The following is a 60,948-nucleotide window of genomic DNA, read 5'->3' as shown; positions in this document are numbered from 1 at the left end:
GACATGGGAGCTATTCTTTGCACTTCCTGTGCGAGGATTCTGAATGTTTACTGGCCTATTGAAACTAGAGCACCACAGTAGGGGGCATCAGTGGACCTTAATCACGATGTCCATATTGTCCTAAAATGAGATTGTGTCTGCATTTATCTCAGAGAGGGGCCATTAACAATTCACCAAGCTTGCTTTGCCAAGGCTAAGAACCAGTGTATTAAATTCTATATTGGTTTTTTAACAGATTGCCTGGAGGGAAAACATTCTGGCTGAGAGCCGCCTTCAAAGTCATGTTCACATAAATATTCAATTTAGGTGAAAAATTTTAATATGTTAATTTTACACAGGTTTCTAAAACAGTATTTAAAGTACACACGAGGAGTTCCCATTGTGGCACAGCAGAAACAAATGTAACTAGCCACCATGAAGTTAGGGGTTCGATCCCTGGCCTCGCTCAGTGGGTTAAATGATCTGGTGTTGCCATGAGCTGTGGTGGAGGTCACAGATGAGGCTCAGATTCTGTGTTGCTGTGGCTGTGGCATAGGCCAGCTGCTGTAGCTCTGATTGGACCCCTATCCTGGGAACCTCCATACGTCGCAGGTGTAGCCCTAAAAAGCAAATAAAATAAAAATAAAAAAATAAAGTACACACTAAACATATCTTTTGGAGAAGTAAAACTAAAAAGTAAGTATTTAAAGCAAGTTGTATGTAGTTTTAAGACTAATCATCAAAGATAAAATAAGAGACTCTGGCAAATGTGACGTTAAAGGACATTTTATTTACTGACAGATTAAAAACCACAACTCCAGGTAGTGCAAAATACACCGCTGAACCCAATTACAAAGAACTGGTGTTAATACACAATGTTTAAGCAATGCTACACTTATTTTTTGGCAAAGTGCTGTATTGTTTAGTCTGTGTATAAAACTGATCATCTATGAACCAATCAGTATAAAAATTTTCTATAAAAACAGAAAAAAAAATTTAGACAGTGGCTCAAGAAAACAAGCTGCCATGGATGTACAGTATATAACCTAATCAAATGTCCCTTTTGAGTTTTCAAGTTGTTGAAAAAAAAAATAACAAAAAACTGTGTCCAGAAACACATCAAGAAAGTGTATCATACAACCTACAATACTTTTCAGTCTCTAGAACTGATGCCCTGCCCTTAAAAAGCAAACGTGTTCACAATTTAACTTGAGAAAAAAAACCAAAGCCACTTAAAAACAACAACAACACACAAAATTATTGATTAAGGTTCCAAACCTCTGGCGGAAAACACAGCCAAAAAGCAAGCAGAACCACTCATACACACCAACCTGGAAACACACACATCTAACCTCCCCAAGCACTGGTTTGGTTTTTAGAAACCTCAGGCAAATGCAGAGCAAAACTGGGCATTTAACAATTACACCATTGAAAAAATGTTTTAAAGAAAATTCTCAATGATACACAAAACATACACTCCAGCTGCCTTCCTGGAATAGTAACTTCTCTTCCCACAGAAAGGATACTGTTACAAACTGAAAAAGATATTCTTATCTGTTTGTTTTCCAGAACCTCTTTCTCCACCCCCAACCACTGTGATTGGTGTCAAATTTCAAGTGAAATCGGTACATGGCAAGGCTGACACCACTGTATTCTGTACATTTTCTAAATAAAGCATTTTATATAAAACCTTAAGCATTAAAATAAGTAGATAAGGATGCCATTTATAATACATCAACATGGCTGATGGCAGTGAAACCATCCATGATAGTAGCTCAATTTTTTTAAAGAATTTAACTAGTATGTACGAGACTTGCAGAATAAAAGATAACGTTAAGGTAACATTACAAACGTATACTAGTATCTCCAGTACAAGGAGCAGTCTCTTAACTTTTTCTAAAAACAAAAGCTAATAACTTGGAAACTCTTAAACTTTTTCCAACAGTCTATTTAAAATTTAAATGTCTGTCTCCTAGGTGGATCCTTCATGTTTTCGTTTGTTCGTTTCCAACTCAAAGAAAATGAGACTTAGAAAGATAATCGTTTTTGCTCTTTTTTCTTAAGAGTACATGAAGACAGTATATTTCCTTGAGGAGAAAGAGAAATAGCAAAGACACTCAGAGTCAATGAAGACATAAAGATTACAAGCCAGTGTACTACACAGATTTGAGAAGTAAAAACATTAGGCAATGCTGAACGGCCCTCTCAAGTTTTAAGTAAACTGTCATCCCACTAGAATCGAAGTATTGATACAACAGAGAAAGTATGTAAACAAGGACAGTTTCATGGGAACTGAAAAAATGCACAGGAAATCAATGTAAAAAAAGTCCCTGGAACGGTTAAGTAAAAAGTCCAATCACTTTACACCTTCTGCAAAAAAACTCTCCACCCTCCCAACCATATCAACTGCCACGGGAGATAAATAATGGATGGTTGATCTTCGCCTTACCTGGTGCAATACATTATCAAATTAGTTGAGGAAGAAAAAGTAATAAACGTGGGATATCTATTATCAAATGTTTTATTAACCAAAAAACACAAACTTTGAGAACCATGGTACATTATAAAAACTAAGAGACTCACTCATGAAGCACAGCTATGTGTACCACATATTCCAGACTTTTCCCAAGTAACATTCTCTATTATTAGTTTAGAAACAGAGCGCTAAATTCAGAGAGGGCTTATTTCTCACTGCTTAAACTTTTAAGGAATATGCACCGAAGCACATTGTAAACCATCAATATTTACAACAGCAAAAATAATAATTAACTTATAATACGCTACGTTTCAGCCATGTTTCAAAAGAATACTTTACAGGTCAACATCTACTGTGGTGTTGCTGGGCGTGGGTCTTGCACACAGTAGGTCGCTAACAAACACTGAACAACCAAGAACTTCAACTGCATTATGTAACCACTTGCTTCAATTCTTACGTGTGTGAATTTTAGACAGAAATCTTAGATACTGATTACAGAAACCACAGTATGATATCACAGATGGCGTGTGCTAACACTTACCCTGGGGAAAAAAAAAAAAACAAAAAAAACCACCCCAAAGACTGAAGTCATCTGTGTTCCAGGCACAAAGCATAAAAAAGCTTGACCCAAATAAGGCAAACAAAAAGTCAGAAACTGATCAAGATGTAAGTATATTTAAGGTAGCAGGAAAGCTGAAAAAAAAATCATAGGACAAAACACCACTGCAGTTTTACATACAAACCTGTTCGTGCTGCCAAACAAAGGGTCACGGCTGAACTTCTATGGCTCATGAGGTACTAACAACTTGCATTTCATACGTGAAAAAAGAGACCCCTCTGTGTTCAGAGGCTTACATGCAGAAGACATCTAGCTGGTCTGTGCTCACGTCAGCAACATGGGGCCCTTTAACAGTCTTGGTGCCAAACACACACACCTTCACGAAAACGACCTTATCTCCCAACGCAGGTAAACACAAATAGTATAACAAAAGACCTTTTAGCTCAGTTTGACAAAAAACTTGACAGACTTGGCCCCTAATTAGAAAACAAATAAATAAAGGGGGAGTGGAAATGGAAGGGGAATAAGGAGAGAAGGGGGAATCTAGACGCTGGTTCTAAAAAGACCTTCCTGGCCCTTCAGCACAGCCAGTGGAAGAACCACCTGACATCAGCGTCTCACTAAGCTAACTGACCTGCGGATGCCACACACTCCAGTCTGGTCAGAAAAGAGACAGCTCTCCACTTAAAAAGAGTCTCCCAGGGTTCCCTGCCTCCAACTGCTTACAGGGATACTGAAGAATATAATAATACTTCACGCAACTTCCTGCTGCTTTTTCCCTTGACAACACCGTACAGAGGTGTCTGCTTATTTACCTAGGGTTGCAGAGGAGGTGAGAAAATCAGCTATGTGATTATGAAGGCGATAACGACTGCTCTACCTGTAGAACGTGCTTTGGACTGTACATGAGTTTAACTTCATTTCAGAGGAAGCTGTGAGCGTGCAGAGGGCTCAGCCAAACCCATCACCGCTGCTTAAAAAAAAATAAAATAAAAAATAAAGTGACTGGCTAGAGGTAAGGAAATAGATTTTTCTGCATCGAGTTAACTGGCCTCTGTGTGAACCGAACCCTGTACCCTGGCCTCATTAGCACCAACACTTTGAAGAACAGCACTCTGTGGCAGCAAAGCCACCACAGGCCCCACTCCCACCGCTAGATTCAGTAGAGAGGCCCTTGGAATTTCACACCGGGTTCAGTTCTGGACAGCCCTCCGGCAAATGAGCACACAGCCCTCACAACAAGGTAGGGTGAGGGAAGTACGCATTACTACGCCCCCGCTGGTGGAGGAAACAGAGGCCAAAGTGGTTCAAGATTTCTGCCTCAAGCCCACGTTAACAGACAAAAATGAAAACAAGGAAGCCGACCTGTCACTCGTCATTTAGATGCTATGGAAAGATGTCACCAGGAATCCCCCTTACCCCTGGCCTGCCACCTGGCAGGACGGGCTCCGTGGCAGAGGATCTGTCACTGTAGCAGACACACAAAGCCACCTCCTTCCCCCTTGGGCAGATACATGAGAAGTCACTCGAGTTGCCCGGACAAGGACTTCTGAATTTACAGCTGATGTGAGGTGGCGAGCGGGCAGAGCTGGCGGGAAAGAATCCGGACAACTTAAATAGTGGACCAAGGGGTTAGCTGTAGACATATGCTTTTCCAAATACAAGGTCACAGGTCTAATTGAAGCCCTCTGCATGTGGGATGAGGGCTTTTGTCCCACGTTGCCCGTAACGTCTGTACCACGTCACACAGTCACGTCGGAATTACTGAATGCACTGTTCACCCACACACTTAATGTACCTGAATTCCCAAGTGAACTGCATGGCAAATCTGGCAAAGAGAACACCCATGCACAGAGAAATATATCAAGTTTTCTTCCAAAAGAAAGTTCGGCCATAATTCCATTATATCCATGGCAACCATCATGTGTTAATGCTCCTGTTAGTGTGTAAAAATGTTTTCATTATATACAGAGAAGATTATCAAGTACTGGTCAATAAAGTGTATGGCTGACCCTGAGAATAAAGTTCTGTTTCCTCAGAAGATTGATTAATACCGAATAAAATGAAATTGAAAAGATGCCTAGTCTCGTACTTGGGAAGAAATGTCTTTAAATTGCTAATTCATGTACATCTTAATAGATTTAAAGACATCCCCAAACACTGTAAATTGTACTGATATGTTTCCAAAAATATTCTGAAGAAATGTACAAAAAAAGTAAAGGTTAAGAGCAAGGCATTAGGTGATACACAGCATGTAAATCTGGCTTTCAAGATAGTGTCTAAACACACTGATCAAACTCTATGATTGGTCATCAGTTGGCTGTAAAGAGACAGCGTCGCCATCGCCCATCCACACACATCCACACACATCGGCACAAACCAAGAGAAAGGAACCAACCACACTTGAAATTCTTAGTAATTGTACTGACGTGGGCAGGGCTGATGGACAGCCCAGCCGTTGTGCTTTACTTGCCGGGAATGGCAATCCCTGGTAAGGTTTTGGCGACGAAGGCTATTTCTGTTCAGAGACTGTCTTTCACTGTGTTCTTTTATCCACTGGGAAGGGCGCAAGCTCTTGGGTTGTTCCAGAAAAGCTGTATGAGCAGCAAGAGCTGCAACGTAGCAGTGAATGTGCTGTTGCACTTCATTTTGAGCTTCCACTCTGGAACAGAAAGAAACGGGGATACATTAGGTCACAGGGTATATAGTATCAGTGAAACTGAAAAAGCTACTTAGCAATTCAGTTTGCCCCGCTAATCTGTCTATGACTCAAGGAGAGCTGAGTGTCTCACGGCTGACAGGCAAGTCTGTATTTTGTGACCACATTTTGTGGTTAAGGGTAGAAAGGAGAAGCCAACTTTCAATCGAAATATGCCACAGCATCCACAGGTGGTTAATTAAGTGGACTGTATTAAAAAAAAATGCTTTGCACTTTGAGTGGATTTCAATTACACACCCAATACATTTATATAAGCTTTCCTGGGAGGGGAACTAACATTTATTGAATATCTGCATTTGCCAACCATTTTTGCCAACATTATGTATTTTCATTCTCACCAAAGCCCTAAAAGGAAACTACTTTAATTCCCAGATTTTACTGATCAGAAAATTCAGGCTCAGAGATGTTAAGGTCACAACCATTAACTGCCTGAACCAAGGTTCTGATACAGGTCACAATCTGCAGACCATGGTTACAAGGCAGGAGTGATACTGATGCACTGGGCCAATGGCACCTGCACAGAAGTTCCCTGTCTATAAATAAAATGTTTGAGGAACAAGCTTTATATCTGTATTGAACGGAAACATGCATAAGGAAATTCTACTCATATAAAATTTTTCTTGCTAAGAAGCTATCTGCTTATTATAGAAGACAACTCTAAGTTTTAAATTATATCACAACAGGACATGTATTGGAATAGCATTTGCCCAGCCATGTAATAAAAACCCTTGAAGAACACATAATCTTAAAATATGGCAACAAACCATATAATTATGTTTTCTATGTTAAAAACTAATCAAATAGATCTAAACTGTTAACATATAACAAAGAACTTTTGATGTTTTGTATTTTGGTTGTTTTTGTTTTGGGGCTGCACCTGCTGCATATGGAAGTTCCCAGACTAGGGGTGGAATCAGAGCTGCAGCTGCTGGCTTAAGCCACGGCCACAACAATGCTGTGGATCTGATCTATGTCTGCAACCTATGCTGCAGCTTGTGGTAACGCTGGATCTTTAACCCACTGAGTGAGGCCAGGGATCAAACCCACATCCTCATAGACACTATGTTGGGTTCTTAACCTGCTGAGCTACAACGGGAACTCCAGAAGAACTCTGAGATTTTTAAGGGTTATTTTACACAGGAAAAGCAGTTTATACATGCTGCCCATGATCACTAGAGGAAAACGCAAACAATTATCTTTTAACATATTGTTTTTATGAAATAGAATTAAAGCAAATTACATTAAGAAACTAAGAGAGGGAGTTCCCATAGTGGCTCAGCAGAAATAAACCTGATTAGTATCCATGAGGATGTGAGTTTGATCCTTTGCCTTGCTCAGTGGGCTAAGGATCTGGCACTGCCATGAGCTACAGTGTAGGTCACAGATGCAGCTTGGATCTGGAGTGGCTGTGGCTGTGGTGTGGGCTGGCAGCTGTTGCTCTGATTTGACCCCTTAGCCTGGGAACCTCCATATGCCACACATGTGCCCCCCCCCCAAAAAAAGAAAGAAACTAATAGCAGTTAAAATACAGTAGCTTTTATTGTTTTATTATTTTTTAAATTAAGGTATAGTTGATTTACAATTTTGTGCCAATTTCTGCTGTACAGCAAAGTGACTCAAGATACACATTTTTTAAAAATATTACTTTCCATCATGGTCTATCCCAGGAGATTGGATATATTTCTTTGTGCTATGCGGTAGGACCTCATTGCTTATGCATGCTAAATGTAACAGTTTGCATCTGCTAACCCCAAACTTTCCATCCATCCCACTCCCTCCCCCCACCCCCTTGGCAACCACAAGCCTGCTCTCCGTGTTGAGACAGTGGCTTTTAAAAGGTGGTGCTTGAGTCCTTCACCTCCCTGCTCAGACTGATAACACATACCACACAGTCTCAAAGGGAACATACTTACTCTGTGCCAGTGAGTCTTATAAGCAGCTTTTCCTGGCCCTACAATGTTAAATGGTGAACTATTAAATCACTAGTAAGGTTTAAAATGCTATTTAATTTTACTGTTAGGATGCGACTGACTCTTCTTTATTATAACTGGCTTACTCGAGGTCATTAAAGGCACAGGTATTACTTAATTTAAGATGATGATTGCACATAAACTTCACAAACAGTATTTATAAAGGCTAAAATGCAATAAAGTACATATTCTGAAGCCTATCTTTAATTATAAAGCACCTTACTTTTAGGTGCTTTATGGTAATCTCTCCAAGGATAGACAGGATGGAAACAATCTAACTTTTGAAAGATACATGATTTATTTCTTGCTCAGAAAATACAGACATTTTTACCACAGAGCCATTCTCCTAATTTTGGTAAAATCTGAATTCTATCTTGATTTCGTGGGTCTTTCTCCTAAGAATTTCAAATCCAAAAATAAGGATGTTAAAAAAAAAAAAATTTTAGTTCCTATAGAACTATAATAAATTTGTAGTACTTTCTTATGTTCAGAAATCATTCAAATAAAATTGGGTTCATCTGATCCTTTATATATGTTTAACTACTCTATGTGTTATATTAAAACATAAAACAAGACACAAAAACAAACGTGATATAAAAAAATGAACATTCTCATTGCATCAAAACTGCAAACACATAACCAGATACAGGCCAAGGTTCTGAACTGGAGGTTGGTTTGGACAAACTAGAGGAAATATTCTGGGCTCTCATAGGCAAATCTGGGTAGGGTTTATGTGGTTGATGAAGAGAAATTTTACTGGGAAAAAAAAAAAAAAAAGGTAGAGATCATTGCCTAAGGAAGCAGATTATAAAACAGTACATATAGGAGTTCCCGTCGTGGCTCAGTGGTTAACGAATCCGAAGCGGAACCATGAGGTTTGAGGTTCGATCCCTGGCCTTGCTCAGTGGGTTCAGGATCCAGTGTTGCCGTGAGCTGTGGTGTAGGTAGCAGATGCGGCTCGGATCCTGAGTTGCTGTGGCTCTGGTGTAGGCTCTGATTCGACCCCTAACCTGGGAATCTCCATATGCCGCGGGAGTGGCCCTAGAAAAGGCAAAAAGATCAAAAATAAAATAAAATAGTACAAACAGATTGAGCCCATTTGGGTTAAAAATGGTGTATATGCTTGTGCAGGGATACATCCAGAAAAGACAATCTAGAAGGATAAGCCTTAGGGTCTTCACAGACGCCATCTCTTGGTGGGGAGAATGTCATTTAAGATTTAAAAATTTTTGCATTTTCTAGTTTTCTACGGTGTGTGTATACTGTTTCTGTAATAATAATACGTTGTTCACAAAGCTGCTGAACATATATATGTACACACACACACGTTACTGAAACGTACACATACAAATGCCAGTAAGTGCAAAGTGGCTATGAATCGCCCCAAATTTTTGAGTGGAATTCCTCAGAGGTGAGACCAAAATCAGGTGGGAAGAATGTCTAAGAACTGAAGAGACTGATCTGAATCCACTAAAAAGCAATTAAATCAGTACCACTTCCAACAAATTGTATTTTAAACTTTTGTGGGAAGACCTGAAACATTAACCTCTGGATAAACTTATAGTACAGAATAAAGTGCCAGTGAAAGTAACATTCCCCATCAAAGATCCGGTAGAAAGCCTGGGGAACTATATAAGCAAATTGTTTTTCAACTGGGTACAAGCGCACATTTAACCTCACTTGAGATCATCTACAGTATTGAGACTCAAGAGAGCAACAAACTCTGGTAAAGCTAAAAAATTAATGACCTTGCTGGGCTTTGTTTATATTGGGCAAACAGGAAATAGTAGGAGGTACGTACAATGGTCTAGTGAGTAGAGTCTGAGCCTGAACAATCCAAAAACAGGCCTTTTGGGAGTTCCCGTCATGACTCAGTGGTGCCAAGCGTGACTAGTATCCACGAGGATGCAGGTTTGATCCTTGGCTTCGCTCAGTGGGTTAAGGATCTGGTGTTGCTGTGAGCTGTGACATAGGTCCCAGATGTGGCTCGGATCTGGCGTTGCTGTGCCTGTGGTGTAGGCTGGTGGCTACAGCTCTGATTCAACCCCTGGCCTGGGAACTTCCATATGCCCCAGGTGTGGCCCTAAAAAGACAAAACAAAACAAAAAACAGGCCCTTTGGAGGATGGCACTAACCACAGGAATATTGTGACTACTGCCAAGAACCCAATTCACCTGTACCCCTGACAGGTATTAAGGGAACTAAGTCAGTGCGGGCATCCTTGAAATACTTTAATACCATATGGACTCTTCCATAAACATGCAAACATTCCACAAACTAGCTGGACTTTGAGTCAATTAACACGGCCATGGGCTTTATTTTAGCGGGTTGGAGCAATCTTGAATATAGTCCCTGGATAAAGGCCACAGACTCTCTGTAAGTTCATTCGGAAACACAGCACTGACCAGGCACTGTCCTCGAACATTTCCAGGCCCTCAACCCTACCAGCCCTTCAAGCAGAGCCTTTCAGACCGCTCAGGATACCCACAAAACACTGTTTGAATGAAATCTTTGCTCTGTAAGGCAGAAAACAACGTTTTGGTCAAACTGCCATTTTATCTCATCCTTAAGATTCCTTAGGTTTTCAAGGTTAAGTGCTATTTGATGTGACCTAGTTAGGACTACTTGGAAGAAAATAAGAGATTTAATTGAAAATATACTATTTTGTCAAATTTGAAACCTCCAAAAATCCAGGCTATAAAATGCCAGAGTTGCATTCTAAGATTGTAGCAGAAATGCCTGTCTTTTCTTTCCATTCAGTAGCAGATATTACAAATGAGACAGCGTGCCATCAGATAACTGGGGTCATGCTGTAACTTGCTTTTTCTGAAAATCTAAAGTGAACACGTTTTTCGTGTCTTCAACCACCTTGTGCACTATGTACGCACTTTCTTAAATCTCTAACAAGACCACTTTGCATCTTCGAAAAACCCCACTCTGACTTTTTGTAGCAGACATGAATACAATGTATGCTTTTAAAGAGACGTTCTGTGGAGAGACGAACGTACCTGGGACTACCTGGGTTATGAAATTCCTCAGTCCCACAGTGGGCCTCGCTGAGGTTGGGGCAGGAGTTGTGCACGGCGTAGACAGACATGCTGGGATGTTCGATGAGAAGGTTTTCCATAGGACTGGTTTCCACCTTGATAGTGGTTAAGCCACCTGCAGTAAAACACGGGGGAGGGGTGATAAACCAGCTCTCTTCCATGGGACAGGACTCAAACTGGAGGAAGCAGGAATCACTTGGGTCAGCTAGGCACTCAAGAGATGCAGGTAAACAGGAAAAGACGGAAGGGTGCTCTGCAGGTGACTCTTCGCTGATGTCTTCCTCCTCGTCTTCTGCTGCTGAGAAGCCAGTGCAAGTGTCTGGATCGTGGTCCACACGCATTGTTGGAGTCCCATGGGATATGAGTGTCACAATGGTATCACATCAGAGCACAGAAAAAGAAGAGATGATACTGTTAGCTGATGCTCACATTCTTCCCTTTATTTTCTTAAATTTTTTTTTAAAATTTTTTGACCACATCCACGGCATGTGGAAGCTCCCCATCCATGGATGGAACCTGCGCCACAGCAGCAACCTGAGCCGTTGCAGGGACAACGCTGGATCCTCAACCCACTGCGCACTAGAGAATTCCTTTCCTCCCTTTACTTGGGTCAGAAACAAAACCACTTCTACTCATGCATAATGACTATAATATAATTTCTGAGCATCAAGTATGTGTGTGCATGCGTGGTGGGGGTGGGCTGTATCACTGTATGAGATGGATGATGTTGGCTTTCCAGGAACAGATTTTAAGACTGTTTCTATTCTACTGAGTAAACATATAGTGAGCCAGATGGGTTACTGCTTGTCTAGAGTGAGGGTTTCCTACTAAAGCGGCTCTGATTTGATCAAGAGTTGCAAAACTGGAAATTCTGAAGTCCGTCAATCAATTCCGCTGACTGATCATCTGGCACAGAATGTTTCCTGCAGGCTTTTTCGGACAAATTCTTTTTTCTTTACTTTTAAGGCTTAAAAATTTTCAGGGTCACTGATTGACTTATGCAAAAACCAGATGCAAGAGTTTCCACTTTTGCTGTGCTGAGTAACGGCTAAGTATACCCTTACCTATGAAGTCAACGAGAATCCATTCATCATCTTCTTTCTCACTAAATTCTGGTTCTGGGTTGGAAGAAGTATTGACTTCACCCACAAACATTTTATTCAGTCTCTGGAACATTGTTAAGGCAAGATTGAGACTTTGGCTGGATGGCTTTATAGCTGAGATTTCAAAAACCTGTCTTCAGTCAGCCTGACGGCACTGACAGGGGATAAAGTGCACAAGGTGCTTGTTCAACTTAGGCGAGAGGCAAGAGTCATTATCCCTAAAATAAAACAGAAAAGGAAGGTTACTTCAAATCAGCATCTGTCTATGTAGCATGTGTATGTGGTTTTACGACACACACATATCCCCACCCTGAGAAGAAAAGCATGTGCCTTAGCCCATACCTATGGCTTTTCCCTTCCTGTAGGACTCAAACACAAGAAATGCAGTATTTCTTACAAGCATCATGAATAGAGCACTCAAATGCAACCTGTAAGCATCTCAAAATGTGCAATGAGAGGGAAGGACTTGGTTCTTTTTCACATCTGTGCTTTTATAGGAAGGGATAAATCTGAATAATGTATTTCAAGCTGAAATACTATTCTGTAAGTAGAGCAAAAACTAGATTTTTTTTTTTTATGCTTTTTAGGGCTGTTCCCAAACTCTCAGCAAGTTCTGTTGATTCCAGCTGCTGATGTGGCTTGAATCTGCCTACTTCTCTCCACCTCTCTCACCGTAGCTGAAGTCACCTGGTGTCTCTCTGGACTTTGCCAATCACCACTTCACAGACGGTCTCCCTGATCCTACCCTGGTAAAATGAGATAGTGCAGTAACCCACCTAACAAGGCACTTGATACAAAGTTTTCAGTCAATGTCAACTATCATGGAAGTTCCCAGGCTAGAGGTCCAATCGGAGCCACCCCAATGCTGAATCTGAGCCGCGTCTGCGACCTACACCACAGCTCACTGCAACACTGGATCCTTTACCCACAGTAAGGCCAGGGATCAAACTCGCATCCTCATAGATACTAGTCGGATTCGTTTCTGCTGCACCACAACAGAAACTCCCAGCAAAAACTAGATATTAACAATCAGAAGCTGCCAAATGAACTCAGCAATAGTGCTCAGTGACCACTATTACACGAGGCCCTCAGCATTCCCTGGCATTTTCTCTTCTGCTCTGTTCTTGTACAGGACTGTAAGCACTAATTACATTTAAAAAAACTAATTACATTTAAAATATGTGAGTATAGCATACTTTGACTTCGAAACAATTCCTACAGCCATCGAGGAGAAATGCACACTGTAGAAAATTGAGGGGGACAGCAACTAGAACCGGAAACAACCATGGTGCCTGGGCTCAAATTCTGGCCCCGCTGCTTGTGCCCTACAAGAGTAAGGAAGTCACACTACCTCAGTGGTTGACAATAGTTCCACCTCACGGAGTTCTGGTGAGTTCTAAATGAGGAACACGAGCTTCATCTGATAATTTTTTATTTTTTATTTTTTTTTAGGGCTGCACCTGCGGCTTATGGAAGTTCCTGGGCTGAATCAGAGCTGCAGCTGCCAGCCTACACCGCAGCCACACCAGATTTGAGCCACATCTGCCACCTACACCGCAGCTTGTGCAACGCCAGACCCTTAACCCACTGAGGGAGGCCAGGGATGGAACCCGCATCCTCATGGGTATTAGTCATGTTCTTAACCCGCTGAGCCACAACAGGAACTCCCCAGCCTCATCTGATCTTATTCCAGAGTTCCAGATTTATATATCCACTTCTCCCTGGTTACCTGATGGGCATGTGCTAAAACACAGCCAAGAGATTGTTTGGTTTCTCACCCACATTCTCAGGCATACCTTCCTTCTTAGGAAGGAGTCAAAGCAGCATCCAGCAGTTATTTAAGCCAAAAACCTCGCTATTATGCTTGACTCCTTTTGATCCTTTGATCCTCCCTCTTACTCTGCCCCTAACCCCACATCCAAACTCTCAGCAAGTTCTGTTGATTCCAGCTGCTGATGTGGCTTGAATCTGCCTACTTCTCTCCACCTCTCTCACCGTAGCTGAAGTCACCCGGTGTCTCTCTGGACTTTGCCAATCACCACTTCACAGATGGTCTCCCTGATCCTACCCTTGCAAGATGAGCTAGTGCAGTAACCCACCTAGCAAGGCACTTGGTACAAAGTTTTCAGTCAATGTCAACTATTATGCTACAAATATTTACTGAGCATCTATTATGCATCAGGCCCAGTGCAGGGGACAGAGCAGTGCAGGAGGCTCTCCTATGGCGAGTGCAACACCCCGCTGTGATGAGTGCCAAGTGGGGAGAAGTACTGAGTGTTCCTCGGATCCACAGAGTCAGAGCTCAGGGGAGGATTCCTGCAGTCAATGTCTTTAACTTTGAATGGCTGACAAGGTCAGGAATGGAGCAAGGAGGAGAAAGAACGCTGTAGAAACGTGAAGAGGGAGAATGTGGCACCTTCCGTATGGTGTAAGATCTAGGCAGATGGTTGTGAGAGTAGGCTCGGGGGCTAAGCGAGAACCAGATCCTGGAGGACCTCATAAGCCAGAAGGGAAGGAGAGGGCAAAAGTCAAGGATGCCCCAGATTTCAGCTTGGCTAACTGAGGGGATGGTGGGACGGTTCAGTGGAACAAGAACACTGCCGTGGTGCAGGTGGAGCATTCTGGGCACGTGGAATTGGGGAAATCTGCAAGTCCTGTGCCGGGGACGTCTAGAAGGCAGCTGAATACAAGGCTTTGCAGTTCAGGAGCATGGTGTCAGCTAGGGGCAGAGATGTGGGAGTTGTTAACACAAAGGGGATGACAGGAATCACAACAGTGGGGGAGACCATCCAAGGAGCATGAGTCTCGAATCTCTAACTTCAGACTCTTGACATTCCACTTTCAAAACAATCATCTTTAGCTATACATGTGGTTAGAATCTGCAGCTGATGAGACTCCTGGTCCAATTCTGTATGTGCAAAGTGGACCGCTGCAACTGTCTGGCAAGCTTCTACCAGTGTGTAGTGCTATAACTGTGCATCCAAAAAAATGACATTGGAACACTTTTGTGGTCACGATCTGTCATCCTCGACCATTAATTATGAAAATCGGGTAAACAGGAAGTGTCACTTGCATAACCAGTCTTCCTGAAACCCTTCTGGAAAGCAACATGGCCAAGTCATGAAATCTGGAGCTCGAGTATGACAACTCAGGGAGCTTTATTTATGGTCTATGGAAGAGCTCGAGTATGACAACTCAGGGAGCTTTATTTACGGTCTATGGGCTGTGTCACTGGCTTGACTTATATCCCAAAAGATGAACTATCAGTAAGGGCTAACGGGGTAAAGGTTTTGAGCATATAAACTGGGAGGGGAAAAAGACATTTTCAAAAGCTCTCCTCTGTTTCTCTTAAATTATGGAGGCCCTAAGTACAATTCTGTTGGGAGAATCCCAGTTCTCCAGAGAACAGGGCTGGACTTGGGCCCTGAACCAGCGAGGAAGCTGGAGCTGCTGGATGGGGAGGGAGCACCCCATGGGGAATCCTTGCTTGTCCTGAATGAGTGCCTTGTCCCCTGTGATGCCACATGAGGTAAGTCACTGGGGCCCGGGCCAGATAAGTGGCAGCTATTAGGCAGAAAACATGCTATGGGGCGGGGGTGCACTGTGGTTTGGCAAGCTGCAAGCTCCTAAATGCAAAATGCCCCCCTCTGGCTACCGCTCCAAAACCATGGGCCGCTTATGCCTGGAACATACACAGCTCTGCCACAGGAAAGGTGTCTCTGGAGGAGCTTTCAACAGGGCAACACAAGTCAACCTTCTTTTGGTTTCTCCAAGTGAGGTTAGTCTAACTTTGCAAAGCTTCTTTGGCCCTGCTCTCTGTAGCTGTCACAAAGACAAGGAGCTGTTGGAGAGATCCAAAACACTAAAGCTGTTTAGGGAGGCACATTAGAGGAACGAACATTTGAAATGCAACTAGTGTGACCAAGAAACGAATTCTGTAGCCTTATTTAATTTGCAATATGTTAGGTTAGATAAAGCATATTAATAAAAGGAGGGAGTTTCCATTGTGGCTCAGTGGGTTAAGAACCTGACACTGTCTCTCTGAGGATGTGGGTTTGATCCCTGGCCTCGCTCAGTGGGTTAAGGATCCAGGATTTCCGCAAACTACAGTGTAGGTTGCAGATGTGGCTTGGATCTGGTGCTCCCAAGGCTGTGCCCTAGGCCTCAGCTGCAGCTCCGATTTGACCCCGAGCCCAGACAGTTCCATATGCCACAGGTGTGGCCCTAAAAAGAAAAAAATAAATTAATTTCACCTGTTTCTTTTTCCTTTCATGTTACTAGAAAATTTAATATACATATATAGCTCACATTACACATTTTCTATTGGACAAATGCTGTTCCAGATAAATCTAATGTCTTGATGTCCCTACCAAGTCACTGCTACTCTTGACCTTGGCTCCAGCCCAGGAATGGAGGCTGGAGCTGGTTCTATGTGGAGCTAAAAGGCAAAGCAGAACTTCAGACTTCACTCCTCACCACACAGCGCTGACTTTCTGATATTCGCAACTCAGAGACAATGATAAAACTAAAGCGAAAATTCCAGAGAGGCCTACCAGGACAAATTTACAAATACAGTTCTGGAATTCAGCAAAGAGGTAGGGGAATCAAGCCTGGTGGGGTGGCACTGCTATTCTTCCTGGCATCTGCAAGCTCCACGATCTCACTCTAGAGGAGAAAAGAAACAGTGTCTGGGCCCCAGCATTTAAAGAAGGCAGCTTGGAGTTCCCATGGTGGCTCAGATGTTAACGAATCCAACTAGGAACCATGAGGTTGTGGGTTCGATCCCTGGCCTCACTCAGTGGGTTGAGGACCCGGTGTTGCCATGAGCTGTGGTGTCGACCTGGCATTGCTGTGGCTCTGGCATAGGCTAGCGGCTACAGCTCCTGTTCGACCCCTAGACTAGGAACCTCCATATGCCGTGGGTGTGGCCCTGGAAAAGACAAAAAAATAAAAATAAATAAATAGATAAAGAAGGCAGCTCTGTCCCTTCTCTGCTTGGCTCAAAAAAACCTCCATCCCTCCCTTAGAAATGTCTTACTATAAAACAAATCAAATCACATTACAGAAATTTTAGAAGATGAATAAGGAAAATAGTTCTTACTCTACGTTTTGTTGCCATTATTGTTAGTATAGTGTACATTTTCTTCTATACATGCTTCTTTTTATAACTGTAGACTAATGCATGCACAACTTTGTATCCTGCTTTATTATTTTATCAGCAATGTTTTCACATTGCTTGAGTAGGAATGCTCCATACTTATGGGGTTGAGCATTCTAGTTTGAGAACTTAGAAAAGGAGTTATCAGTCTGGAAGAGCTGGTTAGTATGATTTATTTTCTCATTTTGGAGACAAGCAACCAACCTAGAGGCAGCACAACTCTGGAATTAGCCTGCTCTGTTTGAAATATTGACTCTGCTCCTTAAGAGTTGTGTGTACTTATATAGCAACTTCTTGGTGCCTCAGTTTTCTCATCCCTAAAATGGGGAGGGCAGTGCCAATGTGAGGATTAAATATGTATCACTTAGAAGAGTCTGACATACAGCAGGCACCCAGTAAATATTAACTACAAGTTCACTTCAGACCAGTTGGATGACTGATCTAGTCACTTAGCATCTTTGGGTCTGAGTGTTTTTATCTGCAAAATGTTTACTGCTACAATTTACTGAATGCTTACTGCATGTGACAGACTCGAGGTATCTGTTTGTTCCATCTGACTAACAGAGAAACTGAGGCTCAGAAATTAAGTAATTTGCTCCAAAGTAACAGAGCTGGTCAGGGGGCAGGACCAGCATTAGAGCATAAGTCTGGTTCTGAGTACCTCGCTCCCAGGTTGCCCCCCACCCGTACCCCAGGATTTCTCAGGCTCCTTCAGCCTCAACTCTGGCTTTATGAACTTCAGGGAACAGCACTTTTCAGTCGGTTCTGGTTGCCAGTAGGAGGCTCCAAAAACAACATTTTAAACTAAAAAAAAAAAAAAAAAATCCCACAACTTTGATGATTTAACTTCTAACTATGGGTACAGCTGTGGCTTACTGACAGTTTCGAAATATCAGGTGGCTAAACGAACACATCATCATCATCAAAAAACAGCCTCAAAATGATCTTTCTATTCCACCCTCTCTCACTAGTTCAGAAAAATGTGCTAATTCAAAATAATTTTGAATCAATTTTAAGCTGTAGAAAAACGAAGCCAAGAAAGTTGTCTTTGCTTGTTCCCCTCTACTCAGCCTATTTCACTAGCTACAAGGGGGTTATTCTCCCCGGGATCCACCAGGGTCGGCCCAAAGGCTGAATGACAGTGGACAAAGACAGCAATAAGTGGTAATTCATAGCCTGTTAACTTTTAATTTTGAAAGTGGAGCAGTTTCCAAGAGAACGATGAGGAAGCAATCGATGAAGTATTCACAGAAAAGGAACAAAAGACAGGATACAAAAACAAATGAGACCTTGGTCATGGAAATTAGTAAGGTCCTGATTCCAGGCAGGAGCCTTAGACAATTATGCTGCTGGTTCAGGATTACAGTGGCTGTGATTTAAAAGCAAACGCTTCCCAGGGATTGTCACATTTGCAATGAAAAAATACATTTCACTTAGCAAACAAGTGATTTGAAGATCTTGGGGCACCTGATTATTAACTGTTCACTTTCCATTCCCCTTTCCCCAAACTACTTTGAATGATGGAAGTGGCGTGGGGGCGTGTGTGTGTCCCTATCTACTCTAAATTGGAATTAACTCAGAAGATAATGAGCAGATGTAATTAGGAAATACAATAAAAATAAGGAATCCCCACATAAAATTCATCTGCAACTACTAAAAAGAAACGCCAGGTCCTTTTAACTGGCTGTGTGGCCTTGAGTAGGTTACTTAATCTCTCTGGGGCCTCAAATTTCCTATCCATAAGATAATACAGCCTACTTCATAGGATTACTGTGGCAATCAATTGGGATAAGGCAGGTATATGGCACATAATAAGCACTCAATCAGCGGGAGTGATCAAAACGATGAGGATTTTAATTCTGATGGGCAACCTCAAAAAGTGATGTGTAAGGTCAGGCAGGGTCAAGGGACACGCAAAGGACAGGAGGACCCTAAGGTCGCCAGGTAAGATTCCCGGAGCCGCTGCACTACCGAGCGCGACCCAGCGCTGGGAGGGCTGCTGGCGGGGCGGCGGCCGCAGCGACGCGGGACTGGAGAGCTACGTCCCCGGGCGGCGGCCGCGTTCGCTCCTCCGGACCCCGGGGCTCCGAAGCCGAGTCGCGAGCGGACAGCCGCAGTCCGACAGCGGAGGGCAGCAGGAGGAGGAGGAGATGTGGAAGGGAGTGAGGAGGAGGAGAGAGGAGGTCCCGCCGAGGCCAAGAAAACAGGCCACGCTCGGGGGAGGAGGCAGAAACCAAACACCCAACCGCCGCCCCACGCCCGGGCTTGGCCGGTCCGTGTCTGCACGGCCGCCTCCTCCCGCACCCCAGGTCCGCCGAGGGTCCACCGAGGGGGTGGGCGTCCGGCCCGCGGCGGCTGCAGAGGCCGGGAGCGCAATGACGGCTGCTCGCGAGCCGGCCCGAGAGCAGGGCGCGCGGGCCAGGCAGCGCCGCGGGGCGGCGGGGAGCGGGCGGCCCTGGACGCCGGCCCCACCCGCACTTACTTGGGCCCGACCTGCGGCGGGACGGTGGCGAAGGCAGCGGGCGCCCGGCTTGGCGGGGCTTGGCGGGGACCGGCGCGCTGGCGGTTCGGGGCGGCTGAGGTAGCTGCGGCTCCCGGACGACGGGCGCGGGGCTCGGAGCCGGTCCAGCCTTCCTGTGGCCACACCGCTGGCCGCCGCCGGCCCTTCTCGCTCCTTTTGTTGTTGTGCAGCCTCGGAACAGCTGATCCGCCGCTGCGCCCGCCCGCCCGGCCGCCCCGCCCCGGGGCCGCGCCAGGCCCGGCCCACCAATCGGCGGCGCAGGGGCCCCGGGGCCGCCCTGCGAGAGGTTGTCACTAACGCACGTGACCTGGCGCCAAGCCGGCCGATGCTCTTGAGTTAGAAACAAGCCCGGGCAACAAAGCCCGGGCGCCGATGGGAGAGTAGGGGGGCGAGCGGAAGGGAGGGAGCAGGGGTGGGGGTGCGATGGGGACTGGCACTGGAGCGACTGGGAGAGAACAGAGGAAGGGCTGGGGCTGAACCGAAATGGGAACCTGCAGGAGTGTGAAGACAACTGGAACCGATGGGCGAGAGGAAGAGCCCTGACCTCAGCTGACCCTTTGGCCAAGTGAGAGGCCGAGTGTTTGGGGTACAAAGGCTCACAAAGCTTTTTTTGCTGTGAGGGGAAAATTAGGGGCGTTGAGAGTGATGGAGGCGAAGATCCCAAGAGACCACTTCAGGCCAGTATACGGGTAAAATCGTGGACGTGGTGCTAAGGCAGGGCCACCTAACCTTTTGGCCTTCTTTGGAAGGAAAGTTTAGATTCAGGTATAGGAATGCCGCCCACCCAATATCTTTTTTTTTTTTTTTTTTCTTTTTAGGGCCACATCCATGGGGCATATGGAAGTTCCCCGGTTAGGGGTCAAATTGAGGCTACAGCTGCCAGTCTATACCACAGCCACAGCAATGCAGGATCCCAGCCATGTCTACTACCTACTCCATAGCTCAGCAATGCAGAATCGCCGACCCACTGAGCGAGGCCAGGGATTGAACCCACATCCTCATGATGTGGATTTAATTCCACTGTGTCACAACAGGAACTCCCCAACCTTCTTTTTAGGACAAGGAGCCAGGCCCCATCTCGCTGTGGTAACTGATACTGGGACCTGACTGAACTGGCCCACAGGCTCAAGATTCAACCTACAGGCGGGCTCACTATTTATAGTGAGAAGAAAATAAGACAGTGGGCTTGAAAATACCTTCCAAACCAAAGCTGTGTACATATGTTGATGGATTAACTGTCTGGCCAAGGCAAGGAAGTTATTTTGATGTATCTCCACTCTTATGGTGGATCTTGTTTGGCCTGAGATGCGGTTCCCAAGGTTAAATTTATATACCCTCAACAGGTGTCTGATACATTACAGTATCTGAAAGACTCACATTCTGGCCCTCACAAACATCCTGTCATCAATCTGTTTCCAACAATCCCGGTTTTAAAGGGTGAAAATCAAAGTACAGGGAATTGTCTGACCCCCAAGAGTAATAACTGTAATTCGAGGGCCATTCTCAGAAAGTAGAACAAGACTAACTTGGATTTTAGTTTTTTTGGCAAACGAGGCTCATCCTAATATATCCTCTCAAGTGTCATTACTACATTAGGAGCCCCATAGTCTCTTGTTTCTTCTTAGGAATTCATGGAGAGATCATCTTCCCATTCAGAATCAAGGCATGATGATCCTTTTAAGGCTCTAATTTTTTTTCTTTTTTCTTTCTTTTTTCTTTTTAGGGCCGCACCTGTGGTATATGAAAGTTCCCAGGCTAGGGGGTTGAATCAGAGCTGTAACCGCCGGCCTGTGCCAGAGCCACAGCAATGCCAGATCTGAGTCACGTCTGTGACCTACACCACAGCTCATGGCAACACTGGATCCTCAACCCATTGAGTGAGGCCAGGGATCGAACCTGGGTCCTCATGGCAATGAGTTGTGTTCATTACTGCTGAGCCACGACGGGAACTCCAAGGCTTTTAAAAGGTCACATTAAGACCTACCTTCGTCCACCTTGGTAAGATTAAAGGCAAAATGTGAAAGTATACAATTCCTTGTTATGATAGAGAAAGCAATGCAATGTAAGACAATGTTTCTGAAGATGGTCACAACAGCATCTCCTTTGTCATAAAGTGAAGTCTCTTTTTTTTTTTTTCTTCCCTTTGAATCTGGGTTGGCCCTGTGACTGCTTTGACCAATAGAATGTGGCAAAAATAATTCCCTAGGTCTTCCAAGACCAGACCTTAAGCAAGCCTGACAGCTTCTGCTTTGTACTGTGGGGAGAGTCAGCCGCCACTTAAGACGAGCCCACCATCCTGTAAGGAAGTCCAGGCTATGTGGACAGATCACATGGAAAAAGACGTCTAGATGTTCAGCCTATCTCAGCTGAGGAACCACACCTTTGAGTGAAAAAGCTCCCTAGGGAGGTCCAAGCCCAGCCAACACCACATGGAACAGAGACGAGCCATCATCACTGAGCCCTGCCAAAATTGCAGAATTGTGAGCAAATAAATCTTGTTTTAAGGCCCTAAATGTGAGGGTGGTTTTCAAAACAGCAATAGGTAACCGAAACACGAAGCTAAACGAGAGAAAGGCCCACAGGGTACAGATTGACCGCCACAAAGCAGAATTTGGGGGATTTATTTTTTTGCTTTTTAGGGCCGCACCCAAAGCTTATGGAGGTTCTCAGGCTAGGGGTCAAATGGGAGCTGCAGCTGCTGGCCTACACCACACCACAGCAGCATAGGATCCGAGCCACATTTGTGACCTACACCACAGCTCATGGGAAGGCTGAATCCTTAACCCACTGAGCAAGGCCAGGGATCGAACTCGCAATCTCATGGTTACTAGTCGGATTTGTTTTGGCTGTGCCACAACGGGAACTCCCCCCCACAACGGGAACTCCCGGGATATGTTTTTTTAATCTTATCTTAGGAGTGATTTGCTTTCTGTTTACTCTCTTGCTGATTTATAATCTTCCCACCTGGTGCTTGTTTACCCCAGTGTCCTAGTGAGGATGCTGGGAGGGGGTGTGGGAAAAGGCTGCCCCTGTGAGGGAGAGGTATTTTATCACTGTGCATTGTTTGGAACTGTTGGAGCATGAAAATAATAAAAAGCAAACCTACTTTTAGTCAGTTTTATTATTGCTTTTAAATTCTATACACACGCACGTGCACACACGCACAGAAATTCACTGCTTGTTGCCTGCATCCTGGTGGAGGGCTCCCCCACCTCCCCGCTTTGTATGTCCCTGGTTTACATACAGACATGCAGCGAAATTCAAGAGTCATGTCGTCTCCACAGCACAGAGCTGTCTGAACACAACCAAACTGTCAAATCACACAGCTGCAAACCAGCCTCTCGTCTGTTGGTTGACAAAGACCCAGCCAGGTTCCCTGCCTGGGCAGACCCCGTGCATCCAACCATCCTTTAATTCACAGGATGATTCTCAGTGGGTTGCTATAGTACCCACTTCCAGACTGACCCCCTACTGTGGGGGGTGACCCTTCCCCCATCTGTCAGAGTCCTCCTGTCCATTTTCCACGGAGCTCAATACACCGCCTTCTCTACCCCAACAAAAGGGATTCAACCTCCAGCTTTGTTCTGGAGGACCAGAGGGCAGGACCACATTTGTGCCAACATCCAGAAACAATGCAGCTAATGCCCCTGCCTCCTGTTCACAAAGGCAGGCTGTGGCCATTGCCATGCTAGCTGCGTCAAGGCTGCTAAAAGAATGTTGTTTCCTACCAAGCTGCAGATGGGGAACCCCCTAGGGTGCCTCTAACAAAGCAACAAGTCCTCCAGTCTATACTGAGGAAACTCCCAAGGTGAAGTCGGCCTAGGTAATTTTCAGTCTATCCATCAACAAATGCATCTGCTGGGCTTCTACTACCTGTCCAGCCTGTTGCCAAGTGTCTGGGAAAGACAGAAGACTTTTTCTGCACATTTTAAAAGGACAATCATATGCAATTCCAGTGAAGTCCATTGTCCTAAGAGAAGGAAAGAAAGGGTCTGTCTTGGTCTCCAGAAAACCTGGAATAGAAGGAATCAAGAGGTTTGGTGAACTTCACTTTCTGAAATAAAAACAGACCACAGATATCTCACTGGGCTGCCAGTCACTACCTCAGGAAGAAGTCAGGAATGATACCAGGACCATAGTGTGCTAGCTTTTTAAGACTCTGGCAGATTAGTTTTTTTTAAACTCTATATCCACATGATAATTAGAAATAAAATCCTTAAAATGAAAAAAGTCTGTGTTCTGGCTGAGGTGCCAGGAAGGAGAAGGAAGGTGGGACCACCTCATTCAGCAGCCAGTTTCTGGGGGAGAAGAGCCCTCAAGAGCTACAGCAGTCTGTGCTGGATTGTCAGTGATTAATGAGAGTCCCCCAGACTTAGCAATTTCTCCAGTTTCTATAAAGTCCTCACTTTATTTTTATTTTTGTCTTTTTAGGGCCGCACCCACAGCATATGGAGGTTCCCAGTCTAGGGGTCTAATCGGAGCTGCAAATGCTGGTCTACACCACAGCCACAGCAACGCCAGATCCGGGCCGTGTCTGTGACCTACACCACAGCTCACAGCAACGCCAGATCCCTAACCGACTGAGCAAGGCCAGGGATCCTGCGTCCTCATGGATACTAGTCAGATTTGTTTCCACTGAGCCATGACAAGAACTCCAGTCCTGACTTTAAAGGCTTTTTAGTTTCTAGGTGAATGCACTGATAAGTATCCAACTATTTTAAATTATATTAAACTCATCCTTGGAATTCCCTTTGTGGCTCAGCAGGTTGAGAATGCGGGAGTTCCCGTCATGGTGCAGTGGAAACGAATCCGACTAGGAACCATGAGGTTGCAGGTTCAATCCCTGGTCTTGCTCAGTGGGTTAAGGATCTGGGGTTACAGTGAGCTGTGGTGTAGGTCACAGATGAGGCTCTGATCTGGCGTGGCTGGGGCTGTGAGTGTGGCCGGGCAGCTGTTGCTCCGATTGTATCCCTAGGCTGAGAACCTCCATATGCAATGGGAGTGGCCCTAAAAAAAAAAAAAAGAATCCGACTAGTATCGATGAGGATGCAGTTTCGATCTCTGGCCTTGCTCAGTGGATTAAGGATCTGGGGTTGCTGCAGTCTGTGGCACATGTCATTGCTGTGGCTGTGGTATAGGCTGGCAACTGCAATTCTGATTCAACCCCTAGCCCAGGAACTTCCATATGCTGCAGGTGTGGCAATAAATAAATAAATAAATACAATAAAATAAAATCCAAGCCAAACTTGTCCTTAAAGCAGAGAAGAATTTGAATCGTCCGTTCATGGATGTGGCCTAGATCCGTGCTAAGGAATGGCCCTCCAGACACCAGCACACACTCCAGGGAGCCACAGAACTTGAGAGAACCACTGGGTGGGGGAGATGCCACCAGTCCCGGGGCAGTGGGAGTCATTTTCTGAAGTGTGTGAGCAAAGTTCTTTGGTAGCTCCTGCTGCTAAAGCTACCTCTTCACTCACACAGCACCTGTGGGTTATGGCCCAATAGCCCACAGGTGCCAGAGGCAGCCTCAGGTGGGGTCTGTAACCATGAATCATTCTATTATGGAGACAGTTTCAGGAGAATGTGTCTTGCTGCCTTTCTCAAAAGGGTGATGCAGACAGTGTGACTGCTACTTTTGTAAGCTGCACACTGCCGGCATAGTCTGCCTGTTTAAGAAAAATGTGTGTATTAGGTTATCCCACCTCCCCTTTTTTTGCTGGAATTAACTACCTTAAATATCCATTACATTTTGCAAAATTAATTTGTGTTCTTTTTTTTCCTTTTTAGGGCCACACCCGCAGCCTATGGAAGTTCCCGGTCTAGGGGTTGAATTGGAGATACAGCAGCTGGTCTATACCACAGTCACAGTAATGGATCTGGATCTGGAGCCACGTCTGCGACCTACACCACAGGTCACAGCAATGCTGGATCCTTAACTCGCTGAGTGAGGCCAGGGATGGAACCTGAAACCTCGTGGTTCCTAATCGGATTCGTTTCTGCTGCGCCACAATGGGAACTCCTAATTTGTGTTCTTAAATGTCCAAGTTTTTCATGATTTTGGCCATGAAAATCTTGATAGAGGCAAGAAGCATTTTGATTTTTATTCTTGTGGGGTCTTTTTTCCTGTTTACTCCTCTGAGAGGAGCAGTCATGTCTCAGACAACTCAGTCATGTAGCTCAGACAGAAGAAGGATGTGAATAGTACAGCCCCATAAAGATGGAACTTCATCTACCCATTCATTCAGGCCTGCTGTGTTTACAGCATCCATGTGGTCATTCAGTGATGATTTAATGAGCACCTACTCTACACCAAGCACTGGGGATGCTGCGGTGAACAAAACAGACAAAGCCTCAGCCCTCAGGATGCTTCGCTTTAGTGGAGGAGATAACATCAGTGGATAAGTATTCAATGTAATGTGTGCTGGGAAGGAAAACAAAGCTGGATAAAGGGCTAGAGAGAGGCTGGTGGGGAGGTAGGCTGGTCAGGCCGGCTTCTCTGAGGACAGAAGGGCACGAGGGGGAAGAGGCAGCCCAGGGAGCCAGAAGAGCCAGTGCAGAGGCCGCAAGCAGAAGAGTCCTTGTGCTCAGGGACTAGAGCCGTGCTCATCCTCCACCATGTCATTGAGAATTTGGCACGATCTGGTGTCCGATGGTTACCTGAGCAGACTCCTAAGTCTACGCGTTGAAGAGAACTGGCCCAGAACTTTTAATTCCTCTACAGTCTTTTGGGTTTTGCCCACATTTCCCCAAAGGCATATAGGTCCCTGAGCAGTAATTTTTCATGTTTATCATTGTATCATGGAACTAAATTTCAGAGCCCTAAGAACAAGTGTCACTGAATGGCTCTCGGGAAGTCAATTGTGTGGCATGCGGGGAAGGCAAAATCACTTTGGGGCATATGCTATCTGGTGAAGAAGGAATGAACAGAAAATTTCAGGATTCCTGCACTGTATTAGGGACAGTTATCTTCTGAGGGCCTCATTTCCCTCAGTTATAAAAGAGGGGAAATAATACCAGCTTAAACAGTAAAAACAGAAAAGTGCCTTGGATGTGTAGGTAATGGATAAATGTTCTTACCAACCATTGACTTTTTTCTAAGGATTTTATTTTAAAGATTTTATTTCCAATCACCTTGTAGAAATAGGATTTTTTTTTTTTTTTTTGTCTTTTCTAGGGCTGCACCTGCGGCACATGGAGGTTCCCAGGCGAGGGGTCTAATCAGAGATGTAGCCACCCGGCCTACACCAGAGCCACAGCAACACGGGATCTGAGCCATGTATTCGACCTACACCACAGCTCACGGAGAGACCAGATCCTTAACCCACTGAGCAAGGCCAGGGATCAAACCTGCAACCTCATGGTTCCTAGTCAAATTTGTTAACCAATGAGCCACGACGGGAATTCTAGGATTTTTTTTTTAATTAAAGTTTAAAGGCATTAATTGCTTCTGAGAATTTGAGCCACCCAAACAACAAAGTTCAGAGCAAAATACCCTCATTTTCTTTAATAAATCATAAGCAAGAACCACAGAGGTGGTCTAGGTCCATGTTTGAATTTGTCTCTATGAGACCTGTATTTTGTATTATCTGAATGTTTAAAACCAGAGTTTGGAAAATAAGCCCCTCCCTAGTACACACTGATATCCTGGAGTTACTTTACCTGCTCAAACACAAGTGCAATTCAAACTAATTAATCCTGGAAGGTAAACTGGAAGCCATATTGTTCATAATTAAGAACAGCATTTAGGAGTTCCTGTTGTAGCTCAGTGGTAATGAACCCGACCAGGATCCAGGAGGACATGGTTCCACCCCTGGCCCTGCTCAGCGGGTCCGGGATCCAGCATTGCCTTGAGCTATGGTGTACTTGGCAGACACAGCTCGGATCTGTGGTGTAGGCCAGTAGCTGTAGCTCTAGTTCGGCCCCTAGCCCAGCAACTTCCATATGGTGCAACTGCAGCCCTAAAAAAAAAAAAAAATAGCATTTAAAGTGAGAAACCGCTGAATTGAATGGTTAAGAGCACTGGTTCCAGAATCAGACCTTAGTGCAAAGGTTTTGGGTTGGACCTTTCTTAGCCTCAGTTTCCTCACCTGCAAAAGGAGGATGATAAAAATGTCTCACCCAGTGATTCTGAGGACTAAATGCAATCATGCATGTCAATATTTCATGTAATGCTTGGCACTATAGTATGAGCTTATTTATTTTTTCGTCTTTTTGCCATTTCCAGGGCCGCTTCCCTTGGAATATGGAGGTTCCCAGGCTAGGGGTCGAATCAGAGCTGTAGCTGCCGGCCTACACCAGAGCCACAGCAACGTGGGATCTGAGCCGAGTCTGCAACCTACACCACAGCTCACGGCAATGTCGGATCCTTAACCCACTGAGCAAGGCCAGGGACCGAACCTGCAACCTCATGGTTCCTAGTCGGATTCATTAACCACTGCACCATGACCGGAACTCCATATAGTATGAGCTTATTAAAATGTTATTAGTATAACCTGAGGGTCCTGAGTTCTACAACCTTCAGGAGAATGATATGGAGACACTGAGTCAAGAAAAGCCTCTCAGGAAGGTGAATTCTGAGCCAAGCCTTGAGTGATGTAAAGGAACAAATAGGCTCTGTGAAGCTCTAACCAGTGACTTGTAGTAGAGGCAGAAGGAAGAGTAAGGGTAAAGGCCATCACAGGTGTATGCAGAGGACCAGCAGAGTGGCTGCAGTGGTGAGGGAGGGAGCAGCAGAAAGAGATGAGGTCAGAAAGGTAATGAGGGAACTTGAGAGCAGGTATGAGAAACGTGAATTTCATTCTAAATGTAATGGGACACTAGAGCATGGGGTTTCAGACATATTGAGTTTAAAATGCTCTTTGGGTGGCCAGAGAAAATGTTCTGGGCCATTGAATATTTGAGCCTAGAGCTCAAGGGACAGGTAGGGGCTGATGAGACAAATGGGTGACTTATCACTTCTTTCATAACATCTAGGGAAAGATGATGGACAGAGAAGAGGACTGAGGCTTGACTTTAGGGCTCTGACATTTAGAAGACAGAGGATAGGGAATGTTCAGTCAAGAAGACTGAGAAGGAGCAGCCGACGAGGTGAGTGGAAACTTACAGTGAAGTAACCTGGAATCCAAGTGCTGAAAACGCCATTGGAAGGAAACTGACCAACTGCAGAGAAGCTGAGTCTGATACAGACATCGAAGTGGCCTCTGGATCCAGCAAGATGGTGGTCAGCAGTAACCTTGGATGAGCAGTTCTGGTGGGTTGGTGGCTGCAGAATCCCGGCTGGAACAGGTTAACAAGGAAAAGCATGAGAGAGACTAGGAGGCGAGGAAACAGAGACAGAAAGTCTCAAGTATGTTAAGCTGGAGTTCCCATCGTGGCACAGAGAAAATGGATTCGACTAGGAACCATGAGGTTGCAGGTTTGATCCCTGGCCTTGCTCGGTGGGTCAAGGATCCGGCGTCGCCATGAGCTGTGGTGTAGGTCACAGATGCAGCTCAGATCTGGCGTCATTGTGGCTGTGGCGTAGGCCAGTGGCTATACTCCAATTAGACGCCTAGCCTGGGAACCTCCATATGCCATGTGGGGGGGTCCTAAAAAGACAGTAAAATAAAATAAAATAAAATAAAAGTGTGTTAAGTTTACTAAAGCTCATAACAAAATGCCACAGATAGGGTGGCTTGAACACCAGACACTTATTTCCTCGCAGTTCTTGAGGCTAGAAGTCCAAGATCAAGGTGTTGGCAGGCAGGACTGGTTTCTCCCCAGGGCCCTCTCCTTGACTCACAGATGGCTGCCTTCCCCGTGTGCTCACATGGCTGTCCCTCTGTGTTGTTTCTGTCCTAATAGGACACCAACCATACTGGATGGTGGCCCACCCAGACTACTTCAGTTAAACTAATCATTGCTTTATAAGCCCTATTTCCAAATGTAGTCACATTCAGAGATGCTAGCGGTTGGGCCTCAAGACATGCATTTCAGGGCTGGTGGGAAACATAACACCAAGCTTTTTGCTTTTTTCCTTTTGTCTTTTTTTGTCTTTTCTAGGGCCACACCCATGGCATATGGAGGTTCCCAGGCTAGGGGTCTAATCGGAGCTATAGCCACCTGGCCTAGGCCACAGCCACAGCAACTCGGGATCCGAGCCACATCTGTGACCTACACCACAGCTCATGGCAACACCGGATCCTTGACCCACAGAGCAAGGCCAGGGATCGAACCTGCAAACCTCATGGTTCCTAGTCAGATTTGTCAACCACTGCGCCATGACGGGAACTCCATTCTTTTTTTTCTTTAAGGAATCTTGCTGTGAAGGAGAGCAAAGGATTGAACTAGAGGTGATAGGGGAGACAGGGAGGTTTTTATCCTTACTTTGGATTTTTACTGTGGGAGAGGTTCCAGCCGCTGGTACTGCTGGTGAGAAGGGCATGGGAGAAAGGGGGTTATTAGAGAGCAAAGTCCTCAAATGCCTTGGGTGTGGGATGGGATCATGAGGTGTAAAATGACTTATCCAGGTCACTAGCTTGTGAGTGATGGAGCTTGCACTTGACCCTAGGAATTTTAACCCTGACATGCACTGTCTGTCTCACCAACTACATTTTTTTTTCTTTTTTTCTTTTTGTCTTTTTAGGGCTTCACCCAAGGCATGTGGAGGTTTCCAGGCTAGGGGTCCAATTGGGGTTGTAACCATTGACCTATGCCAGAGTTACAGCAACATGGGATCTGAGCTGTGTATTCGACCTACCCCAGAGCTCATGGCAATGCCGAATCCTTAACCCATGGAATGAGGCCAAGGATTGGACCCACATCCTCATGGATACTAGTCAGGTTCAGTAGCTGCTGAGCCACGACGAGAATTCCCCAACCACATTTTTTTTGTCTTTTTTTGTCTTTTTAGGGCCGCACCCACGGCATGTGGAGGTTCCCAGGCTAGGGGTCTAATCAGAGCTACCGCTGCCTGCCTGTGCCACAGCCACAGCAATGCCAGATCCGAGCCATGTCTGTGACCTACACCACAGCTCATGGCAACCCTGGATCCTTAACCCACTGATCGAGGCCAAGGATCGAACCCACAACCTCATGGTTCCTAGTCGGATTTGTTTCCACTGCGCCATGAAGGGAATTCTCCAACTACATTTTGATACCAGCAGTCACCGTAATAATTCCCCAGGAAGGAATTGTAGCTTCCCTGGCTACCTACTTACCTACTACTACCACTCAAGGATGGGTTGGGATGAGGAAGATCTTAGATCCACAGAAGAGAAAGCAGAGAAACAGGTGAGGCTCTAGTTGACTGATCGATGAACTGAAACAACCCCCAGGAAGTCTGTTTCCAACAGTGGTTGAATATTTGGAATCTGTGACCTGGCATTGGCCTATTTATTTGAACTGAGCTGGGCTTCAGGTCACCCCCGGTTTAAGACAGTTACCTCATCAGCTTCTCACTGCAGATTGCTACCCTCTTTCACCAGCACCCAGCAGCACGTGGCTTTCAGATTTTATTTCTACAAGCTCTGTTATCGCAGCATGTGTGTGTTGGAGCCCAGATGTTAAACAAATCAGTCAGTAAATAACGTTTGGCTTCACATTTTGTACAAAGTTAACTGACACATGAACACACAGTCTCTGAGCTGCTCACAGCCTCTGTCACAGGGTCTCTGACGGCAAACATTTCATTTTTTTAAAAAAGTGCCTTATCGAGATATAGTTCAGCTGTGAGAGAACCCACCCATTTAAAGAGTACCTTTGGGAGTTCCCATCATGGCTCAGTGGTTAACGAATCCAACTGTGGAACCATGAGGTTTTGGGTTCGATCCCTGGCCTTGCTCAGTGGGTTAAGGATCCGGCATTGCCGTGAGCTGTGGTATAGGTTGTAGACTCAGCTCGGATCCCTCACTGCTGTAGCTCTGGTGTAGGCTGGTGGCTACAGCTCTGATTAGACCCCTAGCCTGGAAATCTCCATATGCTGCGGGAGCGGCCCTAGAAAAGGCAAAAAGACAAAAGAACAAATAAAAAATAAAAAAAAAATAAATTGAGTACCTTCATCATTGGTTTTTAGCATGTTCACTGAGTGTCAATGCTTCCTTCTTGACACTGTGGTTTTCACTTGAGTACACAGGTCATGCTCCCAATGTTTCTACAGCTCTGCTCTTTTAGTCATGGCCAGTTCCTAACCTGAGAATGTTATTTGAAGGCGAATGTAGGTCTGACTGTGACTTCCCCGGTGCCTGGTGAGCAGTTGATGAATCGGTCAATTTCACTGGTGAAAACTGCCTGGAATAAAATAGGCAAAAAACTGAGAGAGCAGGTTTTAATACAATGAGGGATGGACGCTCTACCTGGAGCTCAGGCAATGGGGTCTCAGTATTTTCTAATCCAAATGGCAGAACATCAAGTCCCTTATATTTGTTCCACATCCTCTAACCAACCCTGTCCTCTAAATGCTTGATTTCATTATCCCCAAAGTATTTGTTTTGAAACTTCGTATGTCCTCCTTCCTCTCATGGAAACCACCTGTAGCAGCAACCACTGGGGCTGCTGCAAACATTTGTTTTTGATAGCAGTGTATTTTGAACGTCTGTGGTTTCAATTTCTATTTCTGTCCTCTACTGTCGTAACTTTTCGATCTCTTCATACCTTTTATGGGTAGTTTTGCTTTTCCCAGGCATTTGTAGTCTGCTGAATGTGTCAGCTACATAAACTGTGAACTGAGAAATTTTACCATTTCAAACTCAGTATAATTGTCCAATGGCTTACAGCTCTCAATATGTTTAAATTGGTCCTCACAACACCTCAGTGATCAGAAAACCAAAGTTTCCTGCCTAGCAGGTAACAAAAGTTATAATAAAAAAATGTGATGGAGTTCCTGTTGTGGCATAGTGGTTAACGAATCCGACTAGGAACTATGAGGCTGTGGGTTCGATCCCTGGCCTTGTTCAGTGGGTTAAGGACCCAGTGTTGCCGTGAGCTGTGGTGTAGGTTGCAGATGCGGCTCGGATCCTGCATTGCTGTGGCTCTGGCGTAGGCCGGTGGCTACAGCTCCGATTAGACCCCTAGCCTGGGAACCTCCATATGCTGTGGGAGCAGTCCTAGGAAAAAAAAAAAAAAAAAAAAAAGGGTGATTTGAATTCTAGTGTAGAATTTTTCCCTCCTAGAACACTGGCCATCATATATGACTATGATTCCCCAACTTCAGCTGAATCAGAATGGTTTAGGGGGCTTGATGCAACACAGATTGTAAGCTCCGCCCCTAGCATTTCTGATTCAGTAGGTCTGGGCTGGGGCTAAAGAATGTTCTCATGCACACCTTTCTCCTTTGCCTTCCCCTTCTCAGCTTCCCTTGAAGCTCGAAGTGGTCATGTGATTTATCTCATTTATCATGAGATGTAAACAGAAGTCTGAGAATGCCTGTGCTTTCTGATGAAAAGAGACCTACTTGGCTCTTCACCCCTCCTACTTCTCCCTGCTTATAACTTATATGCAATGCTTGGAGGTACAACAGCATCTATGAGCAACATATTAAAACTGGCAGGATAGGAGTTCCCCTCGTGGTGTAGTGGAAACGAATCCGACTAGGAACCATGAGGTTGCGGGTTCGATCCCTGGCCTCACTCAGTGGAGTAAGGATCCAGCATTGCTGTGAGCTCTGGTGTAGCTTATAGATGTGGCTTGGATCTGGTGTTGCTGTGGCTGTGGCATAGGCCAGAGGCTACAGCTCCGATTAGACCCCTAGCCTGGGAACATCCACATGCTGTGGGTGCAGCCCTGAAAAGCCAAAGAGACAAAAAAACAAAAAACAAAAACTGGCAGGATAGGAAGAGAGGAAGAGGCTGGGTCTCTGACAGCTCTAGCTCGCTTACTTCCAGACTTTTTACATTAGAAAAATAAATCTCTATTTCAAATGTAGTCAGGGTTCTCTGTTACTTGCAGCCAAATGCATGCCTACCCAATACAGATAAAAAGGCTAGAAGGGTGCAGGGGAGTCTAGGGGACTTCATGAGAAATGGCACTTAACAAGCATTTGTGAAATTTTATTCTGTAGCTGACATCGTGCTCGTTGAACATGGTTCCTGTCTCCCAGGTGTTCAGAGTCAAGGTGAAAACGTTACCAGGTAAATACACAAATAATAATACATTGTGACAAGCACAGAGATAGAAGCAAAATGTGGTAAGTCAGAGAAGGAACCTAGGGAGGTCAGGGAAGGTTCCCAGGAGGTGACATTTTAACAAAGTCCTGCAGGATGAATCAAGTTGTCAGGTAGAAAAAAGGCTTTCTGTACTATGTCCCTTCTCATCCCTACCCTTGGGGGCCAGAGGCTGGCCTGGCTGGGGGCACGTTGGGAAAAGCTGCCAGCAGAGTCAACAGCTACGCAGGAAATTCAAAGTCCAAAGAACCAGGAGGGAAGTTGTGAGGATTGGCAAGAACTTCTTTTAATGGCCCAGGGAGCCAGAAATCTGGGGCCAAAAGACAAGAGGTTAAGAGGGCACATGGGGAGAGGCAGGGCAGAAGCCCCCCAAAATGGGTGGAGTCTTGCTTCTCAAGCAGGTAAGAAACTCAGGCTACTAACTATCCCATTTCATGATTTCTTTTTTAAAAAATTTTTTATCGTAGTTGATTTACAATGTTCTGTCAGTTTCTGCTGTACAGCAAAGTGACCCAGTCACATATATATATCCAACCGCATATATATATATATATTCTTTTTCTTATATTATCCTCTATCATTTTCCATCACAAATGATTAGATATAGTTGCCTGTGCTACACCGAAGGCTGTTTCATGATTTCTTACCATTCAACTTCATTTTCACTCTCAGCCCCCATCCTGTTAGGCTCATAGGAAATTCAGTCTGAGTCCTTGCTGGGGCTTCCCCCTGCACCCAAGGCTGTGCTAAAATCCTGGTTACTCAGCCTGCAGAGCCCTGCAGTCCCCTGTACCACTGTCTCTATGACATAGGAACCCTGGATGTCGGATCCCAGCTCCCTAATGAATCATGGGTATTTCCACCAGCTGATGCATCCTCTGGTGCTTCTAGAAAGCGGGGCACAGGCTGCTGCTGCTGGTGGGCCCCAGAGGCCTCTTTTTTCTCCCCAGGCCCAGAAGCTCTTCTTGGTTTTGGGGAAATATCTTCCCCTGGTCCTGTTTCCACCAGAGATACACTCTTTCATCACAAGCCCTGTTCAGCTCAGTGGACTTAGGGCTGGGGAAATACAAGCCAGAAAGGCAAGGGTCTCCAATCCACCTCTCCTGAGACTAGGGACAGATCCTTTCAGAAGGGGTGAAGACAAAAGAGGAAATGCCCAGAGAAAAGTTAAAACTTTCAAATAATTACTGTGCCACATATTGATGATGTGGGTGTGGTTTAAGGCACGGGGGAGTGGGGAAGGCAGAACATGAACTTCTCAAGGGGTGTGAGAACAGAGTCAGGGAAGGCCTGATATGTTTGAAGAATGGTGAGTACCTGGGGAGGGAAGAGCAAGGGGTTGGAGGGAGCACCCTGGATGACTTACTGTAGAACTGGATTTTATTCTGTAGCAACAGAATTCATTAAAGGTCAATATGTTGAGACAAGATCCTTTTTTTTTTTTTTTTTTTAAGGGGAAACTCTAATAGAGAGACACCTGTGGATGGCCATAGGAATAAGCCAGACTAGGGCCATTAAATCAGGGAGCAATAACGGAGATAGAAAAACAGAGTTGCAGTTCTGGGATAAAAGCAATAGAATCGGGGAGTTCCCGTTGTGGCTCAGTGGTAAAGAACCTGACTGGTATCCTTGAGGACACAGGTTTGATTCCTGGCCCCACTCAGTGGGTTAAGGATCCGATGTTGCTGTGAGCTGTGGTGTAAGTTGCAGACGTAGCTCCGATCCTGAGTTGCTGTGGCTGTGGTGTAGGCTGGGGGTTGTAGCTGCAATTTGACCCCTAGCCTGGGAACGTCCGTGTGCTGCATGTGAGGCCCTAAAAAAAAAAATAAATAAATAAATAAATAAATAAATAAATGCAATAGAACGTGGTTATTTTTGGCTATGAGGGAATAATGGAGAATGACAGAGAAATGGGAGATTCGAAATTTCTAGCTTGGGAGATTGGGGAGTTGGTAAAACCATATACCTGAAGGTGAGAGGACAGAAGGCAGAGGAGAGGGTAGAGGGGGTGATGAGGAGGAAGAATAAACATATTCAGCACTGGTTATATTTAGCACTGCTTCACTTCACTTTTTTTTTTTTTTTTTTTTTTTTAAGGGCTGCACCAGCGGCATGTGGAGTTTCCCAGGCTAGGGGTTGAATCAGAGCTACAGCTGCTGGCCTACACCACAGCCACAGCAATACGGGATCTGAGTCACGTCTGTGACCTGAACCACAGCTCACGGCAACGATGGATCCTTAACCCACTGAGTGAGGCCAGGGATTGAACCCCCAACCTCATGGTTTCTAGTTGGATTTGTTTCCGCTGCGCCACAACGGGAACTCCTACTTCACATATTTTTTGTCATGAAAACCCTATAAAGTATTATTATGTTTATGTCACAGATAAGAAGACTAAGGCTCAGAGATGCTGTTGCTCATCCAAAGTTGCTAGGAGAGTAATGGAGTCAGGATTAGAAACTGCATCTACCTGACTCCACAGTCCACACCAGTCCCCAGCCTGCCTTCTGAGTGGGGACCTCGAGGAGTCACTTGGGAGCCTGGGAGACAGGCAACCTGGTATCAGTTTGGGAGTTTATTGGTTTCTGATGAGATTAGCCAAGAGAAGTGTGTGGCAGGAAAAGAGACGACAAGGACAGGCCCTGGGGAAGTTCACACTCAAGGATTACAGCAGTTAGACTCTAGATAACAGGAAAAATAAGGAACAAAGTTAAGATCTGTAATTCTCTCATCACTGAGGTTCTGCAGTGAGGTTCTTAGCGTTAGTATGGTGGCTTCATTAGAGAGCCAGGTTCTCTTTTTTCCTTCCATCATATTTAGTGTATGAATTGCATCCTTCAATTTGCTTCAATTGCAGAATGGCCCATTTAGGTCCCACCATCCTATTTGAGGCAGTGGGAAAGAAGAAGAGCCTGAGAGAGAAGTGTTTCTGCCTGCCAAACGAGCCTGTTTTTAAGGAAGTCTTTCCAGAAGACCCAGTCCATAATTTCTGTTTACATTGGCCAGAACTTAGTCATGTGACCTGTCTCCAAGGGAAGCTGGGAGATGTAGTTCTTTAGCTACTAGGTCCCTTAGGGCTCCAGCTAAATCAGGGTTCTTTTACTATAGAAGGGAGAATGCCAATTGGGTAGACAACTCTACCCAGTAGAGTTGTGAGGTAATCCCTGCCATAATGGGGTAGGGAGAGGAAAGGAAAAGATGAAGGCCATTTGGGGGCCAGAGAGAGAATGCTGCCATAAAAAGTCTAATAGTTAGGATGGTTTTAGTTTCAACTTATTGAAAATTCAGGCCAAGCTACCTTAAACTTTGCTCAAATAACCAAAAAAATTTATGAATAGGGCAGGAGTGTTGATTGGGGCTCTGGCTTTGCAACTTTGCCTTTTTCCTGGCTCCACCCCCTCTACATGGGCCTTGCATTCAGGCTGGCTTCACAAAGAGTAGTAACAAGGTTGAAGAAGTTCCAGGGCTCACATATACATACCGCATTGTCCAGAGCAAGACAGACCATCTTCTTAGCACAAGTCCTGAAATTCATTCATTCTTTCAGAAATATTCCTGAGTAATACTATATATACTTCTAGATGCTGGGCATAGCACACATAAAACAAATAGGGACTCTGCCTCCAATGGACCCTGTTTTAGTCATCTGTGGCTGTGTGACGTGTTACTCCCAAACTGAGCTGCTTAGGATAACTAACATTTATTATTTTCCAGTATCTATGGGTCAGGAATTTTGGGGCATGGCCTGACTTGGGGACACTCCTAAGGCTGTAATTAAGATATCAGCTGGGGCTGTGGTCATCTCAAGGCCTGCTGGGCAGGATCTGTTCCCAGCTCACTCATGTGGCTGTTAGCCTCAGGTCCTCAACTGGCTGTTGACCAGAGAGACACCGATTCATGGCAATGTGGGCCTTCCATTGGGCTGGGGGTTGGGGGAGAGGTAGGAGAGAATTCAGTCTTTCTGGGAGTTCTCTTGTGGTGCAGCAGGTTAAGGATCTAGGGTTGTCACTGTTGTGGCTTGTGGTGCTGCTGTGACGTGGGTTTGACCCCTGGCTGGGGAGCTTCTACATGCCATGGGTATGCCCCCGACCAAAAAAAAAAATTAATCTTTCTGTAACCTAATCTTGGAATTAACCTAATGGAAATCACATCCCATTACTGTTTCCAAATTCTATTTGTTTTGAAGTCACTAGGTCAAGAGGAGGGCATTATACAAGGGCATGGATACTGGGAGGTGGGGTCACTGGGAATCACATTGAGGCTCTCTATCCCAGAGCTAGATTCTAGCCAGTGGAAAGAGACAACAGATATACCATATGTAAGTAATAGCAAGGGCTATGAAGAAAAATAAAGCAGAGTGAGGAAAGGTGTCTCTCATGAGATGACATTTGAGGAGAGTCTGAAGCACATGAGGCAGCGTATCTGTGGAGGAGCATTTCGGGTGAAGAGCAGGTGCAAATTCCCAGAGTCAAGAGTGTGCTTGGTGTCTTTAAGGAAGCATACAACCTATGCAGCTGGAGCCAAATAAGCAAGGGAGGAGATAGAGGTGTGGGGTGGGAGACAGACTACATTTAGAACACGGTAAAATCCTTTTTGGAAGGTTCTGAGTGGTGGGGTGACCTGACCTACCTTACTTTAAAAGGCCCTGAGGTGGGAAACAGATGATACAAGGGCCATGAGTGAAAGCGGGGACACTAAGCAGAATTCTGCAGCAGTAGTCCTGGAGAAAAATGATGGAGTCTTGGTTTTGGTAGAAGTGAGAAGTGATTGGATTCCAGAGGTATTTGATCAGCTTTGCTGACAGACTGGATTTAGGGTATGACAGAGAGGCCTCAGAGATGACTCAGGCTTCTGGGGTGAGCATCTGTGAGGCTGAGGTTGCCATTGGCTGGGATGTGGGAGAGTAAATCAAGGATTTGAATTTGGTCTTGTGGCCATGTCAGGTCTGAGATGCTGGTGAGCCATTCAAGTGGAAATGCTGCAGAGGAAGGTGGAGTCTGGAGTTCGGGGGTGAGGTCCAGGTGGGCAATAGAAATTTGGGAGTCATCAGCATCAAGGTGGCATTTAAAACCGCAGGGTTAGATGAGATTGCTCACATGGGGAATATGTCTTAATGGGCAAGAGAAGACATTCCTCCAAACTTTTAGAAATGGAAGGATGGGGAAGATCTGGTCAAGGGGATGGAAAAGCTGCAGCTAATGAGAAAGAGTGGATGGTGTGGGGGAGGCAAGAGGCTGCATCTTGGAGGTCATGGGGAGAGATGCTCTCCACTTTCCAGATGTTTCCAGGGGGTCAGGTGGGGCTATGGGACTTGAAAGGTGGTAGAAGGTCATTGGTGATGTTAGAGAGGACATTCTTTTTTTGCTTTTTAGGGCCATGCTCATGGCATATAGAGGTTCCCAGGCCAGGGGTTGAATCAGCTATAGATGCTGGCTTATACAACAGCCACAGCAATGCCAAGTCTGAGCTGAATCTTCAAACTACACCACAGCTCACAGCAATGTGGAATCCTTAACCCACTGAGCAAGGCCAGGGACCGAACTTGCAGCCTCATGGTTCCTAGTTGGATTCATTTCCGCCTCACCACAATGGGAATTCCAGAGAGAGGGCATCTTGTCAAGAGTCCTGGAGTCAACAGCCAGATGGATGATGGTGGATTTTGGAGACAGTGAAGTTTAGAAGGAGACCTAGTAGTATGAGTCTCTTTTTCAAGAAGTTTGAAGTTAGGAACAATAAAAGCATGAGGGAAAACACTTATTAAGTTATACAAATTTGGTAAATATCTATGTCAGTAAACAAACACTGTAACATTAAAACTCAGAATGAGGGAAACTGTTTTTAGCAAATATGACAAGGGTTAGAATCTTCGTAATAGAAAAAAACCTCATGCAAATTGATAAGAAAAATACTAAGACCCTAATAGGTAAATGAACAAAGAACATGAACAGGCAAGTTACAAAGGAGGAAACCCAACTACTAAACAAAGATAAAGAAAAATGTTTGGCACCATGAGCCAGGAAAGAAATACAGATTAAAACCACAAGATGACGTGTGTTAAACTATCAAATTAGCAAAAATTGTTCATGTCCTTTAACCTAGTAATTCCACTTCAGGGAATCCTAAGAAATGAAGCCAAGATGCCAATGAAAGAGCTGGCTATAGTTTTACTTGTAATAATTAGAAGAGGAAATAATCCAAATGCTGAACACCAGGAAAATGGCTTAGAAAATTTTGGTATATTCATGCAATGGAATATTAATCAACCATATATACATACATACAAAAAATTGGGAAGAATTTATGGTAACTCTGTCTGAGCTCATTTGGGCTGTTATAACAAAATACCAAAGACTAAGTAGTTTATAGACAATGAGAACTTATTTTTTATTTCTATGTTTTTGCTTTTTAGGGCCATACCTGTGGCACATGGAAGTTCCCAGGCTACGGGTTGAATCGGAGCTACAGCTTCTGGCCTACACCAAAGCCACAGCAACTCGGGATCCAAGTCATCTCTGCGACCTACGCCAGAGCTCATGGCACCACTGGATCCTCAACCCACCTAGCAAGGTCAGGGATCGAACCTGCATCCTCATGGATACTAGTCAGATTCATTTCCACTGCACCACAACGGGGAGTCCAACAATGGGAATTTAATTCTCACAGTTCTAGAGGCTGGAAGCAGGAGATCAAGGGATCAGAATGATTGGGTGAGGCCTCTCTGTGGTTGAAGACTTCTTGCGGTATCCTCGATGTCGGAAGGGGCAAGAGAGGGCTTTGAAGCCTCTTTTATGAGAGCATTAAGCCCATTCATGAGGGCTTTACCCTCAGGGCCTAATCATCTCCCAGGGGGTCCACCTCCTAATGCCATCACTTTGGGCACAAGTTTTTCAATATATGGATTGGGGGTTGGGGACACAAATATCCAGACGATAACAGGAAAATGTCTATATCATGTTATTTATAAAATTTATTTTTATCTTTATTGTTTTTGTCTTTTTAGGGCCGCACCCGAGGCATATGGAAATTCTCAGGCTAGGGGTCCAATTGGAGCTGTGGCCGCTGGCCTACACCACAGCCACAGCAGTGCGGGATCCAAGCCTGAGTCTGCAACCTACACCATAGTTCACGGCAACGCCAGATCCTTAACCCACTGAGCGAGGTCAGGGATCGAACCTGCATCCTCATGGATACTAGTTAGATTTGTTTCCGCTGAGCCACAAGGGGACTCCCATGTTAATTTTTTTAAAAAGTCGAATTGTAAGTTGTATATACCTTATATTCTCACCTAGGGGAAATACAGGGAAAAGGAAACCATCTAAGTGTTCCAGGGCAGAGCACGAAGGAAGACTGGCTACCTTCTTTCCCTTAATACATCTTTGTTGAGTTCTGTGCTGACCTCTCTGTGCCAAGTCCTGGGATTAAGAGATGATTCAGAAAATTCTGCCATTGAGAAATCTGCATTTAACTAAAATTTGAAAAATTTTTCTGTGGGAGCAAGCAATAAAGTCTCAAAAGATCTAAAAAAAAATTGGGATCTAAAAAAAAAATCTCACAGCAAAAATGAGCCCAGCCACAAAGTGACAGTCAGCCACACAGCTGGGCCCTCAGTGGCCCTGTCCAGATCTGCAGTCCCAGGGACAAAGGTGATCAGGCACGGGGTGGGCAGACTTATGTGATGGAGACCTCAGCGTTGGAAGTGAAGTGGCCTTGACTTCAAAGCAACGAAAGTCAAAGAATAGCTAATGGAACAGGAAAATGAAGCTGATGCTTCTGAGCTTGGACGTGTTATCTAATGTCCTGCTGTAAGAGGATTGGTGCCCAGGAGCACCTGAAGGCCAAGGTTGGTCTTTGCTCTTCTTCCCTCTGGGGTTGCTTCTCCATCCTGCCTATTTGACAAAGACTGGCTTGGAGCTTCATCCTGTGATGTCAGGGTCATTCCTGATGGGAAGGCTTCTGTTTTCAGGTTTCTCATCAATAGAGAAGATAGAGAACTGTACCTTCTATTTCCAAGTCCTTTACATATATTCCCCCCCCCCCAAAAAATCTGACTGACCAGCAAACTGAAGAATGGTGTCATAGGTTGTGAAACCAACTGTGCTATTTCTTTTCTGACAGTGCCACCTCAACCTGGACTCCTTCACCTGGCAAATTGCAGCCATTTGACAAATGCTAATTAAGAAAAATAATGGCTCTAACAGCATTGGGGAGAAAGTGCTCCTGGAAAAATGTTTTCTGAAAAGGTTAAAGAGGTTATTTTCAAAATGGTTAAGTGTCTGAGTCAATGATATCACAAGACAGATTTAGAGGGCAAACGTGTGCTCTTTAAAAGTGACCCTAAAGGTCAACCTAAAGGAAAAGGAGTTTCTGATCATAAAAGTAAGTTATATTTAATATAGTCACTTTGGGAGTTCCCATTGTGGCACAACGGAAATGAATCCGACTAGGAACCATGAGGTTTTGGGTTCGATCCCTGGCCTTGCTCAGTGGGTTAAGGATTCCACATTGCTGTGAACTGTGGTGTAAGTTGAAGACTCAGCTCAGATTTGGCATTGCCGTGAGCTGTGCTGTACAGGTGTGGCTCAGATCCGGCATTGCTATGGCTGTGGTGTAGGCTGGCAGCTGTACCTCGGATTAGACCCGTAGTCTGGGAACCTCCATATGTCACGAGTGTGGCCCTAAAAAGCAAACAAACAAACAAAACAGTCTCAAGAGGCACTTTCAGTAATTACCATGTAATTAGGACTCCTATGTCTAAAGACAAGCTGCCTGAGTTCAAATCCTGGCTCTGCCACTTACTAGCTGTGTGACTTTATTAAGTTACTTAATGTCTCTGTGTGTGTCTCAGTTTTTTCCTCCTCTGTAAAGCTGGGACAATGATAGGACCTACCTCATAAGCTTGTTATGAGAACTGAATGAATTACTATTTGTAAACAGCTCTCAGTAGTACCTGGTATGTGACACCTACTGTATAAATCCTTGTTAAATAAAATCATTAAAAAAATAAAAGTAAATGCTAATTTTTCTTGTGACCACTTGGTAAAAAAGCAATTACCACAAGGAAAAACAGCAAGTATTCATCTAGATTTTTTCTAGATTAGTTGTTTTGTTCTCCCCCTTTCAAGCAGGTAGCCACACTCTCTTGTGTCTGTGGCTTGAGGGATTTTTTTTGGAGTGGGAAGTCAAGGCATGGAAGGTACCTGAATTGGGGCCTCTTCCAGTCTTTAAGGAAAACCTAAGCCACTCAAGTGATGGGTGATGCTGAACATCCCAGGAGAGTGGGAGATGGGAGATGCCTGTGAGTATAAGAAAGGAGAGAGCCGGGAGAGTCTCTGGAGAAGGGCATAGGAGCTGGGGGCCTGTGCAGGGCCCAAGTGGTGGCACCCCCTCAGGGGGATGGTTGTGCTATGCACTGAAGGAGGGGGGCACCCATCTTCCCATGCCTCATGGCCCAGAAGCAAGAAACCCCAGACTCCTGGGGTCTTGGACTAAGAGGACGGCAGCCTTGACAATGACAGTCCAATGGTTAGAGCAGTGCTAACCAATAGAAATACAGTTTGAGCCAAACAACCAATAGAAATTCAGTTTGAGCCAAACAACCAATAGAAATACAGTTCAAGCCACATATGTGATTTCAAAACTTCTAGCTACTTGAATCTAGTAGCCATGTTAAAAATCATTAAAGGGTGGGGAGAAATTAATTTTAATAACATGTTTTATATCTGCAATAGTATTCTTTCAATATGTAATCAATATAAAATCCTTACTGAGATATGTTATTTTTTTTCTGCACCAAGTCTATGAATGCTGCTATGTAGTTCACACTGACAGCATTGTCTCAGTTGGGACTGGCCCCGTTTCCAAGTGCTCAACAGCCACACATGACTGGTGGCTATGACATTGGACAGGACAGGCAGGTGCAGCTATAAATAAATAAATAAATAAATAAATAAATAAATAAATATTGAAGTAGGGCAGATCTGTAACTGAGCGAGTGCCCTGTGGGGCTCCTGGGCACCCAAGCCTTTCTGTGTCCTCCATTTCTTATTTTTAGGGAAGAAGCCTTAGCCTCCATGACTTTCCCTGAGTTCCAAAGGGCAGTTGCTAATCAGGGAATTGGGGAGGGGGGATGCAGAGACCAGGGAGGAGCAGTCAAGAGATAATAGGGCAGACTTGGGGCAGGGTCTTGGTTCCTGCTCAAGGAATATACATAAATAATATCTCTGAGCCTTTCCGTAGAACTAAACCTCCCCAAAAAATGGAAGAACTACATGATGGAGCAGTCTTCATTCCAGGAAGAAGGACCACCAGAACCAGTCCTGGGGCCACCAAATACCAGAATTGAGAGACAATGCAAGCCTGCCTCTACCCTGATCCTTATCTATGGCCCTATTTTCCACTCTCCAAACTATAAAACCACCTCCTAACCCCTTCCAAGGGAGGCATGGTCTTTAAGGCGTTAGCCTGCTGTGGCCCCCTTTGCCTGGCAAAGCGATAAAGCTTTTTCTCCTTTACCCAAACTCTGTCTCTGCTTTTCTTTTTTTCCCCCTTTTTTTTTTTGTCTTTTTGCGTGTTCTAGGGCCGCTCCCATGGCATATGGAGGTTCCCAGGCTAGAGGTCTAATCGGAGCTGCAGTCGCCAGCCTACACCAGAGCCACAGCAATGCCAGATCCGAGCAACCTACACCACAGCTCACGGCAACGCCGGATCCTTAACCACTGAGCAAGGCCAGGGATTGAACCCGCAACCTCATGGTTCCTAGTCGGATTCGTTAACCACTGAGACACAACAGGAACTCCTGTCTCTGCTTTTCATTTTGGCACCAGCAGACGGAGGCTGAATTTCAGCAACAGATTTACAATATTGTCTTAGTTTTAGGTGTACAGCAAAGTGATTCAGTGATTCAATATATATAATTCATATTATATTCTACTATAGGTTATTACAAGATAGTATAATTCCCTGTGCTAGTCTGTAAATCCTTGTTGCTTACCTATTTTCTGTGTAGATATAAACTATCTGTTAACTCCATGCTTTTAATCGCCCCCTCCCTTTGGTAACCATAAATTAGTTTTCTCTGTCTGTGAGTCTGTGTCTGTTTTGTATATAGATTCATTTGAATTATTTTTTGGATTCCACATATAAGTGATATCATATGGTATTTGCCTTTCTCTATCTGAGTTACTTCACTAAGTATTAATATTCATAAGCATTAATATTAATAAGTATTAATATTCTCTAGGTCTTCCCATGTTGCTGCAAATAGCAATAATATATTCTTTTCCGTGGCTGAGTAATATTCCAAATATATATATATACATATATATATATCTTAAGCCAATAATCTGTCAATGGGCACTGAGGTTCTTTCCATGTATTGGCTATTGTAAATAGTGCTAATATGAACACTGGGGGGCATATTTCTTTTGAATTAGAGTTTTCACTTTTTCTGGATATATTCCCAGGAGTGGGATTGTTGGATTATGTGGTGACTCTATTTTTAGTTTTTATCTGTTTGTTTGTCTTTTTAGGGCCACACCCATGGCATATGGAAGTTCCCAGCCCAGGGGTCGAATTGGGGCTGCAGCTGCCAGCCTACATCACAGCCATGGCAACGCGGGATCTGAGCTGCGTCTGCAAACTACACCACAGCTGACAGCAACACCAGATCCTTAACCCACTGAGGGAGGCCAGGGATCGAACCTGCATCATGGATGCTAGTCAGATTTGTTTTCACTGAGCCATGACAAGAACTCTTATTTTTAGTTTTTTAAGGAACCTCCATACTGTTTTCCATAGAGGCTGTATCACTTACATTCCCTCCCAACATTGTAGGAGCGTTCTCTTTTTTCTATACCCTCTCCGAAATTTATTATTTGTAGACTCTTTCTTTTTAGGGCCACACCTTCGGCATATGGAAGTTCCTGGGCTAGGGGCTGAATCGGCCTACACTACCACCACACCAACACCGGATCCGAACTGCATCCGCAACCTATGCCACAGCTTACAGCAATGCCAGATCCTTAACCCACTGAGTGAGGCCAGAGATTTAACCTGCAACCTCACAGAAACTATGCCAGGTTCTTAACCTGCTGAGCCACAATGGGAACTCCTATTTGTAGACTTTTTGATGATATTTATATAACGTTCTTTAAATGACAAGAATAAAATTATAGATATGGAGAGCAGAATTTTTTTATGTGCACTTTCAATTTTTTTTTTCAAAAAAATTTTTTTTGTCTTTTTTTTGGGCATTTTAGGGCCACACCCTCAGCATATGGAGGTTCCCAGGCTAGAGGTCAAATCGGAGCTACAGCTACCGGCCTACACCATAGCCACAGCAACTTGGGATCCAAGCCATGTCTGCAACCTACACCACAGCTCACAGCAAAGCCAGATCCTTAACCCAGTGAGCAAGGCCAGGGATCGAACCCGCAACCTCATAGATACTATTCGGGTTCGTTAAACACTGAGCCATGACAGGAACTCCCGAGAGCAGATATTTGGTTGCCAGGGGTTAAAGAGGGGATGGAGGTGGGTATGGATTTAAAAGGCAAAAAAGGGAATCCTTATGGTGATGGAAAATTCTGTATATTGACTGTCTCAATGTCAATATACCAGTTCTGATATTTTACTATAGTTTTATAAAATATTACCACTGGGGGAAACCAGTAAAGGGTACCTAAGATCTCTTGGTATTAGTTCTTAAAACTTCATGTAATTGCAAAATTTAAAAGTTCAAATAAGGGAGTTCCCGCTGTGCCTCAATGGTTAACGAATCTGACTGTGGAACCATGAGGTTGCGGGTTCCATCCCTGGCCTTGTTCAGTGGGTTAAGGATCCAGCATTGCTGTGAGCTGTGGTGTAGGTCAAAGATGTGGCTTGGATCCTGAGTTGCTATGGCTGTGGTATAGGCTGGCAGCTGCTGCTCCAATTTGAACCCTAGCCTGGGAATCTCCATATGCCGAGGATGTAGCCCTAAAAAAGACAAAAAGACAAAAATAAATAAATAAGTTTAAATAAAAAAAAATTATTGCAAGGAATGGTCTATTATACTTCCAGATAGAAGTCTCATGCACATTAATAGGTTATCAGCAAGGTCCTGGCCAGGGATCCCTCAGATTCAAGCTTACTGATGGATGGAACTATCTTTTTCAGAAGGTCTTGGTAGATTGAAGTGTTAATGATCTTCCAAAGTTAAATTTACTTCCGTTGTCACTGGTAAAATTAAATCCAATATATAAAAACAATCTGGAGAAAGTTGTATAAATCCAGATGTTTTTACAGCCCCCCAAATTGATATCAACGGGGTATTGTAAATATGCAAAATACATGTGTGTAGCAAGAGTGTATGCTTAGAAAACAGTTTGGAGAACACATCACCTGGGTTTCAGCGCTCAGTTCCTAGAGAGCGAGAGAGCGAGAGCAGCTTCCCGTTAGTAACTGGGACTAGGTTTTCGTGGTCCTTTGGGAGGGCAGACTGAGAGACCCTCTGTTGACTACCTCCCCTGCACTTGGGGCTTTACATTATCCAGTTCAATCTTTAGCCCTCTATGAGGAGGTGGGTAATAGACCCTCAGAGCAGACACTGAGTCTCTGAGTGCCTCAGTGAAGACATTTGTCTCAAGCATCAACCTGATTCAAACCCAAGGTATAATAGGCTAAAAAAGGAGTACGTGCCAGCCAGAAAGTCAAACCCAGGTCTGTCTCCAAAATGCCAGCTCCTAGCTGCTACCTTTCCTGACCTAATAAGGTCATCACTTGTGGCATTTGCCAATCTCAGCTGCATCATCCAAATGCTGAGTTGCCCCTAGGAGGGGGCAAGTCTTTCTCTGTCCTCCAGTAGCTGCTGGGATCAGGCAGAGAGGGAGAGGTGGGTGGGATGGAGGGCCCCCTTTCAGTCACATCCTGCCAGTGGCTTCTCGAGTCTATTTTTCCCTTGAAACCTGTCCCCAATGATCATTTCATTAATTCATTTATCTATTTATTTATTTATTGCTTTTTTTAAAAAATGAAAAAATAGTTGATTTACAATATTTTTTCAATTACTGTTGTACAGCAAAGTGACCCAATCACACACAGTTCCCTGTGCTGTATAGTAAGGCAGGGCTGCATCTGCAGCATGTGGAGGTTCCCAGGCTAGGGGTTGAATCCAAGCTGCAGCCACCGGCCTACACCACAGCCACAGCAACACAGGATCTGAGCTGCGTCTGAGACTTACACCATAGCTCACAGCAATGCTGGGGATCCTTAACCCATTGAGCGAGGCCAGGGATCAAACCCACATCTTCACGGATGCTAGTAGGGTTTGTTACTGCTGAGCTACGACAGAACTCCCTAGTTGATCATTTTAATCTATTTTACCTTCCTGGGGAGGAAGTGGGGGAAGAGAAGAGAGAAAATTCGGGTACAGTGTGATGTCTACTGAACTATTCCAAGGCCTCTCCAGATGCGTCTTCACTGAAAATTCCAGGTGTGCCTTCCAGGCTCCAAGTTCAAATCCTGCCAAGGCTCAGGCAGAGGTGAGCCACGGCCATTAGAAGGAGCACATTCACACAACTCCCATGACCTTCAGCTGCTGGTCTTCTGGAAACTTTCCTTGTTGTCTTCTGGAAACTTTCTTTGTTGCTTTCATCTGCTAGACTTTTTAATGGCGCCCTTTGACTATAATTTACAGGGTGTAGGCCTGGGAATAGAGAAAGAGAGGGAGTGAAGGCAGGTGGGAGCAGAGGTTGCAGGAATTCTGCAAAGTGACTCATCTGAAGAGACTGCGTTCAAGGTCATGTCCAGTCCTATACGCAGGCCATTATTCCTTTATTTCTGTCAACAGTGATTTGTATTTTATTTCCAGCATCTTTAGCTGATTCTTTCTTGTGATCACGTGTTGTATTCCTGTTTTCATGGAAATGTTCCCCAACCAAATAGCTGAAATCCACCCTGGCTGCTCACTGGAATCACCTGGGAACATTAAAAATACTGATGCTTAGATCTCATCCCAAGAAATTCTGACCCAACTGGGGGGTAGCGAAGTCTGGGGAGCAGATAAGTCTGGTCTGGAGAGCAGAGGGCATCTGATTCGTAAAAGCTCCCTGGTGACTCCAGCAGGCAGCTGGGACTGAGAACGCCGTCTGTGAGGACCCGAAATCCCTCATTTTCAAGTTCTCATTGATCTCTTTCTCAGATGCAAGTTCCCTCTTATGTTGAGATTTTTGGACGGTGTTGGCTTTTTGCAAGCCTCTGACACTTGAGCTACATCTCTGTCTACATCTGGGACTTTCCTGTGGCTTCACTGCACTAATTCCTATGTGGATTTATGAGACAGGGTGCCTTGGCCTGTGAGCTGTGATTTCCCACGTGGTTTCCCATCATTTCATCCTTAGGGAATGCTGTTCAGCCATTACAAGAGAGGGCCCTGTCTCATTTTCTCAAGAGTGACTATTTTTATCTTTCACTTTTCTACCCCCACTCCTCCCTTCCTTCCTCCCTTTCTTTTTTCTTTCTTCTTTTGTCTTTTTGCCATTTCTTGGGCTGCTCCCATGGCATATGGAGGTTCCCAGGCTAGGGGTCTAATCGGAGCCGTAGACACCGGCCTACGTCACAGCCACAGCAATGCCAGATCTGAGCCGTGTCTGTAACCTACACCACAGCTCATGGCAAGGCCGGATCCTTAACCCACTGAGCAAGGTCAGGGATCGAACCAGCAACCTCATGGTTCCTAGTTGGATTTGCTAACCACTGAGCCACGATGGGAACTCCCCCTTCCTCCCTTTCTTCCCTCCTTCCTTCCTATACATTCAAGAATCTCTTCTTGAGAGCTCCTGCTGTGGAGCTACAGGATCCACAATGTCTTGGGAGTGCTGGGATGTAGGTTCAATTCCCAGCCCAGCAAGGTGTTGCCGAGGGTGCGTTTTTTTTTGTATCTTTGTATTTTTAGAGCTGCACCCATGGCATATGGAATTTGCCAGGCTAGGGTTGGAATCAGGAGCTGTAGCAAACTGCCTACAGCACAGCCACAGCAACGCAGGATCTGCGTCTGCGACCTACATCACAGCTCACAGCAATGCTGGATCCTTCATCCCACTGAACAAGGCCAAGGATTCAACCACATCTTCATGGATGCTAGTCAGATTTGTTTCCACTCAGCCACAACGGGAACTCTGGACTTAGGTCTTGACAGCAGCTCGAATCTGATCCCTGGCCTGGGAGCTCCATATGCCCCAGGGCGGCCAAAAATGAAAAAACAAAAACAAAAACAAAAACAAAACCTTTTCTCGGGGTCTCATAAAGAAGTGGAGATTTCAGCAAGAGTTTAGTACACATTCTTAAAATCTGGTGATTTTACTTTTGTTGTTGTTGTTGTTGTTGTTGTTGTTGCTATTTCTTGGGCCGCTCCCTCGGCATATGGAGGTTCCCAGGCTAGGGGTTGAATCGGAGCTGTAGCCACCGGCCTACGCCAGAGCCACAGCAACGCAGGATCCGAGCCGCGTCTGCAACCTACACCACAGCTCACGGCAACGCCGGATCGTTAAACCCACTGAGCAAGGGCAGGGACTGAACCCGCAACCTCATGGTTCCTAGTCGGATTCGTTAACCACTGCGCCACGACGGGAACTCCCGATTTTACTTTTTTGATACACATCCATGTTATTCGAATTATTTCCCCATAATTGTATTAATTTTAAAAAATATTTTTAAATATTTTAATGAAAAGTTATTATATTCATAAAGTCTAGGTAATAATTTTAAAAATTTATTCTATATTGCTAAGCAAAAAAGTAGAAATACTTGCAGGAGGACAACAACAATGTAAAAACGACAGTGACAAAAACCAAACCTTATCCATGGAAGAGAGACTGGGTTAAAATTCATAAGGGAGTTCCCATTGTGGCTCAGTGGAAACGAATCTGACTAGCATCCATGAGGTTGCAGGTTCGATCCTTGGCCTTGCTCAGTGGGTCAAGGATCCGGCATTGCTGTGAGTTGCAGTGTTGGCCTCAGATGCGGCTCCGACCTGGCATTGCTGTGGCTGTGGCATAGGCTGGCAACTATAGCTCCAATTCGACCCCTAGCCTGCCTGGGAACTTCCATATGCCACGAGTGCGGCCCTAAGAAGACAACATAAATAAATAAATAAAACTAATGGTTTTGTTTATGTGTCGAAGCCATGTATAATAAGTTTTTTTGTTCTTTGTGTATTTTTATATGTATTTCTTTTCTTTTATTTATTTTTGGCTATGCCTATGGCATGCGGTAGTTCCTAAGCCAGGGATCAAACCCCAGCCACAGCAATGACCAGAGCTACAGCAGTGACAACATCAGACACTTAACCTACTGAACCACAAGGGAACTCCTATATATATATTTCTTAAAAGTGTCTGTTCTTTCTTCATAATGGGCAGGGAAATTGAAACACTCATGTTAAAGGAATTTTGCCAACTGCAGAAGTTGCCCATGAGAAGAAATGGTTTGTGGGACACACCCAAGCCCAAAGAAGCTGGCTTCGGTGTATCCTGAAGAAAGTGTTCCTGGAATATGGTTATTGTCAGAAAAAAACTAACACAGTCAACTGTACTATAATGTAGTAGGCATGAAGCCCTAGTGGTGGGGACATTTGTTTACTTCTATCCGCCATTTTCCAGGTAGGAGTGCCTTTTATTTGTCTGGAGAGCCAAGCCCTCAACAAGCCATGAAATGTATAGGCTCTACCCACTTGGCTCAAGAGCACATGATCTAGGCCCACAGCAGTCAGCAGGTCACTTTCCTGCTGCCTCATGATTGGCCAAAAGTGAGCAGGTAGGCCAAGCCAGTTAATGAAGCCACTACAAAGTGACTCCTAATCTCACGTTGTACTTGAACTTGAATCTTGTGGATGCAGTAGCTGTAGCTGTCTTGCTTCCATGTGGAGCCTGAGAATTAAGTAACCTATGGAGAAGAGCAGATGATTTGGACCCCAATCTGGACTTGGTGAGACTAGGTCTTTTTGCCCTTAGGCTTTTCACTTACATGAGTCTATACATTTCCAAAGTCAGCTCAAAGTCAGGGCTTTAAGATGCCTATACCAAAATAGTTCTACAAACTGTACGAAATAGTCAAACTGGAGACAGACTTCATTTTGTTTTTTTGTCTTTTCAGAGCCGCACCCGTGGCATATGGAAGTTCTTAGGCTAGGGGTTGAATCAGAGCTGCAACTGCCAGCCTATGTCATGGCCACAGCAAGGCCAGATCTGAGCTGCCTGTGCAACCTACACCACAGCTCACGGCAACTCCAGATCCTTACCCCACTGAGCGAGGCCAGGGATCGAACCTGAGTCCTCATGGATCCTAGTCAGGTTTGTTACCACTGAGCCACAACAGGAACTCCCGGAGGCTGACTTTGAAAGGAGGACAAGAGAATAAGAATGAGTTGCCTTTTATCCAGTGCTTTTTTAAGAGAGCTGATGCTCTGATTCCTGGCCTCCACCCCTGTCTGCTGGGCAGATGTTATCTCTTGACTGCAGAAACAGTCATTCAGTTAGCCTGGCTTGACGAAAATATCTCAGCATGGCACCCAACTCCTGTTTGTGATTCCAGATTTGCTAAACTGTCTTCTGACCTGTCCTTTGGCCCCCTTGACTGGGTTGATGGTAAGCACCCTCCCACTTTACATGAACACATTGGCATTTCGTGTGCTCAGTCAGCTCCCTGTGAGTTTGGTTAGGCAATTAGTTGCTTAACCTTGGGATGCTGAGTACAAAGCTGAGAACAGTCCCAGCTGTGTGGTGCCCCATAGTGACACAGGAAAGGCAATCAACTTAAGTATCTTTATTATTATTATTATTTTGTCTTTTTAGAGCCGCACCTGCGGCATATGGAGGTTCCCAGGCTAGGGGTCAAATTGGAGCCGTAGCCACCGGCCTTCGCCACAGCCACAGCAAAGCCAGATCTGAGCTGCCTCTGCAACCTACACCACAGCTCACGGCAACGCCGGATCCTTAACCCACTGAGCAAGGCCAGGGATCAAACCCGAAACCTCATGGTTCCTAGTCGGAGTCGTTTCCACTGTGCCATGATGGGAACTCCAACTTAAGTCTCTTTATATCTCTAACTTTGACAAGGTCATTCTCATAAAAAGAGGATTAATAAAGGCAGAGTATGCAAATCCAGTATGTGATCCTGACAACACCTGTGGGCTCTGGGACTTGGCAGACCATAGTTTTGGGCAGGTGACCATCCCCCTAAACCTCTGTTTTGATCCTTCTACTATAAAGTGGAAATAATAATACTTTTCTCACAAGGTCATTGCAAAACTGAAATGGAACAACCCACAAAAAGTCTGAGCTTTTACAGAACATTGTAAATCAACTATAATAGAAAAAAAAAAAAAGTATTTTTAAAAAAGCCCGAGCACAATAAAATAATAGCTACTTAACAGTGAATTTTCTATGATGCTCATAAAACTTCAGGGCCCTGAGAGGGGCCCTGGTGTTGTGTTCCCATGGTTATATGTTTTTGTGAAATTTGCAAATTTAATATTTTTTGCAATTATTTATCTTAAATCAGGTTCTCCAAATCTTGTACTGGTATTAATCACATTGAAACCTCACTACATGGCTGTGAGGTAGGTACTGCTGTTATTATCATTTTACTGATGAAAAAATTGAGGCTTATGGATATTAAGTAACTTTTCTAAGACCATACTGTGAGTGATGGAGCATGGATTGCAAACTCAGGCCGTCTGCATTCAAGGGGTGCCCAGGGCCCCTGGCTTAACTGTTTTACCTGATTTCTCAAATTTGCCTGGCCCCAAGAATCACCCAGGAGACCCTATTAAAGTACAGATTCAGGGCTCAGAGCTACCAAAACAGGATCTTTAGGGGAGGGACTTGGGAATCTATTTTTAATATGCCTCCCAAATGAATGTGGTGAGTAGGCAGATAATTGCTTTTCAACCTGTTGCCTCCGTGTAATAAGGGTTCAATATAAGTTGGCTAAGAGCATAATAAAAATAGTTTTTATTATAACAGCAGCCTCAGTCTTTTTTTTTTTTTTTGTCTTTTTGCCATTTCTTGGGCCGCTCCTGTGGCATATGGAGGTTCCCAGGCTAGGGGTCGAATCGGAGCTGTAGCTGCCAGCCTACGCCAGAGCCACAGCAACGCAGGATCCGGAGCCACAGCAACGCAGGATCCGAGCCGTGTCTGCAACCTACACCACAGGTCACAGCAACGCCGGAACTTTGACCCACTGAGCAAGGGCAGGGACCGAACCCGCAACCTCATGGTTCCTAGTCGGATTCGTTAACCACTGCGCCACGATGGGAACTCCTTCTTCTTTTTTTTTTTTTTTTTTTTTTTTGGTGTCTTTTAGCAGCCTCAGTCTTGAAAGTTTCACAGAGGAGGCAGAATTTAAGTGGTGGAGAACAGACAGAACTTTTCAAAGAGGAAATAAGAGAGGAAGTGCCACTGTGTATATCTTGTACCGAAAAAAGTGATAAAGTACAATCTCTGAGTTCCTTGTTTATGAACTGAAAAGACATTTTACTGAGATCACTTGAGCAATAAAGTTGTTATTTCAACTAAAAGAATTTTGCTTAATGTTACTCCTGGTTAACTGCCGTTGCTAAATTTTGGTGCCAGCTGAGTTAAAGGTATTATTATTTTTTAAAGTGAAAGTTCTTTAGCTTCTTTGAGCAAATGAAGGATCTGGCATTGCCATAAGCTGTGGTGTAGGTCGGTGACTTGGCTGGGATCCCTCATTGCTGTGGCTGTGGAGTAGGCTGGCAGCTACAGCTCCTATTTGATCCCTAGGCTGGGAACTTCCATATGCTACCTGTGGCCCTAAGAAACCAAAAAACAAAAACCAAAAAACAAAACTTCATGACTCACTGAATCTGAGGAAACAAAGAGGAAAACCCTACCAAAGGCCCTGTAGATTTTGTGTTTGAAATGACTGGAAATCAATTCCCCACTCCCAAAGAAATTAATTTCCCATGAATAACATCTCATTTGCATGTTTACTATGATTTTTACTAAATTCATCGCTGTAGGCTTCAAAGGTTTTGAACATGGACAACCAATTCATTTTTTAATTTTATTTATGGAAATTCTAAACATAGACAAAAAAAGAGTAGCATAATGAATTCCCCTGTGCCATACACCCAGCTTCTACAATTATTAGCATTTTACTAATTTGGAGAAGCAGTTTAAAAATCCATAAAGATCAATGGGTTAAAATAGTCAAAGAATTTGAAACGGTTAAAATAGTCATTCAAATAATTTGTGAGAGGAGAATAACAACTTTTAGGTAAATTTCCTACATGATTTGGGTAAGAAATCTTTTTTTTTTTAAATAGTTAAAACACAGTGCAAAATAGAATCAAGATAATTTTCTCAGGTCAGTCTCCCAAAGCAATAGAAATAAGAGCAAAAATAAACCCATGGGACCTCATCAAACTGAAAAGCTTTTGCACAGCAAAGGAAACCAAAAAGAAAACAAAAAGACAACATACAGAATGGGAGAAAATAGTTGTATAAGCAACTTATACAACTTGACAGCAAAAAAGCCAATCACCCAATGGAAAAATGGGCAAAAGACCTGAATAGACTGTTCTCCAAGGAAGATATACAGATGGCCAACAAGCACATGAAAAAATGCTCTACATCGCTGATTATAAGAAAAATGCAAATCAAAACTACCATGAGATACCACCTCACACCAGTCAGAATGGCCATCATTAATAAGTCCACAAATAACATGTGCTGGAGGGGATGTGGAGAAAAGGGAGCCCTCCTGCACTGTTGGTGGGAATGTAAGCTGGTACAACCATTATGGAGAACAGTTTGGAGATACCTTAGAAATCTATACATAGAACTTCCATATGACCCCACAATCCCACTCTTGGGCATATACCCGGACAAAACTCTACTTAAAAGAGACACATGCGGAGTTCCCGTCGTGGCGCAGTGGTTAACGAATCTGACTAGGAACCATGAGGTTGCGGGTTCGGTCCCTGCCCTTGCTCAGTGGGTTAACGATCCGGCGTTGCCGTGAGCTGTGGTGTAGTTTCCAGACGCGGCTCGGATCCTGCGTTGCTGTGGCTCTGGCGTAGGCCGGGGGGCTACAGCTCCGATTCGACCCCTAGCCTGGGAACCTCCATATGCTGCAGGAGCAGCCCAAAGAGATAGCAAAAAGCCAAAAAAAAAAAAAAGACACATGCACCCACATGTCATTGCAGCACTATTCACAATAGCCAAGACACGGAAACAACCTAAATGTCCATTGACATTTAGGAAGATGTGGTATATATACACAATGGAATACTACTCAGCTATAAAAAAGAATGACATAATGCCATTTGCAGCAACATGAATGAAACTAGAGACTCTCACACTGAGTGAAATGAGTCAGAAAGACAAAGACTCATACCATATGATATCACATAACTAGAATCTAATATCCAGCACAAATGAACATTTCCACAGAAAAGAAAATCATGGACTTGGATAACAGACTTGCGGCTGCTCAGGGGAGAGGGAGGGAGTGGGAGGGATCGGGAGCTTGGGGTTATCGGATACAACTTGGAATGGATTTACAAGGAGATCCTGCTGAGTAGCATCGAGAACTATGTCTAGATACTTATATTGCCACAGAACAAAGGATGGGGAAAAAATGTATACATGTAAGAGTAACTTGGTCCCCATGCTGTAGAGTGGAAATAAAATAAAAAAAATAGAATCAAGATAATGTCCACCTTTGGGTAGCTCTTTTGAATATCACTTCACTCAAATCCCCCCAAACACTATACAACGTGAAGAAAAACATTTTCCATTACACATCCTTCTGCAGCACAGAGGACAAAAGAGTTCAATTCAACAGATTTGAGACCTGGCAGACCCTGTGTTAGACCCTGTGGGGAATTTCTTAGCTATAGGAGACTGAAGGAGGAGTTGTAAAGTTGGACTGCTTATTGTGAAGGCTCTGTTGTTTGAGTGACTTCTTCAAGAGTGAACTCTACACCTAAATGCAGATGTGGAAGGAACAGGATCCTGGGCTGAGGGAAGAGTGTGTACAAAACTGGGAGGCAGGAAGGTACAGGGTGAGTTTGAGGGGTGCGGTTATGTTATAGTGTTTTGTGATGGAAGGCAATTTAAGAGCTGGAAGAATCTTACAGGTGACATCATGGAGCAGAGGTTAAAGGCATAAATTCTGCCTGCAGACACACCTGTTTGACTACCTACTGCTTTGGCTGACAGTGCTGGTGGCCACCCCGAGTCATTCCAAATGTGTTTTCCTTGCCGGTAGAGCTGCCTCCCTCTCTAAAGGCTGAAAATGCCACACATTCATTTACCAGACTCTCTTGCAACTAGGGAATGGTCATGTGATCCAACTCTGGACAAAGGGACCTAAGGGAAATTTGCAGGGGGAACTTCTGGAAAGTGTTTTCTCCCTAATTAAAAAAAAAGGACTCTAGAGCAAAAATTTCTCTTTGTCTTGGAACACAACTATATGACAATGCAAGCTTTGGAGCTGTGGCAGCCATCCTGGGACCATGAGGGCAGAAGCTGTGGATGAAAGCCAAGGTGCTGAGGACATCAGAGGAGGAAGATGGCAAGTGATTCAGTCTTTGAAGACATCACTAAGCCATTCTGCATAGGCCGCCTTATGTTTGGAACTTTGTTGTGTGAAATTGATACATTTTCTGTAATATTTAAGCTATTTTGAATTGCTTCAACCATCAGCCCAGAGAGCAGGAAGGAAAACACAGTTGTGTGGGATTAGTTCAGGATCTTTCCCCACTCCTATACCAAAATCTTAGGATGCTCAAGTCTCTTATATAAAACAGCATAGTATTTGAATATAACCTACACATATCCTTTTGCTTCTTTTATACTTTAAATAATCTTTAGATTCCTTGTATTATCTAATATAATGTAAATGCTGGCCCATGGCAATTTAAACTTTTATTATTGTTGTTGTTGTTGTTTTTGCTTTTTAGGGCTGCACAAGAGTCATATGGAGGTTCCCAAGCCAGGAGATGAATCAGACCTGTAGCCGCTGGCCTACACCACAGTCACAGCAACACGGGATCCGAGCCGTGTCTGCCACCTACACTACAACTCACGGCAATGCCGGATCCTTAACCCACTGAGCGAGGCCAGGGATTGAACCCACAACCTCATGGATGCTCGTGAGGTTCATTAACCACTGAGCTACAACTGGAACTCCTAGAGGAAACTTTCTTAAGTTACTTTATCTAAACCTGAGAAGAATTTCTCATCTGTCCTCTCAATTTCCCGAAATAGATTAGTGAAAAACATAGAGGCTCTTGAAGCCACTAAATCAGCCACTAAAGAAAGGTGCTTCTGTGGGATATTCAGCTTTCCCCCCTGTGATCCTCTAATATGATGAAAGTGTCTTCTCTGTGAAAAAGCCTGCCCTGATGGCTTCAAAATATTAACCTACTGGAAAAATCGCATCTAAACCAACTTGGTTTCCGTGTAATGTTGATACCATTCTCTATTCATCTATCTCATGTGAGCCAGTAGCATTAAAAGAACACCAATGTAAATGGTAAATTTAATGTCATGTACAGAATACACATAAAACCACAATTAAAAAACAACCCAACCAGGCACATGAAACAAACAAATCGGGGACCGAAAAGAGCTCTTGTTTATGTGGGTGCTATCTACCACTGTTCACCTGTCACTGAAACTGAGAAACTAAACACACACACACACACAAAAACCACTATTCTGAACAGATGGTGCTACTAACATTCCTGTAGACACCACTCAGTTTCAGACAGAAAACTGCTTGGAGTTCCTATCATGGTACAGTGGCGGAAACAAATCTGACTAGTATCCATGAGGATGCGGGTTTGATCCCTGGGCTCGCTCAGTGGGTCCGGGATCCTGCAGTATTGTGAGTGATGCCATGAGCTGTGGTGTCGGTCACAGATGTGGCTTGGATCTCACGTGGCTGTGGCTGTGGCTGTGGCTGGCTGATTCGATCCCTTGCCTGGGGACTTCCATGATACCTCGGGTGCAGCCCTAAAAAAAAAAGAAGGGAAGAAAGAAAGAAAACTTCAAATATTGTTGAATTCCCTTGCGTGTCTCTCCCTGAATGCATTGCTTCCCTGTCACCCAGAAGTAATAACGCTTTAGGATTTGATGTTTATCATTCTTTATGGATTTTTAAAAATTAGATATGTCCCTGGGGACAGACAGTTAAATTACGAACCAACAGGATTGTACTGTATGCAGTAGTATGCAGCTTTTATTATTCTTGGCTCCTTCACATTTAGAAGTGCCCTTGATCCCTCATCTCTCCCAAATCAGGGGTGCAGCTCTTGCCAGGACTTGCTTAGCACATCTTGATGTCTTGCTTCTAGTTCTTTTCAGAAATTATGGTGTAACACTGTGAGATAATGGAAAGGATACAATGGTCTCTGCTCCTGGTTCGTGACACAGAGCTCCTGAAAGCTTTGTAATTTCAGGTGACAGGAGTGCCTTTTGTTCTAACGAGGTGACTTCTGGTGGTCTTCTTGGTCAGGGCTGGTCACCAGAAAGACCAAGCCATGCTTAGGAGCTTAGAATTTTCAGTCTGGCTCCCCATTCTCTTGAGAAGGAAGAAGGGCTAAAAGCGGAGTTTACGATCTATCATGCCTACATGATGAAACTGCCATAAAATCCTGATAGAAGAGGGTTCAGAGAGGACACCTCCCAGCCCTCGCCCTCTATCTCTCTTCATCTGGCTGTTCATCTCTATCCTTTATCGCATCCTTTAATAAACTGGTAAACATAAATGTTTCTGAGTTCTGTGAGTTGCCCTAGCAACTTAACTGAACCCAAGGAGCAGGTCATTGAAACTTCCAATTTATAGTCTGTTGATGAGAAGCACAGAGAACATCCGGGCTTTCAATTGGAGTGTGTGTGTGTGTGTGTGTGTGTGTGTGTGTGTGGTGGGGAAGGGGGAGCAGTCTTTTGGGGCTGAGCCCTTAACCTGTGGGGTCTCATGCTATCTCTGGGTAGGTAGTGTCAGAACTGAGCTAAACTGTAGGACATCAAGCCCTGTGTCCTACAATTTGCTCATTGTGGGGCAGAAAGCTGCCCCACCCCCACCCCCCAAATTTGGTGACCAGAAATGTCAGAAGTGAAGTGTTTTGTGTGAGTCATAAAAGAAATGCACAGAGATAGACTGATCTGAGGTTTTCCCTTAGAACAGGAGGAAAAAACTGGGGTTTTCTTTTTCTTTTTTTTAAATGGCTGCACCCACAGCACAGGGAAGTTCCCGGACCAGGACCAGAATCTGAGCGGAAGCTGTGATCTACCCCACAGCTGTGGCAATGACCAGATCCTTAAGCCACTGAGCTGGACCCGGGGATTGAAGCAGCACCTCTGTAGCAACCCAAGCCACTGCAGTCAGATTCTTAACCCACTGTGCCACAGTGGGAATTCTTGTTGCTTTTTTTTTTTCTTTTTTTCTTTTCAATTTAGACACATACAGACCTTGCTCCAACACCCCACCAGGCTTACCCTTCTCTCCTCTCCCTTGGAGCTCTCTCCCCCAAAGGAGGTCTGTTGTCCAGAAAGGCTTTTCTGTGGGATGCAGTATGTCTCTAGCCACGCCAGGACAGAGCATTATATTAGAAGACAGGAGTTTCCTTCATGGCTCAGTGGTTAACAAACCCAACGAGGATCCATGAGGATGTGGGTTTGATCCCTGGCCTTGCTCAGTGGGTTAAAGATCTGACATTGTCATGAGCTGTGGGGTAGGTCGCAGCTGTAGCTCTGATTTGATCCCAAGTCTGGGAACTTCCATATGTCGCCAGTGTGCCCCTAAAAAGCAAAAAAAAAAAAAAAAAAAAAAAGATGCACTAGAATCAGAAGAATAGGTTTAGAATTAGATCTTAGCACACACATTTTCATAAGAGGAGCAGCACTGCTATTGACTGGAACAGTTTCAGTTTTGGCTAGTGGACCTGCCCCACTTTAGGCTGGTTAGCTAACTGAGGTCCTGGTAGAAGAAGCCCCAATCTCTCCAATAATGACAGGAAAGCTGGAGACAATAGAGGAAGTGAGAAATGAACTGCAAAAAACCCAATGAGGTTGAGACCTCAACCTGTATGTTGCATTATAAGGTCTGACAATGTTTTCTTGTTTATCAAGCCTTCTCTTAACCTGGCTTACTAGGCTGAAATTTAATTTCAAATCTTTTGAGTTAATTTACCGCCTTTATTATCTTTAGTATATGGTATAGACTGAATGTTTGTGTCAGCACGTCCTCCTGCCAAATTCATATAT

General features: G+C 44.6%; 1 protein-coding gene across 2 annotated transcripts; it reads right to left on the bottom strand.

Annotated features, from left to right (window-relative positions):
- Positions 1-749: 749 nt before the first annotated feature.
- TP53INP1 (tumor protein p53 inducible nuclear protein 1) lies at positions 750-19,716 on the bottom strand. 2 transcript variants are annotated; one of them, XM_047783580.1, is made up of 5 exons: positions 19,494-19,716; positions 11,815-12,071; positions 10,712-11,069; positions 7,647-7,684; positions 5,542-5,676 (listed from the first exon to the last, which is right to left on the bottom strand). In XM_047783580.1, the coding sequence occupies exons 2-4, from the start codon at positions 11,924-11,926 to the stop codon at positions 7,663-7,665; spliced, it is 492 nt and encodes a 163-aa protein (XP_047639536.1). In that variant the 5' UTR covers positions 11,927-12,071; positions 19,494-19,716; the 3' UTR covers positions 5,542-5,676; positions 7,647-7,662. The 2 variants fall into 2 exon arrangements, with proteins under 2 accessions (XP_047639535.1, XP_047639536.1); XM_047783579.1 differs by lacking the exon at positions 7,647-7,684 and having other exon boundaries at positions 750-5,676.
- Between the last annotated feature and the right edge of the window lie 41,232 nt (positions 19,717-60,948).

This window comes from Phacochoerus africanus, chromosome 6 (assembly GCF_016906955.1).
Source record: "Phacochoerus africanus isolate WHEZ1 chromosome 6, ROS_Pafr_v1, whole genome shotgun sequence".
In the NCBI taxonomy this organism is placed as follows: domain Eukaryota; kingdom Metazoa; phylum Chordata; class Mammalia; order Artiodactyla; family Suidae; genus Phacochoerus; species Phacochoerus africanus.
The sequence above is the reverse complement of the archived record's forward strand: the minus strand, read 5'-3'. Positions and strand labels throughout refer to the sequence as shown.

Bases quoted from the DNA above. Each gene is read 5' to 3' on its own strand.
- TP53INP1 (XM_047783579.1), bottom strand. From the start codon at position 11,926: ATGTTCCAGAGACTGAATAAAATGTTTGTGGGTGAAGTCAATACTTCT. The intron at 11,070-11,814 runs GTAAGGGTATAC...ACCACGATCCAG, and splicing joins GATTCTCGTTGACTTCATAG to ACACTTGCACTGGCTTCTCA. The intron at 5,677-10,711 runs GTACGTTCGTCT...TTTCTGTTCCAG, and splicing joins CATAACCCAGGTAGTCCCAG to AGTGGAAGCTCAAAATGAAG.